General features: G+C 39.1%; 3 protein-coding genes and 1 non-coding gene across 10 annotated transcripts; 3 read left to right on the forward strand and 1 right to left on the reverse strand.

Moving 5' to 3' along the window:
• Positions 1-1,298: 1,298 nt before the first annotated feature.
• On the forward strand, positions 1,299-7,325 carry LOC104599316 (uncharacterized). Of its 2 annotated transcripts, none has more exons than XM_010261801.3 (11): positions 1,299-1,721; positions 1,978-2,062; positions 3,682-3,875; positions 4,310-4,392; positions 4,678-4,723; positions 4,847-4,903; positions 5,080-5,134; positions 5,214-5,314; positions 5,431-5,494; positions 5,616-5,749; positions 6,916-7,325. In XM_010261801.3, exons 1-11 carry the CDS (start codon positions 1,644-1,646, stop codon positions 7,087-7,089), a joined length of 1,071 nt encoding a protein of 356 aa, XP_010260103.1. In that variant the 5' UTR covers positions 1,299-1,643; the 3' UTR covers positions 7,090-7,325. The 2 variants fall into 2 exon arrangements, with proteins under 2 accessions (XP_010260103.1, XP_010260104.1); XM_010261802.3 differs by having other exon boundaries at positions 2,017-2,062.
• A 2,382-nt stretch (positions 7,326-9,707) lies between these two features.
• LOC104599317 (RNA-binding (RRM/RBD/RNP motifs) family protein) lies at positions 9,708-17,006 on the reverse strand. Its single transcript, XM_010261803.3, has 5 exons — positions 16,632-17,006; positions 16,327-16,482; positions 11,304-11,372; positions 11,037-11,221; positions 9,708-10,227 (listed from the first exon to the last, which is right to left on the reverse strand). Exons 1-5 carry the CDS (start codon positions 16,791-16,793, stop codon positions 10,065-10,067), a joined length of 735 nt encoding a protein of 244 aa, XP_010260105.1. The 5' UTR covers positions 16,794-17,006; the 3' UTR covers positions 9,708-10,064.
• Positions 17,007-17,081: 75 nt separating this feature from the next.
• TRNAV-AAC (transfer RNA valine (anticodon AAC)) lies at positions 17,082-17,155 on the forward strand. Its single transcript has one exon. It is a non-coding gene; the product is annotated as a tRNA-Val (tRNA).
• Positions 17,156-34,117: 16,962 nt separating this feature from the next.
• On the forward strand, positions 34,118-57,064 carry LOC104599318 (zinc finger C3H1 domain protein). Of its 6 annotated transcripts, XM_010261806.3 has the most exons (13): positions 34,126-34,394; positions 34,939-35,044; positions 43,323-43,415; positions 43,488-44,294; positions 44,378-44,541; positions 45,424-45,498; positions 46,373-46,576; positions 46,676-47,648; positions 48,421-48,930; positions 49,010-49,323; positions 50,446-50,544; positions 50,888-51,013; positions 54,017-56,266. In XM_010261806.3, the coding sequence occupies exons 1-13, from the start codon at positions 34,263-34,265 to the stop codon at positions 55,781-55,783; spliced, it is 5,370 nt and encodes a 1,789-aa protein (XP_010260108.1). In that variant the 5' UTR covers positions 34,126-34,262; the 3' UTR covers positions 55,784-56,266. The 6 variants fall into 6 exon arrangements, with proteins under 6 accessions (XP_088754381.1, XP_010260108.1, XP_010260106.1 ...); XM_088898255.1 differs by lacking the exon at positions 54,017-56,266 and adding an exon at positions 56,304-57,064 and having other exon boundaries at positions 34,118-34,394; positions 43,323-44,294; XM_010261804.3 differs by having other exon boundaries at positions 43,323-44,294.
• Positions 57,065-71,720: the final 14,656 nt, after the last annotated feature.

Raw genomic sequence — 71,720 nt, forward strand, 5'->3', positions numbered from 1 at the left:
TAGACGTGGACAGGGTTCGTATGAACAGGAGATCCGAACTCTCACAAAAGTAGTACCCTTCATGTATGAAATATGTGGTATCATGTCTGTGGTGGTGGGAAGATGGACTCCTCCTTCTGGGCGCACTCTCAAAGTTAACACAGAAGGCAGTTTCTCTAACAGCAAAAGTGGTTTTGGTTTTTTTGGTCTTTTCTTTTTGGTAGCTGTGCTTTGTGTAAAGTTGTTTTCCCTCTTTTAGATGAACTCTTAGCCATTAAACAGTATTGTTTGGCAGCTGTTAGGCGCTGAGTTTTCAGAACTTAATTGTAGAGAGTGATAATCAGACAGTGGTTAAAGTTTTACAATCAAGGTCTTTTGGACAACACCCCCAAATTCGGAGTTTGCTAACTGATATTTACAGTCTTCTTCCAGCTGGTACTCTCTTCAGCTTAATACGCAGAGAAGCTAATGCATCAGAGCACTTATTGACTTCTAAAGGTGCCTCCAGTTTGGAGGATAGTTGACTATCTCCTCCCGGCTGTTGTTACATTCGCTTTCAGTAGATCATCCCCTTAGGCTGCGTTTGGAAATGATGCAAATAGAGTGTAAATTTTAGTTTAATATAAATTTGTATTATGGTTTATTTTTGCTTGTATTTGGTAACATTATTTATACTTTGACAAATGACATATTAATGCATATTTACATTGATAATAAGATATAAAAGTACATCAATAAGAAAAAGTAAATTTGTATTCAAGGGATTTTGATAAAAAAAAAAGTATATGCTTTATTGAAATTCATATTTGCATTCGTTACCGCTAAAAGCCTGTTTGATAGAAAGTAAATTTGTCAATGTAAATCTAACCTAATTTTACAATTTATATGAACCATTTTACACTCTATATATTTACATTCACACTTATTTGCATCATTTCCAAACACAGCCTTAGGATGTTTTCTTTCCGTTAATTTTGCTGTTATTTGTTTCTCTGTTTTCTGTTATTTGTTTGATTTAAAAAAATAAATAAATAAATCATATAGGGTGTTTGAATGTGTTTTATTGGCAGGAGATTCAGTTTTATATATGAGGTTAGTGTGAGGAGCGCTTAGTGAGCAGCAGAGATCCGGGGCCGGCCATGGATGCATTATTGAGTAGTCAAATGGACAGTAGCACCGTGTGTCCACTTTCTTCATGGTAGGTATTTTTGTCATTTCAACCATAACCAAGTTCACTTTATCCAAAATGCATTAACACGTGTTAATTTTGATCCACCTGTCTTTGGCATCCAAAAAGCATTAATAACACGTCTCCCTCCCTACTCTTTCAGCTTTCCTCATGAAATTTGAAGCCTCTCAGGAGAATCAATTCATGCTCTTTGAGGACAGCATCAAATACAGCTCTGCTCGGTCGATTTTTTTTTTTTCTTTTATTGTCTTGTATAACTAAAGTAGGAAAGCGGAGATCTCAAACGCCTTTAGGGTTTTGGATTTCTTAACTTTCCTTGCAAAGTTTGCCTAGGGCCTCTGAATTTCGCCTGCGGGAGCTTATGAGAAGGGACATGGACATGGCTATCTCTCCCGCCTGTCTGAGTAGAATCTAGGATTAAATTCAGAAGTCTAATTTTGTTTTCAAATGCTTTTCTCTTAGTGGTTCCACAAGAATGTCACAAGCTTCCGAGGCTCGGAGCTCTGCTTATCTAACCGCACTCGCCCAAGAAATCGAGAAAAAACTCCAACGGGTGAGGCCTCCATTCATTTTGCCATAAATCGTTGTGTGTCACAGTAATCAGGAAGTCGGTTATGTCCATGATTCATTAATTGATTTGTTTTCGTGTGAATTCATTACTGTTAAACAGTTTTGATGACACTTCGCAATCTATGTGTTGATTATGTGTTTATATTTCATGGATTTGAGTTAATTCGGGATTTAGAAAGGCGCACTCTAGTGAATTAGAACGGCAGGAGGTAGATTAATGTTCCATTAAATCTTTGCAGGCACTAGTTTCTCAATCCCAGAGACTTAATTTGTTGCAGGAACTGTTTGCTGACATAGCTTTAGAAGTCGACGTCCGTGCCCGAGGTGAGTGTTCATTGTGGAAATTTGCACTTCTGTTTATTTTATTTTATTTTATTTTATTTTTTTGGGAAATTTGCACTTCTGTTTGCCCAACTTTTTTTAGTTAAAAAACTGTTTTTTTAGTTGTTTTCCATGAGCGTCAGGTTGTATGGCTATTATTTAGCGTGATATATTACTTTTTTTAGGCAGTGTGATATATTACCGACTGCCATAGTTGTCAATGCGACGCCAATGCGATGATAAGGCACTTCTTTAAGGGCCCCTATGTGCCTCAACTTACTGCTTAAACAGGCGGTATATTAATTCTAGGTGTAACGCAACTTATCCGTATCATTTATATTACATAAATAAAGATAAAAGGGTATTGACCAACATTAAAAAACAAAATTTAAATTTATAGAGGGGTAAAATGAGTGAGTGTAGAGCAAACTAAACCAGCAATAGGAAAATAATGAGTTCAGCTTCAGATAGTAAACTTCATAAGGAACTTCTTCTTGACTCTCTCTCTCTCTCTTCCTTTCACTTGTTCTTTTTCTTAGGGTCTGTAATCACTCCTCACTGTCTTCCTTACTGTAAGCAGAACAGACTCTGTCCCTTTACCTCTTTTTCTTCTTCTTTGCAATTGACATACTCCATCCCCTAGTCTTTTTTTTTTTTCATATAGACAGTGTAGTGCATCTCAATTCCACTTTTATCTTTCAATTCTTTTACGTTCAATCATTTTTTATGTTTTCTAGTTGCTCATATATATATATATATATATACAGAGAGAGAGAGAAGCTAAAGTTAACCAGCTTTTTGTATTAAAAAAATCATCTAGGCAAGAAGGTGCTTCCCTGTTGCTCATCCTCAACTTAGTGCCTTGACAACTATACTAACTAATAAATAATGGTAGGGGAGTCTCGCCACAACTTTAGAATCCCCTACCATTATTAAATTTCTGATATGAACTGATTTACATTACATTACCTGAGTCCTCAAAGTACTGCAACCTTTGTGCCTCTAATGCAGATCTCACAGAACTTCTATGATCTGATACGGGTAGAAGCCCTAGTTGCCTGCAGTTATAACATCTATTCTGAGATGCAATAGTGATGAGTCTCTTGCATGTGTATCACACATGTAATGGACTCAAATTGTTAAACAATGAAATAGCTAAAAGAGAACTGTACTCCTATTTGTATTATTCCTAATTATGTATTACAAAAAGAACCCAACTGCGTTTAAATAGATGATTATTTGGGCCGTAAACCAAAAGAAATATAGAAACTTCAACTAACCACATATCTCATTCATTTTATTACAATGTGTAGCATCCTATAACATAGATTCATATAATTTATATGCTTATAGCCACTGGTGATGTTTTTCTCCACCATCTTAACTTGTAATTCATACTACAATTTAAATCTAGATTTTAGAGTTCATGGATGGTTAGGGCTATGTTTCAATGGTATGTTTTTCTCCACCATATTAATTTGTAATTCATACTACAATTTAAATCTAGATTTTAGAGCTCATGGATAGTTAGGGTTATGTTTCAACGGTAGATTCTAATAACATGTTAGAGTCACCTCTATTCTGTATAGGCTTTAATTTTGATGTTCTGCTTTCTAAAACAGATATAATTATAAGCAAAGATGATGATGGAGTTTCTTCAGCAGAGGATGATATTAACCATCTTTGCTTTTACAATGTTCTCGCTGATCATTATGTTATAGTGCCTGAGAATGGAAAACCAATCCTTGATTTGATTGTCCAGCTGTGGAGCCAGTCTTTTGCGTCTAATATCTTTGCCCTCCTTTTCCACAAGTGGGTATGTATTCTTAATTTTATTGAAAAATTTATATACATATTTTCACTAGTGAACCCTTCTTCCATAATGTATGTTCTGATATTTATAATACATATACTCTCTATAGTGTCTATATTTCTTTACTGACATTGACTAATGTAAACATGTGTCCCTTTGAAAAGTCAGTGTGTGGTAAGATGGACAGTTTGAATTACTCACATAGATGAGTTAGTGCTGGTTTGAAGAGTAACACAAGTAAGACATGTTGTCCTGGCATATGAGAGCTTGACATTCCATGTAACACTACATAAGATGTCTATTGTTATTACTATTTATATGAGCCGACTTCGTGGCAATGAAAATTTTACATATAATCCTTCTATTCTATTTTAAGCTTAGAATCCATTGTGGCATTTCAACAAATTGAGAAGTTTAAAGGCCACTCTGTTTTGCAGTTATTTGAGGTTCAACTTGAAAATTCAGAAGTTCTCCTCCGTTATTCATCAGCCCTTGTTCAAGGTGCTACAAATGTATTCTGGTATGGAGATTAGAGATATGGGTATCAATTGTTGAATAACCACTAATAAATGTAAAGGTTTCTGGTTTCTTCAAATATAAATTCTGAAGTATTAGGAATAATTATTCATGTGCTTCTTTGTTGTTGTTTTTTTTATTTATTTATTTTTTGGTGCTCTGTATGTTGCTGAAGTGTGTATGCTTACCAGTCCAAATTTTCTTGTTTTCTTTTTTGGACACATTTCTGCAATGTCACTTGTTCATAAACCTGAAAATGTTCCATATATAACTAAATGTTCATTGGCAGGATTGACATCCAAACAAATACAAGGCGTTTCTTGTCTTTGTTTCATGTAAAACATCTTGTACCATAAATTTCATTGCTCAAGCTTTATTTCTTTCTGTCTTTCTATGATTCAAGTGCATCATGACCAAATATATAATTGTCTGCAATCTCTCCCTTCTTTACTACCCAGTATCTTCTTGAGGAGGTTGCATTGGTACCAGCACGCTTGAATAAAATCGCCTTGCAGGTAAAACACAGTTGTGTCATGCAGAGCTTTCTTGCAATAGTAATTTGATATTTGTGGTGTCTGAGTTTCCATTGTTTGCTAACCCAATTTGTTTTGAAGCCTTGTTTTGTCGAAATTGCCTATTTGTTTTTTAGTGCTACAAGTGCATTGAAGTGCTCATTTTCACTTACTTTCAGGCCCAGAGAGACTTGTATCTTCTGCTTTCCAGATTCATATTCTTTTACAATTTAGGTGTGTCCTTATGAGTTAACAATAGTGTTTACTGATCTAATTTATCTACCTCATTAATTGTCTTGTCTTCTTGTGGCAGTTGACAAGCTCGAAACTTTGTTAAAGCAATTTCCTGTTTTTCCAAATGCTTTTTTGGTTGGCGGTCCTGCAGACATTTTTGTTATTGAGTTAACAGATCAGGTAATACCTAAAATAATATCTTGAAAATGTGGCTCATTTAATCATTTTGTGAAACCAATTAATATAGTCAACCATTTTTCTTGTGTTCTATGTTATGTTTTTTATTTTTTTTCCAGCTTCAAAAGTTGAAAGTTGAACCAGTACTGCTTCATTACCTCTCTCACATGAAAGCCCTCGAGGGTATATTATTGTTTTCACTTCAGATCGCTCACTCGTGCATGTTGTGAAGTTATAAGATGTTTAAGATTGCCTGCATTTTTATGTTTGGGTAGACTATTAGTTGGTTGGTTAATTTCTCTAGGTTTGGAGCTGAGGATGACAACAAGTACAAGATTGAAAGCCTGCCTGTATAGTTTCACATCCCCTGGTGGTCCAATGTATCCAACAAGAGCTGTTCGTCATGCAGCATGGGATACACTTGATTTGCTTTTCCCTGTAAGTAACTATTTGATCAATTCTGCTTAGCAGATTAGAGAATAGTAGAAAGATAAATATCTATACAATTTATTTTAGAATGAAATACAAGACTCAAGAGATGGGATCGTCTGCTTACTTCCCAGAGGCCACCACATGTTTTTTCAGTCATGTAAATTGTTTTCATATGTAAATGTGGATCCCTATATATCAGGCATTATCAGTTCCTGGCAAAAAATTTCTGGCATATCCACCATCACATGCCTCTCACCAAGGTCTCATATTTTATTAGGGCTGTTAACGGGTATGTTTGTTCTCATTCTGTGAGTTTGTCCCGATTAATAATTGGATCACTTCTGGTTCTTGCCTGTTCTGAACCAATTATCCAGTTAATAATATATAAAGGTTTCCTAATTTTCTTGTAATTTTTATTATATTTTATGTCTAAAAGGGTCAATTTGATTGAGAATATATAAGATAATTTTGGTCAAAGATATTTGATTTATTTACATATAAATAATCTACTATTTTACTGTCATTTTTATTAAGGCTATATTATCAAAAATGGAAGTTTTAGGTCTATGATTTTGTCCTGATTAACAATCAAGACCGGTAAACATGGTTTTTAAAACTGACCCGGAGACCGAATCGGTTAGGGGTCCGGTTACCGGGTCGAATGGTCCGAATGATCGGCCTGTTCTGACAAAAAAGTTAAAAATTTTAAAAATAAAAAATAAAAAATGGTTAAAACCGTTCAAACGGTTAACTGCCCGGGTCAGCGGTTTGCTGATCAAAATCAACGGTTTTTTGAGAAATCCTGGTTTTGGGGAAGAATGGAACCGGTCACCTGACAGGTTCCCATTTTTTTCGGTCCAGTCCGGTTTGAAAACCTTGCAGGTAAACATTGTCCTGAACCAGACTCGACCTGTTGATAGCCTCATCTTAGGCTATGAAGGAAAATGTAGGGAAAAAGGAAGGGAAAGGTAGGGAAACCTTTACAACCCTTGTATTGGTTTCCTGTCTTTCCCTTCCTTTCCCTATCTTTTCCTTCAAACCAAACATAGCCTTATTGGTCACTTGCAGGGAAGTCATATTTCCATTTTTCATACTTTGGGAAATTGTAAGAACCAGATTAGTGGCTTTTCCATCTGAGATTTCCTTCAAGCTGTTGGCACTCGTGGTTGCAGGTTGGACGATATCCTCGGCATCTGATAAGTCTGTTCTTCCGGCTGCTATATCCATGGTACTGGCCCTCTTCATGTTGGAGTTTTATAGTGTCTTGCATCAGGGCAGTGATATACTCTATCCTGAGAATATTCTTTTCAAGTTGGAAGAATCTGAGAAAACCTAAACATCCCTAAATGTAGAGAATAGATCGGGTTCCAGCAATCTCCGAATTTAGGATGGCACTCCTTACAGAGTTCACTTGTCTTTTTACTTTCCTGTGAGAAGGTTACAACTGAAATCACTTACAAGTTACGAAAACATATTTTGGGTTGATTCATTGCTCTCAGTTGAGCTGCTTTAAATCACTTGCATGTTGAGAATATTAACGAGCACAAAGCTCACTTAATGGCCATACTTGATTATTATCTTCTTTCGAGTCTCAAAGTAGAAATTGTAGCTTGGTTTCGTCCTGGATCCGACATACTTGATGATATTCTCGATTTCTTTGGTTCGTATGTCAATCATTTGCCGTGGCTGATGAGTTGGTAAAACTTTCACCATCTCAGCCGTCATTGTCTCATCGAAAAACTGAAGAGTAAATAACACGCTCACAGCTCCCTTGACTCGTTGAAATATCACAATTCACATGTATTACGGTTGCATTTGGAATCAGTGTAAAACATCATTGGTGTAAAAATACACCGATAATGTTTTACATTGAACCCGTGAAAGTGACTTGCTTTTTAAAAAACACGATGGGTGGAAGAGTGTAAAGTTTTTACATTGAAAATTTTATGCTTGATTAGGTTTTACAATGATTATAGATGTAAAACTTCATTTCATTTAAACGTATGCATAATTGAACCAGAGCGGAACTTTACGTCGATTATAATTATATGCTCTTTTCAAACGCTTATAATATTGCTTTCAAATGCAGACTAAAGTATTCTTGTAAATAAGATACAGCAGATTGATAGTGTTTGGAGCCATGGAGCTAATTGAGGAGCAAAACTGATAATGAGCATCTACATAACATTGATCAATGGAGTTTTTTTATGTGTGCGATGCAACAGGCTAGGCCGTTGTTAAAAGATGTGATTACATTCATAGTTTCGTAACATAAACTATAAAGGACACGGAACTGGTTAAATAGCGCAATGTACGATTATTTTTTGAAGAAAATTTTCAAAACACACAAAATTCAAGGGATTGGGAAATGGCAGACACTTTTGGCCAATCAACACATTTGTGAGAAATATGTTGCAACATATGATTCTCATTTCAACTAAAGATGTATGTATTTAATAAATATCAAATTTGATATTTTAAATAAAAACAAAACTTTGTATTGATCAACTCAAAACAGTTTTAAAACACATTAAATAGAAAAATCTCTCGCACATTTATACTGATCAACTCATCAACTGAAAACACGACAACACCTTACCAAAAACCTCTTTAGTTCGGGACTAGTGCTTGGGTCAATCAATGCCAGCCATGTCATTTAAGTTACTCGTGATAAATACGAGGACAACTAACACATGACACATCTAAAAGCACCAAATCACCAGCTCGAGTGGTATAATTGCAAGTAGAACTATGAATACATGTTTGTTGGTAAGTTGTTCGGGTGAAAGGAGCTCCAACTTGATTTACATGAAGTTGACCAATATCACCTTCTTTTACAGGATAATATAGTTTTCACCGAAAGAACCAAATCAAGAGTTGAGTCATTGGCGTGTTAGCTGGTTTGTTCCAGTGTTAATACAGAACCGAATCCTGCCAAGTTACTAATGGTGCATGGCACTGAATATAAAAAAAAATAAAAAAATTATGAAAAGTGAATTATCCTCCAATAAATTTTTGAGCTTTTAAGTTTTACCCTTTTGCCACGGGGTAATCTACAAGGCTACAAATCTACAACTAAGATACAAGACCAGATCTGCACCGCACAGCAATCTCACAACACATCTAAGCCACACATCGGGTACATCTACATACTCGTGTTATTATGGGAAGATGTTCCAAATACACAGGATGTGAATTCAAGATGAGATCACATCTGTGCCACACAAATGCCACTGGCAACATCTCCCCAAGTTGCCAGTGGAAGATGTTCCCAATACACGAATGGGATATGCCGTGGGGCGTTTGTGGGGCACGGATATGAATTGCTGTCAGATCGGTGTGGCAAATCCCGATTCCTAAGATTAGGAGCATCAGTATTGAATTGTTTACCAAAAAGAGGAGCATCAGTAATTCAGACCACGCTCAAATCTCGTTATACTAAGTTCTAGGCTTATTTTTACCCTCAATCTTTTCAGTCGGTGTAAAGCAAGTCTAAGCAAGGTGTGACGTTGACAATGCCCGACCAAATTCCATTCCAGTGTACCTCCATGCCAAGACACGCCATTGCGTTTAAGGTTAAAAGACGAATAGTCTAATACCCCCATATAATTTCGGGAATCAAGATCTAGCATTTCCCAAACCAATTAAAACAAAGAAACTACATTATTTACAGTGCATAAAAAAAATGCCAAATGGAACCTTTGAACAATGTTTCAGATATATAGAAATTTTCACCAAAAACTGATGGGCAGTAAAAAGAAATTGAAATAAAATATAACTACCTTCAACTGGCATCCCACCTGCGTAACAGCGCATGATGATGAAATGCCAAAGCTCCGCTACAACTCAATATGTTGACCTTTTTTTCTCCAAAAAAATGATAGGGAGAAAAAAGAAATTGACAAAAACAACTACCTTCAACTGACATCCCACCTGCTTAACAACGCACGATTTAGTGTTGAAGTGTTAAAGCCCCGTTACAATTCAATTTGTTGACATTCTTTTCTCCATTGTTTCTATCACCTGAAGGGGAAAAATTTCCCTGGCTCCGCTTGTGTAAACAAATAAAATGTTTTGAAGAAAAACAGCTAATAAGACAAAAGGAGAGATCACAGAAACAGTCTGCAGCTGTCTATTAACGCAAGTACCATGTCAAATTCAAACGAGCAATAAAAGGCCCTGGCTCCATAAACCAGACACAACAATCTCCTCACTGTATTTTCCTCCTTGTAAGAGTAGCATGTTGGTAAAAGTATACATCCTTGAGCAACGACGTATTTATAATGTTATAGCAGAACTATGAAGCCAAAAAAGTTCACCTTCAATTTATTTGCATTGCTTCTGAATGGTACTTCTCTAAATCAGCATCAAGATCTTCTGCAGATATCTGCTCACCACGGTCTCTTCTCCGCCCACGGCCCCTTCCAAATCCACGACCACCACCACCTCGAGACCGTCCCATGGCTCCACCTCTTCCTTGTCCACTGTTGCATTATCATATGAAATTAAGAAGTTGTACAAAAAGATTCTACCAGATATAACTACATCACAAGCACAAAAGACACAAAAGATGGACTTGACCAAATTTAGCATGCAAGAACTTGTTCTTTGGTACTTATCCCCTAACCATATGCAAAGAAAAATGACAACGGAAAAAGAGAGATGAGTGCTCGAGGACAGTATCTTTTAACTCCCATAACTGGAAGGATGGTCCAACAATCAAAAACACTTTATAAATTTAAGTAGATGAGAAAACCCCTACACCCTAAGGGTATTTACTGTAGCAAATCAGCATAAAGCTTAAAACAGACACATTAGAACAGAATAACAAATTTTACAAGCAGAGATACTTTTTAAATCAGGAAGGAAATCATGAATAATTAATTCATGATACAACTAGTTTAAACTAATAGCCTGGAACAGTACGGTTGTAATACAAATAGAGGTATATATTAGTAAAGAAAAAAAAAGTGCATCCATGCATCCACCAGTAGAAGGCTAAATATTATTATTAAGTTGATGTGCTAGAGTTAAACTTAAAATAAACAATTGCATGCATATCATAGGACGGAAAATATACAAAGTACCAACTACCAAGCATCAAGCCCTGTTAGATATTTATTGGTAATTTGATACTTTCAAAGGTGCTTGCAAAATATAACCAAGGAGAATAGTATTTACAAGGAAATCTAAATGCAGGAAGCAAATTTGAGAGTTATTAGGATGAAAAAGAAAAATGTCCAAACTCCAGCTATTTGTCAAAAAAAAATGTCGCTGAGATAAAAGAGCATACCTTCTGGGAACACCATTTGGATTTCCAAAGCCGCCATTTGCAGCTGGTGGAACAGCAACAGGCGTCGCAATATTTGTCCCTACAACCTCAATTTTCATTGGCTTCCCATCAAGCTGAACATTGTTATACCTCTTGACAGCAGCTAGAGCATCTGCCCGGCGTGAAAAGACAACTTCTGCCGTCCCCTAAGATAAGGAATCACTTTTATCTATGGCTAAACACAAAGAATGCTCAAAGAGCTAGACAATGACAGATGTTGGCAGGTACCTTCGATCTTCCGCTCCTGTCATAATGGACTGTATATCGTTTCAGGTCACCAACCTCTGAAAAGAGCTCCTGCCCAGAGTTCCAAAGTACAAATTTAATAAAGCTTCACTATAAACATTCATATTTTTTGGAAATCACTAAAAACTTTAAGAGAGAATTACCCAACTAATTTAAAATGCTTGGAAAATGTAACATCTTGGAGATATTAATTTTATAGATAAATGAACTGGTAGATAAGACAAGAATGCACTGTATTGCATTTTCAACCACCTAAAATTGGATAAATAGCATAGCAAAAATTTAGAAAGGCATGCTTACAATACCAAAGTTCAGCATATCCATTTTAAGGCATACAAAACAATTAATTCCAACTTTGACCACCACAAGAATTTTCCAAAAGAAGAATGTAAAATGAGGTGGCAACAATCAAGAGAATAATTAAAGGAAATACATGACCACACAAAGGTGCAGAATGCACAGTACATGCATGGAGAGGGGGAATAGGCAATGGCCCTATATCCAATATTTACATGATTTTTTAACAGTAATGAGAAAAATAGTCAAAGAAAAAATGGTACACGAAGCCCTTTGAAAACAAGAATAGCTCAATCAATGTCACCCAATAATAGAAAAGTAATAACCCAAAAAAATATGATTCCAAAATAAACACAACTCCAAAGGTATGACCCATTGTTATAAAAGTGTGAAGCAAAAAGATATTCCAAGAGACTGATGCGCAAGGTGCAATGTGAGGCATGCACATGAATGAGGTGATACTCCACTTTATGCAAGAGTATGCAAATCTAGATTCTGAAAGAAATAACAATGTTTCAATGAAAAGAAATCTAGCTCAATTGATTAGATCATCAGGTTATTAATACAAATGTACATTCAAGTCCTACATATGGCTAAACTATTTCACTCTTAAACATCATAGCACAGCCTACAGTATGATAAACCACGCAATCAATATCAAATTCAAGGATAATTCATCAAAACACATACACAAGCCAGGTGAAGTGCACCTCAGTTTAGGCAAGAAAAAAAAAAGTCATTACCAAATATCAATCCCAGCCATGAGGAATTCAGGCAAGAAACACCTCACAAAATGAAACTCACCTATGAACCTAGGGATAACTCAGGCATGCCTTTTAAAACACTTGACTGCTCAACAATATAACTCCAACCTATCAATTGAGTCTCAAGCAAAAAAAAAAAAATCAGCTAGACATCAATCAAAAAAGATCAGCTATAGAATATCCAATCTTTGAACCTTTTTTTTTATCGATAACACTTTCATTAAATCATCAGTAGAAGATTTACAGGAGGAAGACAAACACAATTATCTTCCAAGAGCCACAAAGCGCCTCATAAAAGGAAAAAAAGAAGAAAAAAAGACGACACTAAAGTTACAGCTTAGCCCAAAACAGTGAATCCCTTTCTGCCCCTTGTTTAGCTAAACTGTCAGCTAGGGAATTAGCCGATCCTTTAACCCAACATGTCTTAACTTCCATCTCCCGCACCAGCCACATGAATTTCCTCCTCTCATTGTTGTACTTCCATAAACCATTTTGATCTTTAGTCAGCCACCCTATCACCACCTCTGAATCCCCTTCAATTATGAGTTTCTTGATGTTCAGCTCCTCAGCTTTCTGGACTTCTTCCATAACTGCAAAGATCTCAGCTCTAAGGGAGTCGCTCACTCCAATTGGGCCTGAAAACATGGCAGAGATGACCCCATTTTCGTCCCTAAAAACACCTCCAATCCCCGATTGCCCCGGATTTCCCCTACTACATCCATCAAAGTTTAACTTCAAGAATCCACTAGGTGGGGGAGTCCAAGCCACATTCATTATTGCCTTGGTCTGTGTGCAATTTGCAATTTCACCCCACTTCCTCAACATGTCATCCACGGTGTAATCTGTGAATAGTTCCAAATATTTCAACCACTGTACCGCCCTAATATGTATGATAGTCCTCAGATCTGTTGCTCCTCTTTGGGTTTCTGAGAATATCCTAGAGTTTCTTTCCTCCCACAATGTCCAACATATTGCAACCCTTAGTCCTCTCCACATTATCCTTCCCCTTTTTATCCGCCACCTGAAAAAGGTAGGGAAGAAAAGGACCTACCAGTCTGATGGGGGATTCCAACTGCATCCAAATAAGGAAGCCCAATCCCAAATTGACCTCGCAAAGTGGCAAGACACCAGTAGGTGAAAACCAATCTCCCCATCCGCTTTACATAGAACACACCACTGAGGTGACAAGCAAGTATTGGGTCTCTTCTTTTGGAGTAGATCACCAGTGTTGATTCTTTCCAGATAGGCTTCCCAACAAAATCTACCAACCCTAGGAGGTCTTTCTCTGCACCAAACCTCATCAACAGGGAAAGGGGGGAAGGTAGGACTGATGGACTGACTTAAGACTTTGAAGAACGAAGCACAAGAGAAGATAACATTGGGGGTAGGTGTCCAAATTCTAGAATCCACCCTAGTGGGGTCTAAGACAACATTATCAAGAAGTGCAATAAGGCTCGAAATATTGTCAAGGTCTGAGTCCCTCAAATCCCTTCTTAGACCCAAGTTCCACCCAATCCCAAAAGTGGAAGAGGACGGGGTGATGAAAGATGAGATCGGCTCATTTTTCAAATTAGAAAGAGCACACAAAGAAGGAAATTGATCCTTTAAAGGGGCGCTCCCCACCCAGGTTTGTTCCCAAAATTTTATGGAATTACTGGAATTCAAGTCAAAACTGATATTAGGGGAGAAAACTGGTAGCAAGTCATGAATGGCTTTCCAAGGAGAATTGCTTGTGGTCCTAGCTCTGATTCCAACGTCCCATCCATTGTGCTCCAGCCCATGTATATTTGCCACTATTCTAGCCCACAACTTCTCCTTCTCCATAGGGAACATCCACAACCACTTCCCCGACAGAGTCATATTCCTTCTCCTGATACTCCCAAGCCCTACGCCACCACAAGACTTACTCCTACATACTATCTCCCAGCTAACTCTGTGATCCCTCTTCTCCTCTCCTGGCTCCCACAGGAAATCTCTCATAAGCTTCTCCAATATGTTAGCAACCTTCACTGGGATTTTAAACACCGATAGGAAAAAGATGGGTAAGTTAGCAAGTGTGGCCTTAATTAGTGTAATTCTCCCACCGAGAGAGAGGTAGTTCTTTTTCCAGGATACCAGTCTTTTTTCAAACCTTTCCACCATCGGGTTCCAAAAGCTCTCTCTCATGGGATTATCACCTAATGGCAACCCTAAGTAGTTCAAAGGCCACCCCGAACCTTCACACCCCAACACTTCAGCACTCTCACTGAGCTCTCCCTACTCCAAGTTCACCCCCACTATACAACTTTTCCCAAGGTTAACCTTCAAGTTAGACATTTGCTCAAACAGTTGTATTACCAACTTCAAGTTCCTGATAAAGCTCACATTACCGCCTTCACAAAATAGGATCGTGTCATCAGCAAACTGTAAGTGAGTGAGGGGGGTTTCCACCCTCCCAACTCTCCAGCCTCTAATGAGCCCCCTAGAATCTGCTCTGTGAATCAATTTCCCCAAAACCTCCGCAATTAGAATGAACAAGAAAGGGGACAGGGGGTCTCCTTGTCTTATACCCCTACTGGCTGGAAAGAAATCTACCACTAGCACTGAATAATGACAATTCCTGACACAACCCATGATCCACTTGCACCATCTAGCCCCAAACCCAAATTTAGTCAAAACTCTCCTCAAGAAATCCCAGTCCACCAAGTCATAAGCCTTTTCCAAGTCCAACTTACAAACCACTCCCTTCTTCTTATCCCTCTTAAAGTTCTCCACACTCTCATTAGCAATTAAAATCTGATCAGTAATTTGTCCTCAGATCTTTGAACCATCCAAACCAGATGTTCACCCTGACCTCCCAAGATCTAGTTTCTTGAATGTGATGTCTAGGAAAAAGTAGGAACTCATTATGAATATTGCTGTGCACAGTTGGAAAAGTCACTAGGAGTGCTAACTTGGGAGGGCTGAGGTTAAGCTTTTGTCACATTATCTATGGGCCCAGCCCCTAGCCCAATGCAGTGTAAAACCTTCAATTTGGGTATCAAAGTGGCAACCTTAAAAGCCACAACAATATAGTACCACCCTATCAATTGATTCAATTCAAGCTCTAGAAAATAATCAGCTAGAGATCTATTAAAAAAAGTATCAGCTATAGAATGTCTGACCTTTGGACCATCCAAACAAGATGTTAACTCTGACCTCCTAAGCTCTAGTCTCCTGAATGTAACGTCTAGTAATAAATAAGAACTTGTTATGAATAACTAGACTCAAGTCATATCAGAGCTCCAATCCATCCTACAATGTGCACAGTTAGAAAAAGTCACCAGGAGTGCAACTTGGGATGGATCAAGTTAAAAGTTTTGTTAAATTTTGAATAGGCCCAGCCCCTAAATGCAGTGCAGAATCTTCAACTTGGGAATCTGAGTTGCACCCCTAAAGGTCACAACAAAGCCAATCAAATGGAAGCATCAATAAAAACATTTCCAAGAATAAAATGCAAGAATCCACTATGAAGAACCAAGTTTAGTGCAGAATCCACTCCGGCTCGCCTGCCTCCACTTCAACAAGACCCCCCCTTTCAACTAGTGATATGCATCTTTGTTCTTCTTAGTATAAAAGATTTTTATTAAAAATAATCTTATACGAGATCCATTGTGAAGACACGATTGCACTTTCTGAAAATGAAACAATGCAGTCCTAGCGAAGCCCACACAAAATGAGCAAACAAGGACATAGAACCATAATCCTCGGACAACACTAATTACAATCATTTTATATCTTCAGGTCCAGCGGGATTTAAAGGATAAAAAAATCCTGAAAGTACTGAGACAATAATGAGGGTAAGGGAAATGAAATCAGCTTATTCGTGAAATTATGACCAGTGTTACAAAAAAATATATATAAAAAACAAAGATACTCACAAAGCTATCGACCTTCAAAATACCTTTTACTGATCATAAACTAACCTTGATGTCCTCGTTCGAGACGCCATACTCTAAGTTGGAGATGTAAAGCTTGGTGCCAGTTTCTATTGCAGAAGTTCGAGCCGCCTGCGCCGGATAAGCCGCCGCCTGATCTGTGAACATATCGTGCTGCCATGCTGAATCGGGAGCTTGAACCGGCTGCGTATACAACGATGAATACAAATCAAAACAGCTAAACGAGATCCAAAAGAAGACAGGCATGGAACCAAAACCCTAACCTTGTCCTCGATCACGGGAATCCAACAAACAAAAAAGACATGGAACAAATATGAAATACCCTAACTAACCTTTCCCGTCGAATAAGGCGCCGTTCGATTAGCACCGCGATTCGGGAATCGACGAGATGGACCGGGGCCTGAACCTCTGCCTCTGCCTCTGAAATTACCCCCTCCAGATTTCTTGTTGTTTTTTATCAGATCCTCAAGAGTCATGTCCAAAGCACTGGACATCTTTGAAAATACTTAAATTGGATGAACAGAGATGGCAACGAATAACCAGAGACGCACGGTGAAAAGAATTGAGCGTTTTGTTGATGATAAATGAGATCAACTTCTGAATAACGTTAGGGTTTTGGGGACAGGGGAGAGGAGGTAATTAGGGTTTTTGCATGGAGGGACAGGCAAGGAAGGTGCAGAAAAATATTTGGGGGGAAAAACAGATCCAAAGAGCCAAAATTAATCCTAGGGACATTTATATATCATACAAATAGTAATAGATATCCACTTGTCAACAAATCGGGTGTCGTGGTGTAGTTGGTTATCACGTCAGTCTAACACACTGAAGGTCTCCGGTTCGAGTCCGGGCGACGCCAGTTTTCATTTTGTTCATATTTTTCATTCATATACAAGTTTTCTTTTTAAGAGGTTTTGTCTTGTTTTCCTACTCTTCTCTTATTAACTGTTTGTTCCGTGTGAAAAAATAAATGGAGTAACATTATATAACCTAAGAAAAGAAATGAAAAAGAAAAACAGAATAAGGTTTTGTTACTTTGGAATTGACAAAACATTTGCCTTTCTGTTTGACCTATCACATAATTAATGTGGCAAAGAATGCCCCTCTAGCTAATGACGTCAATATGTATGTATTGAAGGAAATCCTTTTCCTTTGTTCGTAGTTAATGAAAACTCTTATTTCTTTGAGCCAAAAAAAAAAAAACTGGAAGCAGCAGTTGCTTAGAATATAATGAATTATTGATTGTCCTAACCTTGGAAAATTCATAAGATTTTTTATTAAATAAAAAGAAAAAAATAATCTGGGTAAGATGGATCAGACAAGAAGATAATGGAAATGGAAAAGGTTCTTCATGCTGCACGATCTCGGCACTCCTAGTTGGCCGGGACTTGGCTCCTAGCTGTGATGGACGGCACTTGAGAGGAAGAGGAAAATGAAGGGTTCCCGGGGAGCTCTCTCGACGGGAACACCCTGATAGCTAAGTTAGAACTCTGAGGAAAACTCAAGGAAAACACTGAGAGTTAAGAGTGCTGAAAGTGCTAGCTTCAATACCTTTGCTTAGTGAGGGTCGGGGTCCTCTTATACCGGAGCTCAGTCATATCAGGCGTAACCGCCACTACCCTAGTCGTTAGTGCCAGGACTGAGGTGGTAGGCGCAGGCTGCTGCTGCAGGGTACGGACCCGTCAGGCGTGCCATGCTTTTCAAAGATGGCAGGCACGACACCGCCTGGCAAGAGAAGTGGACGCTGCCACCAGATCCGACGGGTACGGATGTCAGGCGGATCTTCCCTGCAAGCTGTTGAGCTACTTTGCACCGAACCGCCTGGGGTGCTCCCTTCTTAGGAAGGGAGAGCTCGGAAACCCTTAGGAGGAGCTCGGGTCTCAAGGGGAGCTCGGGTCCCTTTGCATGGAGGGAGCTCGGGGCGCTCCACCCTCAGGCTTGGGGCGAGCTGGGCCTTGCCTCTCGATGAGTTGTCACACCTGCCAAGTCATTTGGTCGGGCCTCGGCGAGCTTGCTACACCGAATTGTGGCCAGGCTATCGCGCTGAGTTGTCACTTATGCCAGGTCATGTCCACGTGTCCCCGTGCTACGAGGTCGGGCCAAATCACCCTACATCAATTGCCCCCCACTCCCCGTGCTAGGGGTTTTGACCCAGCGCGGGGAGTCCGCGGTCTGCTGGGTGGATTTGGTTCGGGGCCTAAGCTTTCTTGTCCACCAACTCATCGGTTGGACCGGTTCTCTGCTCGGCTCTACTAGGTGCAGCTCAGGTCACGTACGGTCTACGCGCGGACGTCACGCGACTTATGGGACGTCAAAAAATGGGCTAAACCGATTTCGCCTCGAAGGTCGCACAGCTGGTTTTCATGAGGACCGTCAGATTGTTTCAATCTCAATCGTTGATGCCCGTGTATAGTGGCTATAAATAGTGAGGGTCCTGGCCATTTTCCTTCACCACAAATCCTCAGTCGTAGTCTTGAGATCACGTCCAAAGCCTCCAGCTCGGGTCAGTTCTTCCCAGTCTGGTTTCATCTTTCCTTGGTGAATCACCCTAGCCCCTCTTCAGTTTCATTAGTTATGCCTTCCTTTGATAGTCAGCTAGATGAGCCCGAGGTGGGTACCTCGGCTCAGGGTGACCCTACTGGAGTGCAGTCCTCCGAGGTGCGGGAGGCCTCGGGTAACTTGGCGTCCACCTCTCACCGAGGTCGGATGCCGGACAGGTTCGGGCCCTCCACCATGACCCTGGAGAGGCTCTGCTACCTTATTCAGCAGTACAACCTGCCCAGGGAGTACACCTACAGTTTACCTACGGGTAACTTCCCATGGGAGCACGACCCTGATGAGGTCGTAATCTTCCGGGAGCAGCTCATAGCCGGGCTCCGCCTTCCCTTCCATACACTCATAGTGGAGGTCCTGAACCACTTTAATGTTATGATAGACTAACTTCACCCGAACACGGTCCGTAACGTGGTCGGGACCATTTCCCTCTGTTACGACTATGTCCTCCCCCTTGACTTGGACATATTCTGCTTCATCCTCACAATCAAGAAGAGCACTTCATGCGTTCTCCCCGAGCACAGGAGGGCCTATTACTTGTCCCCTCGCCCGGGCTTCAAGTTAATGCATAAGCTTCCGAGCAAGATCCCAGCCTGGAAGCAGGACTACTTCGTAGTCCGGAACCCTGCAGGGTGGCCCTTCCCTACTCACTAGAGGGCGGCCATCCAAGACCCCGGCATCATCCTTGACAAGAAGACAAGAGAGACATTCCAGTCGTGGACTGAAATCGGGTGTAGTTACAAAGATTACATCACCAAGAGCAAGCTCATCTAGGCCGGCTTGAGCCCGGGTAGGTAGTTAGTACCTTAGTTGTTCAGCTTGCACCTTCCTTTTCTTTTACTCGAGTACTAATGCCGAGCTCTGTTGCAGGTCCTATGGAGGCGGATAAGCTTAAGGGAGATAGACTCTTCAGGCACATGAAGGGGAGGAAGAAGCGGGCTGCTAAGAGAGCTCGGGTCGAGTCACCGCCAGCCCCCACTCCCGAGCCCAAGCTTCCACCAGTTCCATCTTCTGAGCCCGAGCTCCCTGGCGCTCCTCCGATCATTGACCTGGAGGAGTCCATACCACCTCGAGAGCCCGAGACCTCAGCCAAGCCCGCTACGAGGGCAATAGCTGAGCCCGTGGTTGCCACCGGGGCTGTTGACGTAGCCGCTGAGGTCTCTATCGAGCCCATTCGTACAGCTGAGACGGCGGTCTCCAGCTCGGGGAGCCCGAATGGGGGCCGAGGTATCTTGGTCCCCCAGTGTGGCCTTCGGAAAAGCAAAGGGGTCGTTTACTCCGAGGAAATTTTAGGCTGGGCTGATATGCTCAACCCTGCTCAGCTCGGAGCTTGAGCTGCTACCCACACTATGGTGGTAAGATCTCCTTTCTTTCTCCCTTTCTTTTATATGTATGTTTCTTCGGTACTAACCAACTTTCTTTGTTAGGCGAAATCCGCTGTGCACGCTCTAGCTCTTCAGTCCAAGAGGAACCTGAAGCGGGCTCTGACTGTCGAGGAGTCGTCACGCGCAGTTCATACCGATCCGAGGGCAGCTCGCGAGCAGATCTACCGGTTGGAGAGCGGCACCAGGGCTCCGAGGGACGTTATTGCGGCGCTGACAGCGAAGAAGGACGAGCTTGCATGCGAGAAGGATGTGCTAAGGGGCGAGGTGGAGGCCCTCAAGGCGGAGTTGGCACGCGAGAATGGTGCGTTGAGGGAAGAGCTGGACGCCCTCAGGGCAGAGGCGGAAGGCCTTAAGGAGAATAAGAAGGCCCTCCTGCACGAGGTGGAGTTCCTCAAGGCTGACATCGAGGAGAAGACTGAGATCTTTACTCAAGCCATAGAGAAGACAAAGATCAAGGATGTTAAGGAGTATATCCAGTCTGACAAATTCGATGCCGTTCTTGGGGAGGCCTACCGCAAGGGGTTCAAGCTCAGCAGGTGGCTGATAAGGCACACATACCCCGAGCTTGACACGAGTGCCATCACCACCTCGCGAATCACAAATGAGATAGCTCATCAAGCCACAGAGGATCCGGATTCAGAGGAGGAGTACGATGACGAAGAAGCGGACACCCCTGATCAGCATGAAGCTCCTGAGGAGGTCTCGCGCGGAGACGAAGAATCCCCGAAGTGATTGTCTTTGTATTCCGAGCCTGCGAGCTCAGTCTTTGTTGTTTTTTTTTTTTGTCGAGCTCATTGTACATAACTTACTTGTTAATGAAATTGACCTTTCTTTTCCAAGTGTTGTTTTATCCGAGCTATCATGGTTGAGTGTGCGAAGTGATTGTCATAGCAAGGCATAGTAAGGCATATGACCGAACTGTCTTGTGGCGTACACCGAGGTGATTGACATAGTAAGGCATATGCCCGAACTGCCTTCTGGTTGTATGCCGAGGTGGGCTAAGCGTCGCAGAATCTAATGGTCTGCTTGCGCCCTCGATACATTATGTACTGTTGCGCCGAGCTCCTTGGTCAACTCGGTGTTTTAGCCCCTTGGCCGGGGAGGAGTGGCTTCAGCCACCCTTAGAATTCGTTCGTCATGGGGGCGGCTAGGTTATTATGTCGGAGTTTGTTAGTTCAGCATTTTGGCCCTTAAGCCCTGAGAGTGACTCGTGGTCTGCTCTTGGAGTTCGCCCATGGCATAGAAGTGACTGGGTTTTATTGCGCCGAGGTTTTTGTTAGCTCGGCATTTTGGCCCTTGAGCCCTGAGAGCGACACGTGGTCTACTCAGTTATTTATAGGTAATACTGGCTTAGGTTGATAATATTCCATGCCCGAGGTACTTGTTTCCCTTCCAAGGTTTCAAGCTCGTATGTTCCTTCCCCGAGTACTCGCTTTACTCGGTAGGGTCCTTCCTAGTTCGGACCGAGCTTACCAACACCAGGCTCAGGCACCATAACCTTACGGAGAACCATGTCGCTAACACGGAGAGTCTGCTTTTTGACCCTGGTGTTATAGTATCGAGCTACCCTCTGCTGGTAGGTCGCGGTCCTGATGTATGCGAGGTCTCGTACTTCGTCAAGTAAGTCGAGGTTGGTACGTAGCTCGTCTTCATTTGCCTTGTCATCATATGCTTCTAGTCTTAGCGAGGGAACTTCGATCTCGACTGGAATGACTGCTTCGGTGCCGTAGGTGAGGTTAAAGGGGGTTTCTCCTGTGGCAGTCTTTTCCGTGGTACGATAGGCCCATAATACACTAGGCAGCTCGTATGCCCATAGTCCCTTAGCTCGGTCCAGGCGCGCCTTTAGTCCACGGAGAATAGCTCGGTTGGTGACTTCCGTCTGACCGTTTGCCTGAGGGTGCGCCACTGAGGTGAAGTTCTGCTGAATTCCCATGTCTTGGCACCAGTTTTGGAATTTGATGTCTTCGAACTGTTTGCCATTGTCGGAGATCAGTACTCGAGGTAATCTGAAACGACACACTATGTTCTTCCCAGAAAAGTTATGCACATTCCGGGTTGTGATTGTTGGGAGGGGTTCAACCTCGACCCACTTCGTGAAATAGTCAACTGCCACCACTAGGAACCTCCTTTGCCTTGTCACTGGTGGGAATGGCCCGAGTAAGTCAATCCCCTATTGTGTAAATGGCCACGGGATAGTGAGGAATTTTAGGTTGGCAGCAGGCCGGTGGTGGATGTTGGCGTGTTTCTGACACTTGTCGCATTTTTTGACGAGCTCGGTCACATCTGCCTTCATCGTTGGCCAGTAATACCTCTATCGTAGTGCTTTCTGAGCGAGGGCTCTGCCTCCCAAGTGTCCACTGCACAGGCCCTCATGAGTATCACGGAGGACGAGCTCGGCTTCAAAGGGTTGCAGGCAGCGCAGGTAGGGGAGCGTATAGGATCTTTGGTACAACCGTCCGTCTATCATGACGTATTTGGCTGCCTGACGCTCTACCCTCCTGGTGGCATTACGATTTGCGGGGAGGGTCCCATGTAGTAGGAAGTTCGTGAGCGGATCAATCCAGCTCGGCTCTGGTTGAACGACGGGAGCGACCTCCTCTGCTCCCCTGAGAATGCTAAGCCGAGGCAAGTTCTCTATATACACAGTCCTCATGGTGTTATCACTAGTGCTGGCTAACCGGGATAGGGCATCGGCCCCAGCGTTCTCTGATATCGGGATTTGCTAGATGAAGTGTAACCGGAAGTTGAGCATAACCCCTCTTACTTTGGGTAAGTATGCTACCATGGTTGGCTCGCGAGCTTCGTACTCACCCATAACCTGATTGACCACGAGCTGGGAATCGCTGTAAACGACAATGTGTTTGGCTTTCACTTCCTTTGCCAGATCCAACCCGACTAGTAGCGCCTCGTACTCTGCTTCATTGTTGGATGCCGCGAACTCAAAGCGTAGCGCGTACTCCAGTTTCACACCACTTGGCCCGTACAGAACGATCCCAGTCTGCTGCCCTGCCGGTTTGACGAGCCATCTACGTGAAGGATCCAAGGTTTCTCGTCCCAGTTCGTGCTTGGCCTAACTAGGAGAGAGGCCGCGCGTTGGTTGCTTCTTCACGACGCTCGAGCTCAACCAGCCCGGGAACCCCGGGCTCACCCACACTGGGGGCCTCGTGTTCCACCAGCCTGGGGACTTCGAAGCTAAAGGTGCATTCTGCGACAAAATCTGCTAAGGCTTGGGCCTTGATAGCAGTTTGCGGCTTATACTGGAGTTCGTATTCGCTGAGCTCGATGACCCACTTTGTTAGCCTTCCCGAGACCTCGGGCTTGAGCAATACTTGCCTCAGAGGTTTGTTGGTAAGGATAACGATGGTGTGAGCTTGGAAGTTTGGGCGGAGCTTTCGAGCTGCTATGACCAGTGCATAGGCTAACTTTTCTATCTCTGGGTACTTTGTCTCTGCTCCCTACAACACTTTACTAACATAATAGACGGGTCGCTAGACCCAATCTACTTCTCTTATTAGTACCGAGCTGACCACCTCGTCACTTGCCGAGAGGTATAACTCTAAAACATCACCCTCTTCGGGTCAAGTTAAGACTAGGATGCTGGCGAGGTGCCTTTTGAGCTCGTTGAACGCGAGCTGGCACTCTTCAGTCCATTCAAAGCCTTTGCTTTTTATGGCCTTAAAGAAGGGCAGACAGCGATCTGCCGACTTGGACATGAAGCGGCTCAGGGCGGCTAACCGGCCATTCAACTTCTGAACCTCCTTTATTTTCTGGGGTGGTCTCGTTTCTAGGATAGCCTTGATTTTGTCCGGGTTGGCTTCAATGCCTTGCCGGTTAACGATGTACCCTAGGTGACACCGAAGACACACTTGTTCGGATTTAGTTTCATATTAAATCTACGCAAAATTTCAAAAACTGAATGTAAATCTTGTATTAAATCATGTGAAAATTGGGTTTTGACGACCATGTCGTCTACATAACATTATACTTTTTTGCCAATTAGTGGCTAAAACAGTTTATTTACAAGTCTTTGAAAAGTGGCCCCGGCGTTTTTCAACCCGAAGGGCATGACCTTGTAACAGTACAAGCCGAACTTGGTTATGAAGGCAGTTTTCTCTTCATCAGTTGGGTCCATCCTGATCTGATTATAGCCCGAATAGGGCATCCAGGAAGCTCAGCAACTCGTCCGAAGTCGCGTCCACTAGATGGTCGATCCTGGGAAGTGGGAAGCAGTCCTTTGGGAAAGCTCTGTTCAGGTCAGTGTAGTCGACGCACATGCGCCACTTGCCGTTAGCCTTTTTCACCAGAACGGGGTTGGCCACCCAACTCGGGTAATGAACTTCCTTGATAAAATCAGCTGCAATGAGCTTCCCGACCTCCTAATCGATTGCCCTCCATAGCTCTAGGGCTAGGTTGCATTTCTTCTGTTTAACGGGCCTAACTACAGGATCAGTGTTGAGTCTATGAGTTATAATGTTGGGGTCTATGCCGGGCATTTTTGCCGCTGACCATGCAAAAATGTCTACATTTTTGAGTAAGAAACTTACCAGTTGAGACCGCAGGGGTTCCTCAACAGAAGCACCGATCTGAAGTACCTGAGCTTGGTCCTCTGCCGAAGCCGGGATGGGGATGGTCTCTTCGGTAGGTGCGGCTCGCTCTGCGAACTGCTCCGTAGGTCGTTCCAACTCGAGGTCGCCTGCTACCTTGGCCTTTCCTTTGAGGGCGGCTACATAGCACTTGCGGGACTCAAGTTGATCGCCTCGTGTCACTCCGACTCCAAAGTCTGTAGGGAACTTCATCGCCAGGTGGTAGGTGGAGACTACTGCTAGCAAGGCATGGGTGATGGGCCGACCTACTATTGTGTTGTATGGGGAGGGGGCCGCGACCACTAGGAACTCATGATTGAGCCTTACCACACTAGGCCAGGTGTCGACCTCTACCGGTACAGTGACTCTCCCTAAAGGCCTGATCTTCTCACCGCTGAACCCCATAAGTGGAGTGTTTGCGGGCTTCAGGTTGCTCTCCTGGAGCTAAAGCTGATCAAAGGCTACCTTGAAGAGAACGTCTGCCGAGTTGCCCGAGTCGACTAGGACGCGTCTGAACTCGAAGTCATTGATCTTAATCTTTATGACCATCATCATGAGGATAATGGACCCCTCGCGCATCATCTTCTGTGAAGAAGATCGGTTCCTCCATCCTTGGCCGCTTCGAGGGGTTAAGCTCTTCCCTGGCGGCCTCGCGGGTTGACGACCGAGCTGTAGCCGAAGTGTAGCCCGTGACGATTGATCCTCCGACAATCACATGGATGGCTCCCCGGACTGGTCTCTCATCGGGGGGCTGCCTCTACGGCTGTTCTGCTTGTCTGCTAGACTCGGAAGCCTCTTTACTCTCCTCCCCCTGCCGACTTGCTTTATTATTAATTGTACAAAATTTCTCAGATATCCGCGACGGATTAGTTCTTCTATCTCGTTGCGGAGGTTCTTACAATTTTTTGTACTATGACCGTGATCTCTATGAAAACTACAATACAAATTTTTATTCCTAACATTGGGATCGGCCTTAAGCCGAGGTGGCCACTTCACATATGGGGCGTCCTTGATTGCCATGATGATCTCGGCCCGCTTTGCGTTGAGGGGCATATAGTCCCTTTCTACTGACGGAGCTCGGAAAGGCTGAGTTGGCTTTGCCCCCTGAGCTTGGTCCTTCTTCTTCTTGCTGTCACTTGGAGTTGGGGGCTCCGATTCCCTTTTTATTTTTTCAAGGGCCTGCTTGCCCTTCTGGTTGATCTCCTCCTCCGTCCCTATGAACCGATCTGCAAGTTCGAGGAACTCAGTCACGGTCTTGGGTTGGTTGACAACCACGTGCCACTTGAACTCCTTGTGGGTGATGCCTCGCTTGGCCGCAGTGAGCCAAACTGTAGGGTCTAGGTCAGGTATCTGCAAGCAAGCGTCATTAAACCGCTTGATGTAGTTCCCGATGGACTCTCCTTCCCTCTGGACTATGCTAAGGAGGCTTTCTTGGGTCCTCGGACACCTTTTACTAGTGACGAAGTGGGAGGTGAAGACCTGCACGAACTGCGCCCAGCTCCTTATTGAACTTGGCGTGAGGTTTCGATACCAAGTGCGGGCTACTCCTTTGAAAGTGGTGGAAAAGGCCACGCACATGCAAGACTCGCTCGCTCTGGCCAAATGCATCTGGGACTGAAAGGCGTCCACGTGGTCATTGGGATTGAAGGACCCATCGTACTTGTCCAGCGGGGGAAGCTTGAAGTCCCTTGGCATGGGGACAGCAAGGAGCTCCGGTAACAGGGGGAGGGAACTGAAAGAAGTAGTGTAGCTTTTACCTCTCCCGAACCTACCTCTACCTTGCCTTTGAGCTTGGGCAGATCGTGGGTGGCAGTTCGGCGAGCTCGGCGACGCCTTCGCTGCTTCTTAGCTGGCTCGGCGTTGGTGCTGCTGGCTTCGGTATTACTGAGTTCGATGGGCCCAGGGAAATGCTCGGACGACTGTCGGTAGTTGCGAACAGAGGGACCTTGTTCCAGGTCATCGACCAGCACTTCGAACCGGTTTTCGGCAAGCGGAGGTTCAAACTGCGAGCACTAAGGTGATACCGGCCTAATCGATTGGGAAGCCCCCGACCTAACTACAGGCCGCGAGGCGGGGATAGGGGGTCTTTCCTTCCTTCCATGGGATGATATCGAGGTCTCTCCTTGGCGGGAAGGAAGTTCACTTTGGCAGTGAGGCTTGGTTGGCTACGCAGCTGGATGCTGAGGAGGGAGTGAAGGAAACTGTTGCTGATACTGGTATTGGGAAACTTGGTGCAGCACTTGCTGCTAGTGGAACTGAAGTTGCTGGAATTATTGCATCTGAGCCTGCATGGCTCGCATGCACTATCAGACCCTCAAGCTGACCTTGGCTGGCCACTGAAGGGAGGATGGTGGGTTCAGCGAAGGTTGTTCCGACTGCAGAAGGTAGTGGAACAGTCACGGGTGCCACCGTCTGAGGCACATTCAAACTAGGAACCCCGTCCACAGAGAGGGGGATGGTGAACTTCTCGATGCAGACGGTGGGTAACTGGGGTTGTTCCTCAGGGGTGTTCCGGCGTCCGGCATTGCTGGAGGAAGCCATAGGTGTCGGTGATGCTGATGAGTTATTTGAAGAGAGTTGCACAGAAGTTAGAGGAAGGCCTTTTGAAGCGTTTTCCACTGACAACTACAAATGATATTGCACGATCTCAACACTTCTAGTTGGCCGGGACTTGACTCCTAGTTGTGTTGGATGGCACCTGAGAGGAAGAGGAAAGTGAAGGGTTCCCGGGGAGCTCTCCCGGCGGGAACACTCCGATGGCTAAGTTAGAACTCTGAGGAAAAGTCAAGGAAAACACAGAGAGTTAAGAGTGTTGAAAGTGCTAGCTTCAATACCTTTGCTTCGTGAGGGTCGAGGTCCTCTTATACCGGAGCTTAGTCATATCAGGCGTAACCGCCACTTCCCTAGCCGTTATTGCCAGGACTGAGGTGTCAGGTGCAGGCTGCTGCTGTAGGGTACGGACCCGTCAGGCATGCCATGCTTTTCAGAGACGGCAGGCACGACGCCGCTTGGCAAGAAATGTGGGCGCTGCCACCAGATCCGGCATGTACGGATGTCAGGCGGATCTTCCCTGCAGGCTTCCGAGCTACTTTGCATCGAACTGCCTGGGCTGGGTTGCCTTGTATCGAGGTGCCGAGGTGCTCGCGCTAGGGGCGAGCCTTAAGCAAGTACGGACAGGAGTCTCGATGGTGCTGTCCCGAGGTGTTTCTCCCTCGGGGCACTTAGCCAAAAGCTAGGGTGCTCCCTTCTTAGGAAGGGAGAGCTTGGAGCCCCTCAGGAGGAGCTCGGGGCGCTCCACCCTCAGGCTTGGGGTTAGCTGGGCCTTGCCTCTCGGCGAGTTGTCACACCCGCCGAGTCGTTTGGTCGGGCCTTGGCGAGCTTGCTATGCCGAGTTGTGGCCAGACTATCGCGCTGAGTTGTCACTTATGTCAAGTCATGTCCACGTGTCCCCGTGCTACGAGGTCGGGCCAAATCACCCTACATCAGTTCTCTCCCACTGCCGCAGAAAAATGGGTTAATGTTTAGTTGGTGTGGCAGAAGCTGGGAGGCTTTGGAAGCTCACAAATTTTGTGGAGTGTTATTCAATTATTGTCTTGAGTTCAATCTAAATATTGTTTATTCTCATGTTTTAAAAGAGACATGGAGCGGCTGATTGGTTGGCTAATAGGTCAACCAGTTCGAGGTAGTAGCAAGAGTACATTGTTAGATTGGCATGCGACGGCGGACTACCATCTTAGGAAAGGTATGGCCGGTCATCGGCTGGGTGTCCTTCCCATCTATCCCATCTAGTATGTGTTTGGAATCATGACATTTATTCATTAAATGTTTGTATTTGATTTGTTTGCAAAATCGAGAAAAAGTAATGAATTCATTTATTAATATTTTAGGCGCCATTAAACACCACATCAGCAAAATAGTGAATAATGCCTACCTATCGGGGGAAGTGCTAAAATGAAAATGTTTGTATTTGATTTGTTTGCAAAATCGAGAAAAAGTAATGAATTCATTTATTAATATTTTAGGCGCCATTAAACACCACATCAACAAAATAGTGAATAATGCCTACCTATCGGGGGAAGTGCTAAAATGAAACTTCCCCAAATGGTAAGTGTGCACATAAATCAAGGCCTTCTTTTGCAAGTCTTTATGCATATGGATCCACATAATGGGTGAAATGCTGAAGTGGTGCCTATGTGATAGCGTTTATTCAACAAAACACCCATGATTCCAAACACACGCTTGTTCTTCCCATTCATCCTCTTTGTTTGCTCCCTCCTTCCCCTTTTGTTACTATTGTGATATTGTCCTTGCTAATACCGTGGGCAGTTGGTATTAGTAGTCTAGTAGACCCATATTCTTTCTCACCTATCCTTTTTATTTCTTCTTTCTTCCTCTATCACTTCTCCCCTTCCTTTCAAATTGATGCACAATTGACCAAAGATTTTGAATCAAGCATCTTCATTTCTTTCATTTTCCTCCTCTTCCTCCTTCTTCTTAGCCATCTTTATGTTTTATTGAGAATATTGCATTTTAGTGTCATGTACTTAGGGGTGACCACAAGTCGAGCCTTTCACAAGTTATTCGAGCTCGGTTCAGCTCGGTTTAAACCGAGCTTTAAGCCGAAATTGAGCCCGATATATAGGCTCGTTTGCCAATCGAGCCGAGCTCAAACCCAGTAAAACTCAGCTCGTGAGGCTCACGAGCCTAGTATTAAATAAATAATTTTTATTATATACATACATACATACATATATATATATATAATAAAATTATTATTTTTCATGTATATTAGTAAATAATTTTTTATAATTATTATTTTTGTATATATAATATTAAATAATTTTTTTGTCTAAAAAATAAAAGAATACATATAATTTTTATTTAAAAAAAAGGCTTATAGTCGAGTTCAAGCCGAGCCAAGTTTGAACTTGCAAGCTGTGAACCAAGCCGAGCTTGAGCTCGAGCCTGATACTATTCCTGTGAGCCGAACTCGAATAGCCAAGTATTCGGCTTGGCTTTTCTCATATCCATCATCAGTTACGTGTATTACGTGACATCATATGCATGTACAACTTAAAACTTTTGAAAGTGAGAAAACTATCATTTTCAAATATAACATTATTCATCATCTTCTTCCTCCATAAGATGAAAAAGAGGTCCCATTTAGAAAACTTGTCTTCTGCCAAACGTCATTTTGGACACAACACAAATCCCTCCCCTTAAGCGTCCGCTCAACACCCTCAAACACCAAGAAGGTCGTGCAAATCCCTCCCAACAACGGCTCCTAAGTCATTGTAGAAGAGAGTTGGTGTATGTTGCGGGTATTCCATATTTATATTTAATGCATAATGTTTATGAAATATATATATATATATATATATGAAAACTATTATATATACTGGTTGGTTTGATTAGCTGCCATTTTTATATTAATTAACCAAAACCAAACCAAATATCGTTAGTTTTTATTTTTGATTCCAAAAACCGAATCTAAACAAACGGATCGGTTTGATTAATCACATTTTTCGGCTCGATTTCATGAGTTGCCTATGATTTTTCGATTTTTGATGATCAATCCCTATATTACTCCATTTTCCTCCATTGTATCTCATTCCTCTCGCATGTGCCGCACAACTAGTAAAACTATTAAAAAAATGAAGGGTAAATTACAAGACCCCCTGTACTATAAGGTCAATGATAAAGTCCCCTTGTACCTTTTATTTTTTGCAACAAATATCCACCTTAACTTTAGTCGTTAGACAAATGCCCCAAGCCATTAGTTAACTTAAAAAAAATGTCTATCCACTATTTAAAATTTTCTAAATTCCTAAACTATCCTTTTGTACTGTTCATTGTCTTCTCGCCAAACAACTTGAACACCCACCGTCCCATTGCCGAGGGCACCAAGGATAATAACAAGAAATACCAGAATCTAGCTCTGGCCGGCTAGTCCAACGACAAAAGATAAATAACATGAAGCGAGGATTAGACAACCAGACTTATTATGTTTTGGGTCATAAAATTGCCAACATCCATGATCTTTACACCTTGGGCCATATGTTGGGTTAGGGACAACTTGACATGACTTATTTGTACACCAATATTTCCATGGGTAAAGATTGTGCTTGTAAATCTATCTCCAATGGGCCTCTTTTGTTTACCCCAATCTTACTTATTGGGCAAGTGTTTCCCAGATAAAATTTACCCAAATAAGTTTATTTACCTATATTATTTTTGTTGAAATTTACCAGGTAAATGAGTCATTCCAATTACTTATTCATGTTCTTTTGCCTCAACCCATTTTTCTTGATAAGAAGCCCATTTTTACACTATTGTCAATATTACCCTTTTGGCCCAAATGAAAAATTTTTGGACGTTTTGCTTTATAAACCTATGTAATAGGTCCATGCCATATCAAAAGTAACTCAATCAATCACAAACCAACACTAGAGGCAGCCCTATGTATCCATTACAGTTTGCCCCGTCGAAATTGAATTTCAACTCATTCACATTTGGTCTGGTCCAAATTACCTTTCGATGACCACCAACATTTAGATTATCAAACCCCGCTTACTCGTATAGCTCTCAGATGGGACACCTTCTCTTCAATTTGTGCATGCACACTCACTATTAATCACTAGAAACACATTCACCTTAGCACCTTCAACTTCAAGCGCCACCTTACAACACAGAGAGTGAGCTGCTTCATTTGCAAAAATGTAATATCTTCTAGTTTAGCTTAGACCACGTTGCCAACCAATGGGCAAACAACATCAATATAGTAGGCATCCTATTGCACAATACACCTTTAATTTGGATCATATCATACAAGCACCCGCCACAAAAAGACCTGAATTGTTGGGGGAGAATGTGTGGAATGTGCCAGAAAGACTTCTATGAAACATCACCAAAAGGTGGACGAGTTATAGAAGTTTGGGTTCCAACCAATTTAATATCTTTATAACCTAAAGCTATGGTTAAATGGCGAATACAAGAGTAGGTCCAGACGATAAAGTCTTCAGCATTAATAGGATAGGAAATAACCTTTATTATAGATTAAACTAGGAATTGGGTTGGAGTTGGACTCAACCCAATGACAGATGCCTCATAAATCTCCAACATGATAACCTCTACAGTCTGCACTGCATCCCATGAACAGTCTCATGTGAACATAGGGCTGAATCCATGGAAAACTCCCATAATGAATGCATTAAATAATGAAGAAAGAGCAGATGTATGATCAAAGGGAAATAACGGGAACTTGATAAGAATCCTTGTAAAGTGAGCAAATCATGTAAGCAAATGTACTCCATTAGAATATCACTAGTAGCTCACTATTAGAATATCAAGTAAATGTACTCCACAAACTTTCATGCAACAATTATCGTCAACAAGGACTATGAGAACAAGGTTCAACAATCTCATCAGTAGCCCATTTTTATGTGGTTATCTCTATTAAGATGGTAATCTCATGCAACTATGATGGAAATAATAACTGAGAACCAAATAATATATCAAACAAAGTAAAAAGACAAAACAAAGAATTGGACAGATTTCTTATGGATGATTGAATATGGCTCTAGGGCTCGCGCAACATCACACCAATAAAATCCACTGTTGTCAAAGGCCTACGGAGGAAATGATGAATCAATTCTCATGTTTCAACAACCAAGTAACAAACAAGAGACAATATATATATATAATCTAAAAACTGTTTGGTAGTTTTCATATCTAACATTTCAACCTGTTTCGTAATTCTACAAGAAGTTCCACAAGGCTCAAACATGTTTGGCAATATAATAACAACTAATTTGTTCTTATAACTTGGTTGGAATGGAATTTGAAACCATCATTATACAAGTTTCTTGAATCTCTAGGGGCCAAGATTTTTAATTATATGTAACCGAATTCAGAAATGTATGGAATTTAAGAATTGAAATGGGTAGTGGTCGGAATGTGTAAAGCTGGAATTACTTTGATTACTGGATGTTGATCAAATACAAAAGCCCGCCATTGCTAATATAAGTTAAAGGTCAACCAATGCAGGATCAGAGATGGAAACTTCGCAATTCTTTGTCATTTTCATTTTCATTGAGCTTGAGACCAAAAGAACACCAGTTTACATGATATGCAACAGGTGCAACTCTTTGAAATGCTGATGGGTACTCACCTAGTCATCTTGTCCCTAGGGTGTGGTATTCAAGAATTGCAGATAGGCGAGCCCTCAAATAACTGAATAAGAATCAGATCTTAGCTTATAGTTCTTTTTGCATGGAAAAAAAAGTAAGGGGAATAAGAAGACTTACGGTGGACTTAGTAGAATCCTCTTCCACGAATCGCAAAAGATTGATTTAGCATACTGAATTGCGATTTGAAAACTGTAAAGGTATGGGGTTCTCTCTACGAATCCATTTCATTTAATGCTGTTTTGGTTTGAAGGAAAAAGCAGGGAAAGGAAGGGAAAAGTAGGAAAACCTATACGAAGATTGTAAACGTTTCTTTATCTTTTCCTTCCTTTTCCTACCTTTTCCTTCAAACCAAACATAACCTTACTGTATGCTTAACCCATTTGAAGTTTAAAGTTTTGTTTGTCAGAAAAAAAGTTTCTTCTTCTTGTTGTCAATTATATTGCTGATTTTGTAAAAAAATTATTAATCCTGTGTAGGATGTGATGTTTGGTGGCATCGGACCGTCACATTGGCAATCGAGTGGGCCATGGTGGAGATGATGAGAAGTCCAGAGGGCCCGAATAGAGTGCAATGGGAACTAATGAACGTGGTGGGTCTGGAATGAAGAGTTTAGGAGAGGAACCGAATAAGCTCTAGGGTGAATCAGCAAGGCATCGGAACTTGGCCTCGTAAATCTTCTTATATATGACCATGATGTTCTGATAATGGAAGCAAACAAAATCATTTCTTAAGACCCGATATCCACCATATATGTATTTACATAAGTTTGGTTTTGTAGGCATTTGAAAAGTGAGTATAGTTATTATTCACGTAAAACTCCATTCCGGTTTAATTTTATGTAAGTTTAAATGGAATGGAGTTTTATGTTGATAATCGATGTAAAATCTCATCAGCTCTAAAGCTTTACACTCTTTCACCATCGATATTTTTATACCGATGACGTTTTGTACCGATTCCAAACGCAGCCTTAATACCTCCTGATTTAACGGTATTTATCTAACGGCTAAAGTCCACGAGTCTTTGTAAAAAAAAAAAAAAAAGTAGGAGGGGACTTTGTCACTGACCCCATAATAGAGGGGGTGTTTCTAAGTTACCCAGAAAATGGAAAAGAGCCTCGACGCCCATTTTCCATTTTGCCGCCGCTCCGCTCCACTTTCACTAATGGCTGATTTTCCTTTCGTGTTCTAACCGTCATTCCATAGGAAAGTCGTAGGAAAGGAAAGGAGGAAGTGTGTGAAGGGAACGAGAGAAAGGTAATGGAGGAGATAGAGGAGCTCAGGGCAAAAGTTATCGCATCAATGTCTACACATTCAAACCCTAACCCGAAGCCGAAGGAGAACCCCATAGGGATCAGAGAAGAAGGCGAGCTTTCTTCATCTGATAGCGATGTAATTTCTTTCTTAACCTTGATTTTTTCTATCATTCATCTGTTGTTCCATCTTTGTTTCTCGATGAATTGATGATTCTGCAATAGATCAATTTTCCCAACTTTCATTTTATTTTATTTTTTCTATTTTGAATTTCTGCTTGTACATCTTATCTTATCCCATGGTTCCGAGATTTAGGTTCTTTTAACTTTATATTATATCATTTCGACGACTTGCTCCTTCTAAATTTGCATCTTGTCACTGATCTCTAGTAGCTATCCTTCGTATGCTCTCTTGTAGTTTAGATTCATTCCCCAACTCATTTACCAATTCAGGTTCCAATTGTACGCTTTGGTATTTTTGTTCTTCTTCTCTTCCTCCTATTGGTAACAACTCGCTTGTTCTTGAGTATGTTCTACTTCATTTTGATTGGATGGAAATTTCGCAATTATTTGGATGTTTCTGGCCCTTTCCCCTGTAAATCTAATATATTCTTCGCCGAAGACTACTGGAGATTTTTGTTAGTCCTTGCGTTTTTATCATTTTTGTCATTTTCTTTGTTCAGGAAATTCATGCATGTTCTCCTGCACAACCCACCAATATTACTGCGCCTTCAATTGGGCGTAGTAATGCTGCTCCTCCGAACAAACATAGTGGAACCTCTAATGTTGGTAAGTCACGTTCACTGTGTTTCACCATTTGTTTGTTTCATCATCTAATCGCACTTGCAATTCGGAAACTTTGTTCTCTTACTTTTGTTGAGTGTTCATTCAACTGTTTCAGATTTCATTTGCAGTTTTTCCTTTAGTTTCCTTTTTATTTCATACTTCACGCTTTACAATCAGTTGGAGAGGTACTAGAAGGACTTAAAATGTTCCGGTACTATTCTGGTTCTACTGCAGAGGCTATTCCTATTGCTGTTCAGCTGTTGTTGCTGCTATTCTAATGAGTAATAGTGGATAATTGGGTAGACAATAGAAAAAGTCATTAACATGTGAGAAGATGGAGCTATAATTGATCCATGGTCCAATAAATGAAGTGTGCAAACCTTTTAAGGGAAAAAACTGGTCTTCAATGCTGAAAGTAGACTATCGAGTGTATTATTTAGTAATTAAAAAAATAGATAGACGAAACTATCAAAAGAGACAGAATAATAGTTCAATCTTGAAATACTCCTTTGTTGATTTTCATCACCTGCCATCGTGTCTTTTTGGCATTCTTCAACAATCTACTCTTCCCTCTCCCTCTCCCTCCTTGCTTATTTTCATTTACCAATCTTGTATCTTGTCCGTTTATCCATCATCCTTTCACTGGTTGTCATCTTGAGCTCAAAAGGTAATAATGTGAGTCCTAGGTGATTATGTATGTAATAAATCAGTTAGTTTCAACTTAAGGGTATTAATGTTATATGTAATAAATCTAAACAACTTGTTCTTATCGGTAGCAAAATAAATCTAAACAACTTTAGTTTCAAATTAATTTAAAGTCAGTATGGTAAGGTCAATAAATTTAATAAATTTCAGTATTTTGGTGTTTGAATAGTGAGAACCTTGTTATTTTGTAGTATTTATGGAAGAAAATAAAGGGAAAGCCAAATTTAGGTTATCATTTCTGAAAGTGCCAAGGCCCATCCTCAGTGAAATGTCTTAGTGTGCAGTCCTAAAATTTGGGGATGCTGTTTATGGATGACTTTGTAACCTTAATTAAATATGACTAATAAAGAATATGCTAATGCTCTTTTTGTTCTTGAGGAAAGATTAACCAAATTTCATTAAAGCAAGAAAAGTACATGAGAAGATGTACATGGCAGGGGTAGAACCCCAAAGCTTACAGAGGAGGAATTTTATCACTATACAGTTCTTCCAGAAATACACCCCATTTGGCTAAACCATCTGCTATGTGATTTAGTTCCCTAGGAATCCAAGTTAGTCTTGCATTTAGGTAGTTCAGGGAGTTCCTAGCCTCTGTCAAGTAATGGTTCAGTCTCCAAGGTCCTCCCTCCTTTTCCTTTAACCATTTTATGGTATCTGGTGAGTCTCCTGCAATTATTTTGTTCTGGATTCCCAGATTTTTCACTATTCTGATTCCTATAAGAGCCGCTATTACCTCAGCTTTTATAGAGTCAGCCAAGCCAATTGGACCACTGAAAGTCCAGCAAGTATTACCCCTTTCATCCCTTAAAGGGGTAAGGCGCATGCCTTTCGCCTTTCGCCTTTCGCCTTTCGCCTTGTGCTTTATAACTTATGAGGCACACACTAGTTGCCCCTGCAAAATGGAAAATCAATGGAATTAAGAAATGCATTTTTTGTTGTGCTACAATCCAAGAGAGAAATCATGATTCTTGAGAACAAAAACATATTTTTTATAAAAGAGAACAAACATTTGTTCTTCATGAATGGCCGGTGAAGATATCTCTTTTCTTCTTCTTCATGCTCTTGTTTGTTGGAGATTTACCCATAGAATTGATTAAAAAAGTGAGAACATGAGACCAAACCTTTTTACCAGAAAAGATTGAAGATTGCTCTATTTATTTGGAAACCCATCGACCATACTCTGCGTTGGAATTCGGAAATCCATCCACCGCTCAATCCATGATAAACCGAAGCAGTACTTTTTAGGTTTTGATTTTACGGTTGTACTTCTGTGGAGATTTTTTAGGTTAAACTATTATGCTAAGCTTTAAAACTTGTCTTTTAAGTTCTGAAATTTTTAGGTTGATTGTACTTTTATGATTTTTTTTTTGTGTGGATGAAAAATTGGCTGTTAAGTATTTCTATATTTATGTTTTTAGCTAGGTGACAAATGGTTGATATGGTTTGTACTTTGTTAGTAAGCAAGTATGAATTAATTAATACAAATAATACCAACACTTCAAAATCCAATGGTCTAATGGGTTTTCTAGAGGGTATTTTTGTTAACGGCCATCATATTCTTTAAATTTTTTGGTAAATAAAATAAATTACCTTTCTTTGATAAAAAAACCAATGCTTTAAAATTTAAAATCGAAACAAACAAATTACTTTTTTGAGTATTCTAATGAAACTTTGTCCACAACATGTATTCTAATGGTGGACCTTAATTCTTTTTCTTTTTAGTTTTTACAGTGGTTTTTCAGGAATTATAAATTGGGTAGTAGTGTAGGGTTTGTTTGGTTTACATGAATAGAGGTCTAGAATTGGAATCGGAATGGTCCATTCCAAGTTTTTTCATGTAGTGGCAAGTGGAAGAAGGAGAAGGAACTATATCTCAAGTCTGGAGTTTGAAGGGGCAATAATTTCCAATCAAAGAGAATTTGTAGGGGCCTTTGCAGATCATTTTAGGTCTATTTTTAGAAGACCCCTAAACAATAGGGTGTGGCTTGAGGGATTGGATTGGCCAACACTGAAACTGGAGGATAGGGAATGACTGGAAAGGAAATTTGAATTGGAAGAGATAAAGGAAGCAGTGTTTTCTATGGACAAATCAAAGGCACCAGGCCCTGTTGGTTATACGATGGCTTTTTATTAGGATTGTTGGGAGATACTAAAAGAGGACCTAAGGCTAGTGTTTGATGAATTTTATTCTAGAGGAATGATAAACCCGGGGCTAAATTCCACATTCATTGCCTTGGTTCCCAAGAATAGGAATGCAAATCACCCGGGGGACTATAGGTCGATCATCCTAGTTAATAACCTCTATAAGATCATCACTAAGGTGCTGTCCATTAGAATTAGGAAAGTGCTCCCAACAATCATAGCAGACAACCAAGGAGCTTTTGTGAAAGGGAGGCAAATAACAAATCAAATACTTATAGCAAATGAGAGTTTGGAGGAGTTCAATAGATCCAAGAAAAAAGGGGTGGTATGCAAATTGGATTTGGAAAAGGCTTATGACATGGTGGATTGGTCTTTATTGATGGAGGTGATGGTCAACTTTGGGTTCAGAGACATGTGGTGTAAGTGGGTGATGGGCTGCATCAGAAAATGCCATTACTCCATATTGGCAAATGGGACAGTGCTAGATTTTTTTCCAGCTTTGAGAGGGATAAGACAAAGAGATCCCCTTTCCCCTTTTTTATTCACAATGGTTGTAGTAGTTTTGGGGAGACTAATTTCTAGAGCAGACTCCAGGGACTTAATAAGAGGTTGGAGAGTTGGAAGGGAGAATGTGCCACTCACACATTTGCAATTTGCAGATGACACAATACTTTTTTGTGAAGGAGGGGACCTTAATAGGATAAGAAACCTGAAGCTCATTATACAACTCTTTGAGCAAATGTCAAACCTTAAGGTGCATTTTGAGAAGAATTGTTTAGTTGGGGTCAATATGGGGGAGGGGGAGACATCAGAGTGTGCAGTTTCTAATTGGCCCTTAAACTACCTCGGTTTGCCTTTGGGAGATAACCCTCATAAAGATGAGTTTTGGGTGGGAGAATCACTTTAATCAGGTCTACATTAGCTAACCTTCTTGTCTACTTTTTATTAGTCTTTAAGATTCTAGTTAGGGTGGCTAGCAGACTAGAGGATGGTTTGTAGGAGCAAGAGGGAGGGAGGATTGGGTATTGGGAACATAAGGAATAGGAATTTGGCACTACTAGGGAAGTGGCTGTGGAGATTTTCTTTGGAGAAGGATAAACTGTGGGTGAAGATAGTGGGCAGTATTCATGGGGTAGCAAACAATGGATGGTATTCTGGGATTCTGGCAAGGACTACAAGAGCAACACCTTGGAAAGCTATTCAAGCTATTTTTCCATTGTTCTCTCCATTGATCAGGTATGACTTGCACTCATGCTATCTCATCAATTTTTGGGAACATATCTGGATTGGGGATTCTCCCTTAAAAGACCAATTCCCGAGTCTTTTCACTCTTTCCACATTTAAAAATGAACCAGTTTCCTCCTTCCTTGTTCCTTCTAACTCAGCTTCTGGGTTCAACTGGAACTTGGGCTTTAGAAGGGAAATTAGGGACACAGAGTTTGATTGTATTTTATCCTTGTTATCCATTCTTGAAGGGGTCTTCCTAGAGCCAACAAAGGCAGACAGTAGAATTTGGACACTTACCCCCTCGGGTTCTTTCACATGTGCTTCTTTCTTTAAAGCCCTAACACAACCTTCTTCTTTGGGTCTGTCCTTCCCTGTTAAAGAGGTGTGGTGTCTTCTTATACCTCCAAAGGTTGGGAGTTTCTGTTGGGAAGCCTTTTTGGAAAGAGTTAATATAGGTGATTTACTTCAAAGAAAAAGACCCAATAGTTGTCTGTATCCTCACTGGTGTGCTTTCTGTAAAGCTGATGGTGAGTCTGAATACCATTTACTAATTTCCTATCAATTTACTAAAGTCATTTGGGAATGGTGTACTTCTTTGTTTGGGTGCAGGTGGACCCCCTTTGAATGTGCAAAGTTTATTCAGTTCCATGCCGAGTTGGCCAACAAAAAGGGCTAAGATTATGTGGAGATGTATGAGGGCTGCAGTTTGTTGGACTGTTTGGGAGGAGAGAAACTCACGGATCTTCTCAAAAAAGGAGAGAAGCTTGGAAGTAATATTGGAGGTCATCCATATTAGGGTGATACATTGGCTGAAAACTTTGGCATTGTTTGCAGAATTCTTAGTAGATGAGATGCTAAAAAACTGGAAGGAGATTGCAGAATTAGCTTTAGTTAAGAAGGCATCAAACTCTGGTTGGATTCCTCCACCTCATGGCTTTATTAAACTGAATTTTGATGGCAGCAGTATGGGTAATCCAGGGCCATCCGGAATAGGAGGAGCAATAAGAGATGAACATGGGAATCTGTTAGTTATGTTTTCTGGACCAATAGGGGAGGGAGATTCCTTGAGGGCTGAGATACTTGCAGCTCTTGAAGGGGTACAAAGAGTCAAGGATATGCAATTTAGCAAGCTGATCATAGAAGGAGACTCTGAATTTGTGGTGAACTGGTTAAAAGAGGATAACTCTAGGATATGGAATTACAACAATGAAAAGAGAAGTGCAAACTCACTGGCAGATGGTCTAGCTAGGCAAGGGGTGAACAGAAACTCTATATTTTGGGCCATATTGTAATTGTATTTTGGTGTTCAATGATTGTTCTAGGGAGATAAGATTGTTTAGCCCCCTTGCTTTGTAATTTTTCTTAATCTTAATTAATACATTTCACAGTTATTGATCAAAATAAAAAATACAACTGGTTTGTTGGGCAGAATTGGAATCCCATCTAAACCAATCAGAATGGTCCATTCCATTTAGACCATTCTAATTCCCAATGGGTGGTTGGATGCACATGCTTGTAGTGTGTATAAGGTTTTTGCTTTTAGGAGATCCTGTTATGGTCATTGGACCATTAATAGATTAGATGAACCAAACAAAATCACACAAAACTCCAATTTCATGTTTTTTAATGCCTTTATTGTTTATTGACTATATCTATAATTTTTATCTTTTTTACTTTGAGGCTTACGCCTCACCTCTCTAAGAACTAACTGTCCCACCTCCGCCTTTAGCCTTTTAAGACCTTGGGTAGAACTAGACATTTCTTTTAAGGAGAGGGATCAGCTGAGGGATGGCGTGAACACCACGTTTCTTCACCTTAATCCTAGTGAAGCTCAAATCAGAAGGGTTTGACAGTCGATGGTCTATTTCTTCAAGGCCTCCATAGAGATCTCCTATTAATGAGAAAATCTCCTTCGTCCAAAGGTGGAATGGTAGTCCTCTCACTTTTATCCAACTGTTGAAGTTTAACAGTTCTGGGACTGCATTTATATTTGGCCACCATTGTTCTATAGTAACCCAGTTACTGAACATGGAAAGATTTTTGTTTAATTCAGGCTAAAACCAGATCTTCCGTTGGAGCAAAACCCACTGCTCTGTTTTCTTCAAGAGGAATCAGTTTCAACAGAAATTCAGAGTGAAGGTTTGCTGACAATCCTAGCTCTACTTCTCTCCAGTTCAGCGAAGTAGGCTTTGAGCAAACATACCGAACGATTTATCCTAGTGGATGACGGAGATGAACACTGAGCCCCGTCTTGATGATCCTACTCCTGGATTCGAGCAGAGGAAAGAAAAACCTTCAGGATAGGGGTTCGCTTTGGGGATACAGAAGAACTTCAACAGCTGGACGAAAATGTTCCAACCGCCTTTGACTGGCTCTTCTGGAATGCAGATGCTTCTTACCTTGTCTGATTTTTCCCAACAACTGACTTGGACATATCTGCCCCAACTTGTTTTCTTTAAGTTGCAAGCAGAGGATTTTTCCTTTGGATACCCTCTTGCGATCAGCGATGAATGATCGTTGATTTTCCATTGCTTCCTGAATGAAACCCCTGATCCAGAGAATATCCTCCTCAAACAGGAAGATTCGTGTCCATTCTCCCCTACCTCTTTCTGTTACTGTGAAGTCTTCTTCTTGGTTGACACTCCTTTGTTCTATTTCAAAATTTTTTGAGCCGACTACTGCAAGCTTCTTGATTAATCTTCCTTCCTTAAAATTTGACATCGTTTAGTGCGAGCTTTTCTCTGATTAAGAGTAAGGGCCTGTTTGTTTCCTCCTAACTCTTATTTCTTAAGAGAAATCTTTTAACTTTAAAAGAAAAATGGGTGTTCGTTTCCTCTTATCTCTTATTTCTTAAAGTGCAATCAGCCAATCATACAACTTTGTGTTTTCCAATGATACCCGCAAAAAGACAAACAGAAACTCTCATATATAGGGTCAAACTGGATATTTGATAATTTTCAGAATTCAGAACAACATTCTCTACATTCAGAGTTCAGAGGAAAGAAAAGTTCACCAATACCAGTATACCTCTTAATGTAATTATTGCACTTTTAGATGTTAGACTTCAGAGCAAACGAGCAGGCCCTAAAACTTCAACTTAGTACCTCCTATTTGTCTTCATTGACGTCACTATGATCAGTTGGTCTTTCTGCACACCTGCTACTGTAACTGGATAGTCAGAGCACCCAGACATTTTTAGTGTCTCCACTCAAGAAAATCAAAAAATGTTCTGCAAAACTTCTTAGAAAGGGATATTCTCATGAGTACCAACCAAGTTATTTCAAAACTGAAAATCTGGTTCACTTAGCGGATAATGCCTCCAGTCTCGGTCCCAAAAAAGATAAACAAGCTGACACAAGCAAGGCATTAAGTTCCGCCTTAGTAACACAACCATCTATAATGGGGCAATCCACCTCAAGACCGCCATTTTGTGAGATTAGGCATGGAAGCCATCCTTCCTGATCTTTGAGATTGAGCATTTTTCAAAATCTTATACAATTTCTTAGATGTTGACATACACATGGAAACAATTTTATTTATGCTTTTCTTCTTCTTGGTTAATCTTATTCTAACATCTATATTTTCATTGTCTAATATGCACCCTGTTTTCTGTTTAGCATCCATCTTTAGTTTATTACTAGTTACTGCATATTTTGGTTTATATTACCTGTCCTTTTTTTATTGTGGCCGACTCCATATAGTTGGGATAAGGCATGGGTGATAATGATGATCGCCTGTCCTTTTTTATTGTTTACATTAATGTGTGGAAAAGAATGGATTACAATACAAAGTGTGACAAGCATCATTCTTTAATGATGGCAAGTTCCAGTTACCTAACTCCATTTTCAAACATTCAACTTGCATATGACCTTCATAGTGGATGACTTCTCAATACAATTCTAAGCCCCCTCTCATTAGGGGTTGAGTATGATCATTGTTTGGTTCTTTCCTCAGATGAGGTGTAATTTAAGTATTCTTTATTGTGGTAGGCATGCCTGTTATTTCGGAATTGTGTTAGAACCAGGATGTTTACCCCCCCCCCCCCCCTTTGGGAGCAATTGATACATATATTCAATACTTGCTCAATCAGATATATACACATACACACACATTTTGGAAATATCAATACAGTTATATTTTATTTTTAAAGAATCCTCTAGTAAAACTCCCAAGTACCTAATCTAACTAACAGAATCTTTATTGATAGATGGTCCTGTAAGCTCTGGTCGCACTCAACTTTTATCTGTGAAACAAAACCATCGTAAGTACTTGGAGACTAGTCCAGCACCATCCAGACCGGGTAATCATCAAAATTCTTCCAGTTGGTATCTTCCTTCTGGGACAAATAATAATCTTGTGATAAGATTCTCAGATGATGACAGTGGAAGTGATTCTGAAGAGTATAAACCAGAAAAATCTTTGGAAAGGAATGTCAGCTCTATTGCAGTAGATGCATCTAAACGACAACTTTTTCAGTCAAAAGCAGATATGTTGCAACGAACTTCAAATAACCAAGTGAGAACAGTGCCAAAGAAACTCCCATTGAGTCGCACTTTTATCACTTCGATGACCAAAATCAATGGAGCCACTTCCAGGGGATCGAGACCTTCACTTGAACAGGCATCTCGTGTGCGAAATTTAGATTCTGTCAGTAAGATGTTGGCAAGTTGTGACCGAGTGCATAACCAAGGTATGAATTTGAACAATAACAATCTTGAGAGCTTACGCCAACAAATTGCCATACGAGAAAATGAACTGAGGCTTCAATATAAGTCTGCCCAGAAAAACAAGGAAACTACTTCAAGTTCACGTAAGGGTTACAGTGGTGGAAAGCTCACCAACAATGCTGTTGGAAAGGGTAGAACAGCTTCTGCTAATACCATACAGCCATCTCCTAATGAACGGGAGAACAAGCGTTTGAAACTTGATGAAACTTGCCAAAATAAGCTCAAATCAGTTTGTCAGCAGCAGAAGTTGAGACCAGCCTCTAAATCTGTATCAGAACCAAAAATGTCGTCAATGAACAACACTCTTACAGACAGAGAGTTGGTGGTTTACAGCCAATACTCCAAAGAAATTCCTGAGGGAACCAAAAGTCCAAGCACAGATGAACGGCGAGTAGCAGGCGATGAACAGAATCCTGTTCCATCAAGCAATTTACTAACTGAGGTGAAAGATGGTAAATCTTCAGTCCCATTGAAACCATATTTAATGCACTGAACTTTGAGTTGCTTAATAAGCAGGGTCCTTGCAAATTATCAGGTGGTGGTGTCTCTATGAATTGCAATCAGTCTGAGAAGAGCGCTAAGCTGATGGGTTCTCATACTTCATTAAATCAAAGCTCACTATTAATGCAGATGACATCAAGAGTAGATGATGGACCTGCTTGCCAGCTCAGGGTGCATTCCCCAAAGGAACAAGTAAATGTATACTATGTTTTATTTATCTTACTTGAGTTTTCACAACTTAATACTGACCTTTTTCTATGCCATCCTTTGCTTTTCTGTCCTTTTTTTCCTAATCAATATTTAACATTTTTTGTAACATAAATTTCTGAATTGATGAATTTCATCCATGATCAGATATGTGTTGTAAAGCTTATTCCATGTGAGAAATCTAAAGCTACCGAATCATTGTCTTATTTAACATTCAAGATTTCTACCCATTTGAATGCATCTTGAGCTGATTTGTGAATATATATTTTTGGATCAATAGCTGATTTTTGAAGATGTCCCTGATATAATATGACTTTGGTGGTTGCCAGTGTTGTTGGTTTTCATGAGTGGTTTTCCAGGAATGTGGGCCCAACATTGTGAAACTATATTGACATTTTCCATGAAATAAAAAATTTATTAACCATTCTTGGCTACTGTGGATTTTTCATTTTCTCAGTTGGGTCCCACACATTATATCGATCTTACAGAAGCTTATAAGACTCAAAGCAGGTCATATAAAGAGACTCAAAAGGTGACCGGCTTTCAAGTTTCAGTACTAGTTATGAAGTTATCTGCCATTTCCAATATTGTTGAATGGCATGGCCTGGGGCTAAGGTAACTACAGTGGGAGAGCTGTGTTATGGGTGACCTTATTGCACGGATCACTTGTGTATGTGATGCAAGTGAATGTTTACAAAAATTCTGTTGCAAAGTTTCATTGTTCGTTCCATCATTAGCCCTATCCATGTTTCTACAGAAGCTTATAAGAATTTATTAACCCTATCCAACGTTGTGAAACTATATTGACATTTTCCATGAAATAAAAAAATTTATTAACCATTCTTGGCTACTGTGGATTTTTCATTTTCTCAGTTGGGTCCCACACATTACATCGATCTTACAGAAGGTTATAAGACTCAAAGCAGGCTGTATAAAGAGACTCAAAAGGTGACCGGCTTTCAAGTTTCAGTACTAGTTATGAAGTTAGCTGCCATTTTCCAATATTGTTGATTGGCATGACCTGGGGCTAAGGTAACTACAGTGGGAGAGCTGTGTTATGGGTGACCTTATTGCACGGATCACTTGTGTATGTGATGCAAGTGAACGTTTACAAAAATGCTGTTGCAAAGTTTCATTGTTCGTTCCATCATTAACCCTATCCATGTTTCTACAGTGGCTCAAGAACACATTCATTCTTCTTTGTAGCTTTTCAAAGCATGGAATAAATATTTCATGGTCTTAAAAACGTTCAGTTTTAAAAATTTCAAATAGAAAAACATGTATTTATGCTTGATTTTAATTGTTAGGAATGGCAAAAATGACAACAACAAAATCCACTACATTGGTGAATATTTACAAATACATTACACTTTGTTTCTTTGTTTTTGGGAAAAAGTCACTAATTATAAGTTTTATTATCTTCACTATAATTTAGCTATAATTACATAGTATTATAATGTTTATCCATTGCATGTAGGAAAGTATTATAAAGCCTACCCATTGCATGTAGGAAGATATAACTGTTCAAGTGTTCTTCTCTATGTTACCTTTATGCAGCTGGATATGGTCCTAACCACTTCTTGTTCTCACAATGTGGATGGTTTAATGAAATATTTCCCTATTTCATATTCATTTTAATTTTTATGTCTGAGATGGTTTGCACCAAAGTGTCTGTGAGTTTGTAGCGTGATTAACCTCAATAATGTGGTCAAACTTACTGTTGCTTTTAATTAAATTTGTACATAACCACATCCAGATGATTTTGAGTTTGCTCAATTGCCTACTGTTTCCTTTTTATCATTTTAATCTTCTACTTTTGCAGAACACTGACATGGTAAAATTTCCTAGTAGACTTGGGGGGATTCGTTCATCCATGTTTCAGAACAAGTCAGCTTCTGAACACTTAGTGAGAGGCAGTGAGTATAACGAAATTTCATCTGGTGATAGGACACTTAAGCCCATATCTGATAGTACATGTCATAAGTGTTCCCTCCATGTTCTGGAAAGCAATATGAGAACCTCTGATGTAAGTTCAAGTTTTTTAGGAATGTAGAGCTTGTATATTACATTTTCCTTGGCTACTTTGTTTCCAGTGTGGTAAATTTATTTTTTTGGTTAATGCTAGGCATTTCCGAATACCACATGCTTGTTAAATTGTTCTGGTCAGCTAAATCTCTTGGGACATGATAGCATGGATATTGAATCTTTAGCAAAAATTGAGGAATTGCAAGATAAAGAGTTGGAGGAGGCACAAGAGCACAGACGTCATTGTGAACTTGAAGAAAGAAAAGCACTTAAAGCTTATCGTAAAGCCCAAAGAGCTTTGGTTGAGGCTAATGCCAGATGTACTCTTCTTTATCGGAGAAGAGAGCTGTTTTCAGCTCAGCTTCGAGCTTTTACGATGGAGGGTTCCAATTCTTTGTGGAGTTCTGGGTGGAATAAATGTACAGAAATTGGATTAAATTCCTCAAATATTGTTCCTGAAGCTAACCTGGACCAATCGCCCACTTTAGGCCATCAAATGCAGGCTGAACTGGAAGAATTGAATCAGCTGGCCGGTGATTCAAATATTCAATGTAGAGATGGTACTGTTTTTAATGCACCTTACCAGCCCATGAGTGGGCAAAATTTAGGTTCTGAACCATGTAGTGAACCTGATGCCAGTACATCAGAACCATTACATCACAAGGACAACAGTGCTGTGAATGGAGTATGCACTCCTTCAAACCACCCAGACGTGCCAGCAGATGAAGATGAAGAGACATTTCCTTTTGACAACAAATCTGTTCAGTGCAGGTCACAGTGTGATAGCAAGCAGGAAAATATAGAGAAGGAAATGGGCTTTCCTGCCAGGTTGGAAAGGAAGTATTCAATTGATAGTATCCGGGATCCTGCCCTTCTTGAAGCTTCCTTGAGGTCTGAACTGTTTGCACGTTTAGGAACTAACATTTTGTCGAAAGAAAGTGGTATAGGCTTGAAGAGGGGGTGCACTATTGAAAAAGGAACAGGAAGTGATTTTGGAAATAAGACAGCTGATCGGATTATGGGCAACCAAACAGTCCTGGAAGTGGAACAAAACCAAGTTTCTTCTACTGGAGGTATTTTCTGTTCACTAGTTTTTCAGAAGTGTGTTTTTTAGTGTTACACTATTGGGATTCTTTATCTGTTAATATTCTATCAAAAGCTCAAGTTTCCTTTAAGTTCAACATTCTGGTTCTTCTGGGTTTTAACTTTGGTGATAAATCTGCCATCAGAATTTTGTGTTCCAGTTCAATATATAACTACATCTAAGTTTGTAAATGGTTGTATTTTTGGTACTTCATCCTCATGGTTGTACAAGATTTAGAAGCTATTAGAATTTAGAAAAGGTGAAAAGCATATAGTTTGCAGTTTATGATGATTTCTCATCCATGTTTTTAAATCCTTTATCATATAGGCCTGACTTCCTACTTTTGTTTTTTGAAAAAGAATTGTCATAACATCTTATGCCTATATAAATTATAAATAAGGACAGTTTTGAATTTGATGATGCTTATCCTAGAATCTGTGGAATTCCTTGAATATTGTTGTATATATTTTGGCTGAACCTTGATATGAGGTAGGAAGCTTGTACTTTTTAGAGCTTAAGAGAGCTTAAGGGCTATTTGGATAACATTCTACAATTTGGCTTCTGTCCAGAATTGGATTTCAGTAAGAATCTGAGGTATCTAGTCTTTGATTCTACGTCCATTTCTTTTACCAGACCTACAACCTGACTTGATTCTAGATTTCATCTGTCACCTAATATAGGTTGTGTATTTTGGCAGTAATCAAATCATATGGGATTTTGTTTGATTGATTTGGTAACTTTATATTTCTTTTTTCGTTCAGTGAGAGGTGCTTCTAAGCTTTCTTTGCAAATCACAGACAAGAGCTGTGGTGATAAGAGTTCTTTAGGCGGTGAATTTAACGGTACTGTCAATTCCAATGAGGACAAGTCCTATTTGAAAGAAAGTCATAGTTCAATTACATCTGTATCTGTCTTACCTTCTTCAGATGTGAGGTGCACATTTGGTTATGTGAAATTTAAACCTATAATCAGCATAAGCCGATCCCAGACTGCTAATCATCATAAGTGCCTAGATGAGATTTCACATGAAGAGCACACTGGTGTTGGGTATAATGAGATTATGCTTGATGTTTTGAGGACAACAGAAACTTCAAGAGGTAGAAGCATGGGAGAAATGGGGTCTTATACTTGTGACCTTTCAATTGATCCTCTTTGGCCTCTCTGTATGTTTGAGCTCCGAGGTAAATGTAACAACGAAGAATGTTCTTGGCAGCATTTTAGGGACTACTCTCAGAGAAATATGAAGCAGATTGATGATTCTGATAGTTCTGGTATTAACAAAATCTTTACAAATTTTCCAAGCCTTGATGCAATCTTTCTTTTAATCTAAAAAATGATTTTCTTATGCAGATTGCCATGTTAAACCATCATCACCTCTTGAAAAACCTAATAGAGCATGCATACCTCCTCAATGTCTTAATTATCATCCAATGCCAGCTCCAGTGACATATCTAGTTGGCACAGATCTTCTTAAAGCTGACTTGCATTCTTGTGAATCGATACTGGCTCGGAGTATTGGACAATGCTGGCAAAGGGGTTTCAGCACTTCTTTGTCTCTTCCTTTCTGCTTGCAGAGAAACATTCCTTCAGATGCATCTCTGTTGCGTCACAGTGACAGTTGGACCAGGCAATCTTTATATTTCCATAGTCAAGATGAAGCAATGGTTTGTTGATATGTTCTTCTTCTTCTTCTTTTAAATTCTATAGTTCAATGGATTATATTATCAAGGTATCTTGCATTTCTACTTTTGTTGTGAATGGTTATGTTTGAAGTTGCTAGAAACATTTTGTTTGAGAGACTCAATTGACAGACCTTTTGCTTTCTCCAAATTGTGCATGTTACAACTGAAACAAAATTTCTATTGTTGATCAAACAACTGTTTATAGTGTTAAATTGTATGTAGGTGTGTCAATGGATCAGGGTTGGGTTGGACCCCATCTGAATCAAAATCAATTTTGAACAGATTGGGCGAACCAATAAGACATTGAATTGGACCAGTTCAGAATTAATGGTCCAAAGTATTTATTGAATTGGATTGGACCTGATCCATTTGTAATGGATTTATATTGGACTGGGTTGGGTTGAACCAATATCTGGTCCATTGACATAAGAGTATGGGTGCCAATGAACCATGTTTGGGTTGGATCCAATCTAAATTTAAACCAATTTGAACAGTTTGGACAGTCTAGACATTGAATCGGACTAGTCCAGGATGGTCCAAAGTATTCATCGGATTGGATTAGACTTGGTCCATGTTCATCTGTAAAGGACTCATACTGGACCGGATCAGATTGGACCAATATCTGGTCCATTGACAGTCCTAATTGTATCTATCTTATTAAAGATGATCAGAACGAGAACGTATAGCAAGTATGGTAAATACCTGCAGATTTCTTACCATTGGGATCATTCTTTAATTTATACAAACTAAGCTCTATTTTCACCTTTAGTATTATTTCATTTCAAGATTGGAACCATTATTTTTGAATAAACTATTAGTTATTTTGCTTATAAAAAAGCTATTAGTTATTTTCTGATCTTTTTGTTTTTCATGTATTCTTTGTTTGGATGCAATATCTAGTCGTGTACAACATATGTGCTACTTGTATCTTCTTCCTTGCAAGTTGGTAGAAATATCAGTGGTTAAGTTTTTTGTCACGTGGAGTGCAGTGCTTTGGAAAATTTGTGTTTTTTCCAAGTTTCTCTTCTAATCCTTAGAGTTGTCCAGTCATGCTATCTGAGTCATGTTCCAGAACTATTCTAACTCCTTACGTGTGTCCTTCAGAGGCAAGTCATCCATGGTTCAGCTGATCCTGAGCAAGTCTTGGAAATGGCTTTTATTTTTCTCAATCAGGAGGTCAACAAAGTAGATGGGAAGAAAAAGGTGATGCATCTGGCTTGTTCTTAAAAATATTAACAACTACAAACATGTTTTTGAAATTTATTTGTGTTCTGTGACCTGGGTTGGACTGGAAGTTAAACTATTGGGACTGTCATCTGACCCCAGAAATAAATGTGGTTGATAGGTAGTCCAGCATGCAGTTGATTTGGTCAAATTTCCATGTCATGTGAATGTATTTATATATATCTGTGCATGCCATATAAAACTGAAATTTGTTTCATTTTTTGATTATTTAAAACATTTATATCCATGCTTGATCCTGTCTAAGTATAATTCCGAAACCTGGTCATTATTGTCTTTTATGTTTCTTACAATTATATTGCAGGCACTATCTGTTTTGTCACGATCTCTTGAGACTGATCCAACATCCGTGGTCCTCTGGATTGTTTATCTGCATATTTACTATAGGGATGAAAAGGCTATTGGAACTGATGACATGTTTTTTCATGCGGTATGTTTCTCTTTTTGCTTTTTTTGACATGTAAGGTAAATGGGCTTTGGGACTCCTAACATTATTCATCTCTAAAATCAAATACCTTATCTTCTTGAACTACAAATTGAATGTTGATTCATTATTTCTCTCTGCCATTATTGTTTTTCCAGCCATTCTTTTTTGACAATTCATTGATTTATTTGCTGATTTTTCTCAAGGAACGATAATACTATTTATCTATTCTAACCTATGAATGTAAATCAGATATATAGATTATAGATGTTTGGTCATGATTATTTGTGAACTTAGTTCATCCAGTCAGTGTACAATGTTCACTGATTTATTTATTTTCATCATATTGTCATCAAGTTTATTGTAGCCATCCTTGAGTGGATATGATTTGATATTAAAATTATTATTTTCTAGATGTTCTTCAAGTTTTGGATATGTGGAACTCTAATTTTCTTAGAAGTTGAAACTATATAATGCTGTATGACTTTCTTATTGTCATCATCCTCCATGCCTTATCCTGACATGAAATACAGATGATTGAGCGGATCTTAACTTCTATTTGAATGGCACATAGACTTGGCAATTGGGTTGGGTCAAGACACTTCGGCTTGGGTTAGCAAATGCCCCTAACCCTAAATGTTTGGGTTAGGGTTGACCCATGGGTCAATCCTAAAAATAACTGGAGTTTTAAAATATAAAGAAAAAACACATGAAAAACGCCAAAATTAAAGGAATTAACCTTAAAATTCCAAACATAAAATAAAAAACTTGAAAATTTTCAAAAATTCAAAGATTAAAGAATAAATAGTAAAGATTAGTGATTTAAAAGGCACGCTTGAGGCGTGCCTAGGTCCTAGGTGCATCCCTTTCAAAAGGCGCATGCCTGATGCGCCTTGCACCCCAGCCCAGGCATGCGCCTTTTTTAAAATTCTGCGCTTTTTGCTTTTTTGGGCCTAACTACTGGGCCGGGGGCTCCGCTCCTAGACCCACGACCACACCCCTCGAGGCAAGCCCAGACAAGTTCATGTTAGGGTCTTAAATTCTTATATGTAAGAAATAAGAATTTAAGACCCTAACATGAACTTGTTCAGGCTTTCCTCGAGGGGTGTGGTACAAAGGTGACTCATAGAATCAAGAATGCAATATGTTTTACATCACATTAGCTACTTGAAGTAATGCAATCGAGGAAAAAGAGATTGTGGGTTTTTTAAAACATTTATTTTAAAATTTAAGTTTAGATTTTTTATCAACATTATGTTTAATTTTTTTTTATTTTTTTTTGCATTTTAATAAAATTTTTGGTTTTTTTGAATTTTCTGACATTTTTTTAAATTTTTATCATTTTTTTTGTAATTTTGCGCCTTGCTTCAAAAGGCTGTGCACCTCAGGCGCAAATTGGCCCTTGTGCTTTTAAAACACTGGTAAAAATTAAAGAATGAAAATTTCTAACTATACATACATAGTCCTAATTTGGTTGGGCCGGCTTAGGTCATTCTCAAATTAAGGTAGCTAGATATGAGACCCCCTGTCTCTTTCGGGTTGGGTTGGGTCGGGTTCACAGGTTGGGTCAACTTTTTGCCAGGTCATAGAGTACAGCCACATCTGAATCCGGAATAATAAAATTGACGTTGGATCAGGTTTTGGACTTTCGGAGTCCATTGACAGCCCTAAATGGCAGTGCATCATGTGGATGTTCAGCAACTGTTGGAAAGTTGCAATGAGTTAGCCTACTCATGCTGAGAACACCAAATAATTTCAATGAGACTCTGGATAGCTAGTGTTGTTTATAGCGGCAAATGAAAAAGGAAACTCAAAAGACATGGAGAATTGAAAATTCGCTAGGGTTGGAACCTGTAGTTGATACCACTGCATTAAAATCTCAATTAACCACCAAGAAAAAAAGTAGTCAAATTCAAATCCTGAAGACATTACTTGATGGATAGGGAGGAAAGTTAGAAGCAATACAGAGAATATTTTTTTTTCGATAAATAGCAATACAGAGAATATTACAAACCAACTTAAACCTCATTGACCTTTCTGAGCATCCATCATCCCAACCTCAACCGAAACCATGTGAAATTAGAACTAAAAAAATTGAAGATGAAAGTATGTATGTTTTGTGGACCTTTTCCAACTAAGTGCATGAAAAAAGCATTTCTTTTGGGGGGGGGCAAGTTAAACAAGAAAGTGAAATAGGGAATAGAAGAAGTAGGGTTTTGAGTTCTGTTATCGATAAAAAAAAGTAAGGTTTTGAGAGAAATGGGACGGGAAGGTTTGGATCTATTACAGATTTTTTAAAGAAAAAGTAAACCTTCTTTTTTCAATTTTGGGAGTTGGAGGAGCACTAGAGAGTGATCCTTCACATCTCAGTTTCAAGTTTTTTTTTTTATTTTTTTGGGGGGGTGGGGTGGGCGCACAACCCCCACCAATATACTTGGCTCTGTTGCTCCAAGCTATCTGGGGTCTTCAGAAGGGTGAGCTGGATATGGACCTAACCTTTGGTATTTTTGTGCATGAAGTTGCTTCTCTCAAACTCAAACCCACATTTTCAAGCTTGTCAGCCTGGGATTTAACCACTGCACCAAGCAATGGCTCCTCAAACATGACTTGATGAGTAGAGAGATTTTGTGGAATTGATGAGTCCAGAGATATCAGAAGGTCATGTAGTTGGTTTCTTCAAGCAGCCCAATTAGGTGTCTCTGTTGCATTCTGAGGTTCATAGTTCATTTCCAGTTTAGATAAAGATATGCGGCATCACACATGAAAAATGGAGGATTTAAAAATAACTAAAGAAAAAGGACGCATATAGCAATATCAAAGCATTAAGTGATTTTACCATCTTAGCTGTGCATTGGGAACTTTTCCTTGTGCACATCTTGCATTTGACCGTTATTGTTTGGGTAGTTTTCTTATGATGCAGAGAATTCATCTATTCATTTACATCGTTTAATCTTTTTTCCTTGGAGAACTGAAATGCAAATTATGTCAACATCATATCTTGTTCACCAGATCCACCATAATGAAGGTTCTTATGAGCTCTGGCTTATGTACATCAACAGTCGCTTACAACTTGATGATCAGTTGCTTGCATATGATAATGCACTGTTGGCACTTTGCCGCATTGCATCTTCTCCTGATAGGGATATAAAACATGCTAGTGCATGCATCTTGGACTTGTTTTTACAGATGATGGATTTATTGTGCATGTCTGGGGATGTGGGGAAGGCCATCCAAAGAATACAGACACTCTTACTGACTGTGAAAGATTGTAGCAGCACCCATTCTTTGTTGCTCTCAGATATCCTGGTATGTTTAACTGTATCTGACAAATGTATCTTCTGGGTTTGTTGTCTGTACTTGGTGATCTACAAAAAGATGCCTGATGCAGTAGTAAGGCAGTTTGAGTTTGAGAAAGAGTTCCATACGATGATAGAATGGCCTTCAGTTCAGTTAACACCTGGTGAGAAACAACTGGTTGTACAACTGATGGAAATGGCTGTGGGGTCAGTTGCTTCCAGCTCAGATACAAGGGAAGCCGCTCTCAGATCAGCACACCTGTTAGCTGTGAGTCATGTTAGGTGTATGGCAGCACTTGAAGGCTTAGACTACAGTAAGAATTTGTTGGGCAAATACCTTAAAAAATATCCTACTTGCCTAGAACTCTTTCTGTTATCAGCTCGACTGAATGATCATGAATTTGAGGGTTTGGGTTTTGAAGGATTTGAAGAGGCTTTGAGTGGTTGGCCGAGTGATACCCCTGGAGTTCAGTGCATATGGAATCAATATGCTGAGTATGCTTTGGAGAATGGAAAAGTTAATTTAGCGAAAGAACTGATGGTTAGATGGTTTCAATCTGTTTGGAAGGCTCAGTGTCCTCAAAATGAGAAGACAAATAGTGTCATGGATAATGAGTTACTCTTACTGGAATTACCTTTATCTGTGAATCAAGAAGACTCTTCTGCTTTGTCTAATACAAGAGATGCATTGTTTGGGTTACTTAATCTTTCTCTCCATAGATTGTTGCAAAAAGATTTAACTGAAGCTCGTAGGACAATTGATAGGGCATTGAAAGTAGCCTCTCCCAAGGATTATGAGTACTGTGTTAGAGAGCATGCCAGGTTTTTGCTTGCTGATTGTTCAGAACCAATGGAGGATACTCATGCCAATGAAATAGTGAGCTTTTTGAGTAGGTACTTGGTTGATGACTGGTCTTTTCCTAGTTCCCAGCCATTGTCTAGAAAATTCATTGAAAATATCAAGAAACCAAGATTACGGCAGCTGATCAATAACATTCTTGGTCCAGTTTCTTTTGATTGCTCTCTAATAAACTCTGTTCTCGAAGCATGGCATGGGCCGTCTCTTTTGCCTGAAAAATTCGGTCAACTTAAGGATTTTGTGGATCTTGTTGAGGCTATAATGGAGATTTCACCGGCAAACTATCAGTTGGCATTGTCGATTTGTAAGTTGATGATTAATGTTTCAAATTCTGGTGCAATTACTTCTCATAGTGTTGTGTTTTGGGCAAGCTCTCTCCTGGTCAATTCCATCTTTCAGACGGTCCCAGTGGCACCAGAACCTATATGGGTTGAAGCAGCAGGCATTTTGGGTAATCTAGAGGTAACCCAATCCATTTCTGAGAGGTTTCATCAGAGGGCCTTATCAGTGTATCCCTTTTCCATTAGCCTATGGAAATCCTTTTTCAAATTGTCTAGCACAATAGGAAACATAACTGCTGTTGTAGAAGCAGCCAGAGAAAGGGGTATCAGACTGGACTGACCTTATTTTCTTTCCATCTTTTAGTGGTTTTGAAGGAAACTTAGATGCGTTAGACTTGGCCCAGTAACTGCTTTTGAAAAATTTTGGGCCTCTATGGATGTGTTCAAGATATAAGCAGGAGGTCGAAGTTCAATCTGACAATAGATACAACCAAATTACTGATTAAAAAAATGGACAACCAAATTGCTTATATAAGAATGAGATACAGGATGTCATGGCAAGCAGTTTCACAAACTGAAGGTTTATGAGATGTCATTATCAATTGGAAGAACTCGAATATACAAGATAACAAGCTAACATGATGGACAATCTAACCATTGGCTGTAAAACAGAGAAGAAACTTTCTTTATTTTTTGGTTGTGTATAGCCATGAAAGGATGTTCTTTTTTCTTGATTTCTACTCATTGATAATGCTGTAAGATCTGAGAAATTTGTACGCACAGGGAAAATATTGAAATGGAAAGATTAATTCATTTTTACAGATATCATTCAACTCACAATGTTGATCTTGGTGAAATAGGTATCTGATGAGCTTAAATATGTGCTATTCTGCTACATGGGCACCATGATGCACTATGCTATGGCCAGATTCATTGTCAATTGTGATTAGTGAGTGCTCATTGTCTTGATGTATGGAGGCCCATCATACAACGAACAACCTCCTTTCTATAATGTTATTATGTCCAACACTGGGGAATAAATGCTGTCTTGTACACCGACCTAAGTGAACATCTGTCTGCGTTCAACAATCAGTGCATGCACTTCTGAGCAAGGACAAGATAAACAACTTCTTGAGAAATCTGGGCTATATTGGTATAGCCTAGTGCAGTGTTTTTGAACCGCCATTGATCTGGACTGTTGGAACATTCGGCCTGGGAACCATCCAGGCAACTTGTTCTATTTTACCCTAAACCTAGTCTTTGGTCAAAAACTGTTGAAATGGTCAGCAATTCACTGACCTGGGTGGTCAAACTGTTGATCCAGTCGATTCAATCCGTTCAAGTTTTTGGTTGTTTTTTTATTTTATTTATTTTTTTAAATTGGAATGGGCCATCCATTCAAACCATACGACCCAGAAGTTGGTGGCCAGAATGATTTTGGTTTTGGGTCGGTTTTTAAAACCTTAGTATAGTGGAGTTGAACCTTCGAGTCCCGCACTCCCATCGCCACCATTACCCACTACTCACCAATAAACCCACCAAGCTATTGTTCACCAATAAACCCACCAAGCTATTGTTTACCGAAGTGTGTCTTGTGTTTCTTCATTTTTTTTACAGTGCATTGACGGAAATGCCCAAACAAGCGGCTCTACTTGAATTTCCTTGAATACTTGGTATTTTCGTAGTTATATTTGCAACTACCTCGCAAGCTCAAAGATGGCTAATCAGCTACCATCATTTAGGGTTGTTTACATTAAATGTCAAATTGACCAAACCGGCCCAACCCAACCTGAGTTGGTCGATTTTTCAAAATTACTGGCCGGTTTTGGTTTGTATGAAAAAATAAACCGACAACTCGGTTTTGCTTAAAATATATAAAAATCAATTAAATTGACTAAACCGATAAACCAACCCAAACCGACCCTTCATGTTTGGGTCGGTTTTGCTACAGGGTCAATCGGTTTTGGTTTAGTCAATGAGTAAACCGACTAGGTCGGGTCGGTTGAAAAAAATAACTCAAACCGACCCAATTCAACCTGTGAACATCCCTACCATCATTCCATAATAACAAAAAGGTGAAACTTGGGAGCTAAAGGAACACTATAGATTCATACTCCAACCTGAATTGATTGTCTCCCTACTTTCAATCAAGTGAAAATTATGTTATATCTCACATCACAATTTTTTGTATTTTTGTTTGTTTATTTTATTTTATTTTCCAAAACTCCCACTTGTACATACCTCATTTGTATTAAACAAATGCATACTTCTGTGTTGCAACTAAGGGGGTGTTATGGAGTGTGGATGAAAAATTGGTGGGTAGATTGGTCTACATCACACCCTATGGTAGGGACCAATCCACACTCACAGTCCAGAGCTGTTCTAAATTGTGGATGGATTGTGTGGACCGCCAATCCACACTTTACTTTTTGATTCCATGTATCTCATATACATTTTATGGGAAATCTACACAGTCGATCATAAATGTCTAATTTTTGCATTTTATATGGTAAATAAATTGAAAAAAGGCATCATTATGTAAACAATAATTGCATTTTTTAATTACTTGAAAATATTATTTTAAATATTTAAAAAAAATAATATTTTATTGATAAGATATTAAAAAATAATATTTAAATAGTGAAAAAAGAGTTGAGAAGGAGAACCGTCGGACTTGTGCTAGAATTAACATTAAAATTTATTATTTTATTGATAAAATGTTAAAACTTATTAAAAGATTAAATAAAATGAGAGTGATTGGACCAATGTAACGTAGTTGCGTTATACTGAAACCTTCCCACAAATTGTCCACACCATAGTGTGGACCATCCACGAGAAAATACTGTGGATGATAAATTGGGGTGTGGCCCGTCTCTGTCCACGCTATTTTGTGTCACATCATGGTTTTCAAAACTAGACCGGATCGGATAGTCAGACCAGAAAAATTGGGAACTGGTCAGGTGACCGGTTTCAGTTTTCCCCAAAACTAGATTTTCTTAAAAAACCGTTGATTTTAGTCAGCAAACCGCTGACTTGGGCGGTTAACTGTTCAAACAGTTTTGACCATTCTTTAATTTTTTTTAATTTTATTATTTTTTTAGTCAGAACGAGCCAACAATTCAACCCGATAATTGGACCCCTGACCGGTTCGGTCTCTGGATCAATTTTAAAAATCATGATCCACATATAGCAAAACACCATATCTTATTATGAACGGGACCAATCCACAATATATACATACTACCGAATGCCACCTAAATAACAAAAGGCGCTACAACTCAAAAAAATCCTCTTTTTTTGTGTTGTCCTTTATATAGTGACCATTTTAGAATTTAGAGTACTGTATTGCTGGGAAAGATAAGGGGAGAGGATCAAAGAAAGACACTTATGTCCAATTTTTGAAAAAACCAAGTATTGTTGCATTACTTGACTTTGGTTAAACAATCACTAAAAAGAGGGGTTTTGACGACGTTAGACAAACGTCACCAAAATTACAACAAACGGCGCTGCAAATTTTCGTCAACGTTTGCCCAAATGTCGCTAAAACCAATTTATATGTTAATGGGACATAGTTTTTCCAACGTTTATAAACGTTACCAAAATTGTGCCTTTTTCCGACGTTTATAATTGTCACCAAAACTATGTTTTTTGGCGACGTTATAAACGTCACCCAAACTGCACTTTTTTAACGACATTTATAAACATCACTGTTGCTGGTCAGAATGGGCTGAGGGCAATACTGTAATTTTACTTCTGAGCCGAGGGCTGATTGAGGAGTCCGATGTCTATTGCGGCCAAGGACTGGTAGGTCGGGCCTGTGGAGAGAGAGAAAGTTAGAGGCCCTGAGTGCTAACCCGAGGTGAAGATTCCGACAGTCAAATTATTTTGGGTGCAACACTAGTTGGGCAAGGCTTGAGGTGAGGACACTCAAACAAGGCCATGAAGGAAATCGAGAGTTCTTAGAAATCATGACTCTAGGTTCCTGATATTTACCTTGAGAGGGTTGCCCCCTATTTATACTTGGGACCGCTTTGAAGTAGGTGGGCTCGGACGGTCAGAATGTGGTCCGGCCTTGAGGGGGACGATCATCTGGGTTCATCGCGTGCAGCCGCGCCATTGGTTCCGGGTTGCAATATAAATATATCTATTGCAATATTCTAATTTGCCACTTGGCTACTCAATCATTATTGACATGGATGTGATGTTGCACACTCTGAATACACACCTATGCAAAAACTTAACATTGAACTAGTACTTCTTGGTCTCCTTTTGCCATACGAGTTCTCAGATTTGTTTTCTAGGAATTCTTAAAAAATTTAGAAAAAAAACTAATGGATATTTAATCTTTTTAATGTGACTAACGGTTACAACCGAGATATGGCGTAATACTATGAGGTCAATGGGCGGGTATAAAAGATAACAAGATGGATGAAATGACAAGTTAAATTATACGCGAAAAGGTATTTCCAATAACCAGAACCGATATCTTTCCCAGATGCATTATCTTGTAAACATGTACGCCCTGGATTGTTTACAAGAAGCGCCTTATCCGGCACATGACTTTCGTTCCTAACGCAAAAGCTCAGGGCGTAGGCAAGACTTCAACGGAAACTACTCAAAGCTTCCGGTTTTTATTTTTATTTTTCCCATTTCCTTCTTTTTCCTGCAACTTTAATCTAATCCGGTGGATCTAGATTTCGTTTCATCAACTTTTGACCGTCTCTCACTCTCTCTTCCTTTTTCTGCTTCAGTTTGTCTCGACGGAAGTTTACCTGAGTATCATCTTCACAGAGGATTCGAGGTAAAAGGCATTAGTATTAAAAAAATAATTTTCCATCGTGAAGGCGCATTCTTCTGTAACAACCAGACGCCCACCTCTGGCTCTCGCACTAGAACAATCACATGGACGAAAGTGATTCGCGGGTTCACTCGTCCAGTGCACCTATGGGAGTTCAAATCAGCCCCCACCAGATTGTCCCCCACAACGTCCCACAGTATATCCCCGCCGTATATTGTGAACATATCCTGATGATAACATCATCATTTCTAATATCATCATCGAGAGATATTCCCAATACATTTGCTCTCCACCCATGGGTGCACAGACGCGACCTCAGCTATGGGTATTATGATCTATATGATAGAGAATCCCTCATATAGATCAGAAGGATATGTTGCAGCTGTAGCAAAAGACAGTGATTGATTACATGTGATGGTAAGTGCATCTTGTTAAACACAAAAATATACATTTTAAAATGTAAACCAATGAAATATAAGCCAATTAAATTTGGCTGCACATCAGTGTTACAAAATTTTCACTAATTTATCAATTCTTAAAAGAGTTCAACTAGGGTGCATTCCCTAGTGTTGACGGGGAAAATTTTGTAATACCTTAGTTGAACTCTTTAAGGTCAGGCGGGTTTCTATCATGACTATGAATTTTAGGATGTATAGTAGATCTGGCAGGGCCAACATAAACCAAGTTTGAAACCAATGTTTTAAAAACCGACCCAGTGGCCGAATTATTTTTTTCTTCAGGTCGTGAGTCACCGGTTTGATCAGCCACGTCAGTGTATATGTGTGTTTGTATACACATACATACACATACGCACTACTAATTAAGCACATGTGTTGCATGTGAGAATTTTTTTTCATATTAATTACTTGAATTTTAAATATATCATAGTTAAGATAGAAATTAAAAATTAAAAATTAACAAAAGTAATTAACAATATGAAAATAAACTTAAATATTTATTATTCAATTATGACATCATGGGTATTTTTGAATGGTTGGATCATTGATTCATTATCTAGATAAGAAAATAGCTTTGCTTTTGGATTAGTTTTAAATTAAGGAAAATTATAGTCGGAGTCGACTGTACATTTAAAATTAGGCTACAAGTTGGTTCATAAACCAACAAAACTCTGACAATCGGCTCTACATTTCAAATTATAAAAACCCTCGCCATGTCATTAAAGGCTTATGTGGCTATTGCCAACATGAAACTCTTAATCCATGTTGGACACAACAAAAAGCTTGTACTGAAATTGCCCTTTAATGTTGGGTGATTGGAAAATAAAAAAAAAGGTTTTTAGTTTACCTCTCTCTCCCCCTCACACTCTATCACTCACAGTCATGTTTATGTTCAACGACTATGTGATTTGAAAATAAATAAAAACGGATTTTGCTTTATGTATTTATGTTCTCTATATCAATTTCTCTCATTCTCTCTTTACTTGTCGTTTTCCCTCAATCTCTCTCATTCTCCTTTAATTTCTATCAGCCTTTCTCAGTTTCTCTCGCGCTCCCTCTCTCGTTTTTTTTTTTTTAATTGTCTTACACACTTATATGGTATTAATCAGATTGTATAAAAGAAACATGAAACCAACTTGTTATGGTTAAAAAATTATTACACTAATTTAATAAAAATTCACAAGAAGCTCTTGACTATGAAATTTACACCAACTGGAGAACAATAGAGATCGAGGGAAGAGATATTGTCTGAGAGGGAGAGTGAGGGAGAAGAATGAGAAAGATTGAGGGAGAACAATAGAGAGAGAGAGAGGTTTTGATTTGGTTATAGATTAAAGCTGAGAGAGTGGGAGAGACAAAGGGAGCGGGAGATCGAGAGATGACTGAGAGAGTGAGAGAGAACGGAGGGAGATTGAGAGACAGAGGGAGTGGGAAAGAAACTGAAAACCTATTTTCGGTATAGGTCTTTTGTTGTGTCCAACATGGACTAAGAGTCCCATGTTGGCAATAGCACATAAGCCTCCGATGACATGGCGGGGTTTTTATAATTTGAAATGTAGAGCCGGTTGTCATAGTTTTGTTGGTTTTTGGACCAACTTGCAACCTAATTTTTAAATGTACATCTGACTTTGACAATAATTTTTGCTTTAAATTATATATTTATTTTACATTATATAAAACATTTTTTACTTATCACACTTAATTTTTGTTTGTCTATGGTATCATTTGACTCAAACCTTTAACCCAGCATCTAAAAGTAAAAGTTGTTTGATTTCTAGGTTAACATAATTAAACTTTGTATTACATTTACATCATTGATAAAATTATTTCTTATGTATAAAACTTGTTTTTGTTCAATATAATGAATGCACAATATTAGAGATGTACCCGATATTTTATTTTTTATAAACATATAGCATTAGATATGTGCCCAAAATTTTCTCTATTTTTTTTATTATTTTTATGATTCTTTGTATTTTCTATTATTAAAAATTTTATTATTTGACTATGGCATCATTTCATTTCTAGGTAGATTTTGAATTTGACATTCCATTTTCATCATTAATAAAAATACTTCTTACATTTCATATTTATTTATTTTAATTTTTTATTATTTAATTATGACATTATTTATTAATCCATTTGATTGGCAATGGTCAAATTGCTTACCCACCACTAGGAAGGAAGAAAATGGTTTTGTTTTCAAATTACTTTTTAAAATATTTATTTTTATACTATCAAAATTAATATTGTGGATTTAATTATAAGAGTTTAATGATGAGAAAAATATATCTTAAATATAGGATTTAATTAGAGAGAATAGGAAAATATTTTTATTTCCAAATGGTTTTAAATTTTACATTCAATTTTCATCATTAATAAAAACATTTCTTATTTATAATACTTATTATTGTTTAATATGTATGTTAAAAACATTCTCAATTTTTTAATTTCTATTTTTTCATTTTATTTATTTTTTAATTTTATTATTTAATCGTGGCAACATGGATTAACCCATTTGACCCAAAATGATTTAATTTCTTACCACCACCTAGATGAAAAAACTATTTTTGCTAGGTAGATTTTAAAAGTATAAGATTTTATGTTATTGAAATTATTAATTTATTAAATATGGATTCAATTAATAGAACTTAATGATGAGAAGAAACAAAAAATGACTTAAATATATGGTTCAATGAACATGAATGCAAGTTAATGACTTAAATGTTGAATTTAATGAGAAAGAATTGAATGCATTGAATATTTTTAAATTACCTCTTTTCAACTCATTTAATATCAAGAATCGATTACCCTATTTGCCCTCATTTTTTATCAATAAATTTAAATATAAAGGGACAAATTTTGTCCTTAGATAATTACAGAAATATTCTTTAGGCCATTTGTGCTTTTTAAAGTAGTATAGATGTTTGTGTGTGTGTATATAAATATATATTTTAACATATATATATGTTAAATTACCCGAAATTCCGACTGAGTGACGGTTCAAACAATTCGATCGACTAAGTCAACAATGGATTAAAAACATTCCTTGGACCAGCAACGTTGGCATAAAATAAAACCTGTCCTCAATGCCTCAATGGGTCCAATACTATTGAGACGACCCAAAACTATAAGCCGGTCTGAACTTATTAATCAGAGGATGGAGTCAAATAAAAAGTAACTTTTATTGGGCCTTCTTTTTAAACCCGATCTCATATGGGCAGCTTGGCCAGTGATGCACCCCATAACCGGGTATAGATGCTTTGTATAAAGCAAATATACTTCGTAATGCTATGAGCAACCCTATTAAAATCGGGACCAGATCTAGTAGGCACGTTCGGTGAGCATTTAATAAAATTTTCCAATTGAACATGCTTAGCAACCTGTATCCTTGACAAACCAACATATGCTAATTCATTTGGTATTTTATTTTTTATACAAGTATAAATCAGTGAAAAAAAGGTAGAATTTGAAATAGTTTTTAGCTAAATTTCATGTTTCATACATAAAATTTTTTTATAACATTACATTATAATTTAATTAGAAAATTAACAAGTGGGTATTCGGCAATGTATATGATTTTAATTTTGAAAAAAAAAAACAATTGCCACATCAACAAAACAATGGGCTTGAATATTTGGGTTTTCACCGGGCCCAAGGCCTTAATACTTGGGCTTGGATTAAAACCTTAGTCAGTCATAAACTGGACCGAGCCCCATCCGATCTTTCCCAATCTGTTAATCTTTGTTTACTTTTTAAACTAAAGAAATTAGGGTTCGACTATGATATGAAAAAGATATGATATCCAAAAAACAACTGACCAATAAACTAGAATTATAAACATGAAAGCGAATCAGGTATTATTTACCAAAATTCATGGGTGGATTTTAATTGGTCAAAACTTTTTCCATATCATATCTTCCGTATCATAGATTTTCCCAAGAAATTTTGAACAGGTCCATCGCCTAAATACTGTTTCTCAACAGAAATAAGATTTCCATGTGCTTGGTTTGTTTGCACTTTGTAGTGTAACTTCATTTGCACTGGTGCAAAGTACAAATTATTTGAGTTCAAAATTCTGATTTTTTTTTTTCAGTTTCTCTTTATTTTCTTTGTTAGCATTGCATATGATATAAAACAAAGTAGCCTAAACAAAGTAAAATTCAAAAATAAACTGAACTATAAATTGTATCCTTCCCATTTGCAATCTAGTATAAATGCACTAATGCAAATGAAATTATACCGGAAACATTACTCTTACAATATTAATAATCTGACATTTACTAAGTTTCTCTAAACCTATGTTTGGTTTGAAGGAAAAAGTAGGGAAAGGAAAGAAAAGTTAAGAAAACCTAATCTTGTATAAATTTCTCTGTCTTTCCTTTATTTTCTCTACTTTTTCCTTCAAATCAAACATAGCCTAAATTTCTAAAGTTTCTCTACTTTTTCCTTCAAATCAAACATAGCCTAAATTTCTAAAGTAGTATCAATTAATTCTCAATACATGCATACAATACATGTCGGTCGACACCTGCTGGGCTTGAACATAAAATTGTAGGCACAGATCTGCAGTTGGGCCCTCCGGGCCAGGCTATTAATATCACATCATTGGGCCAGGCTATGAACGATCACATCATTATGATCAATTCTAAGATGAAGTGGTCCACTGTCCAGACTACCAACCAACAGATAAGCATGAATTTGTTGCTGAAGCTTCAGCCAAAATAAAAGAGCCCCACAGACGAAATATTATGGTTCACTGAGTGAGCATATCTAGGGCATTTTGGTAATTGACGTTTGTGGGTTTGTTTTGATTCAAATGCCCAAAGACACTCGATTGTCCAATTAGCATGCTTGAGCCTTTTGAGTAGGGTTATTAAATTTTGAATAAGGGCGTGAGCATGGAGTATAAACAAACGATATAGCCAAAATTATTCATCCAATCCCTACTATATACGTGGCATACTTGGAGGGCAATTTCGTCACTTCATAGGTCTTGGGGGGGCATTCCTGGTATTTTCCCCCTGGCCTTAATGACACTCTCATACTCATTTAATACTAGAGCAACGCCCGATCATGTGGTTATCATCTTAATGAGTTTGGTCAATGATGCAACCTAGCGTGCAAAGCCATTAGGCCTATTACAAGTAACCCATAACGCAACCATGAAAGAGACTACTTCGCCTATAAATAGGGACGAAGAGCCACAAGTACTTTCCTTGCATTCTCTGATTCTTTTTCTTGCCTTCACCTCTACACTTTGACTAGCATAACCGAGCCTCTAGCGTCATTTTATGCTTATATATCCGTAATTGCATTTTGTCTTTGCTACACCTCTTCTTATCCATGAAGCATACATTTCCATTTTAAAAGCAAAGCATGCTAATCTAGTCTATACGGGATTTCCTACACTCACTGAACACTATGCGACAAAGATGACTTGAGACCCAAACTCCTGGATCGGTATGTAGCAACCCTAGAAAATGAGCCGACCTGACCTAATTTCCGATCAGTCATACCTCACAAATCTGTTAGGGTCGTTAATGGGTCGGTTGTGGTTATATATAGGGAGAATGACGGTTCAGCCCAGAGTTAGAATTTATAGACTTAAAGTACTGTCGGGGTAAGTGCCAGTTCAGAATTGATGCTAGTTCACGAACAGACGTTGATGTATAGAACATGGGTTGTTGACCTTTTAAATATTTATAACTTTACAGTGAAAATAAAAAATCTGCATTGGACAAATTCATACTTCTCCCTATATATATAATTTTCAGTAGATTTAGTATAATTGAATCTATTGGGACAGACCCAATTGTCTCGAGAACCAATCAGTTGGTTTTGGGTCTAAAATTACATGCTCTATAGGTCTGATTTGATTTTGAGTCCTCAATATTTCTTGTCGAATCGATCCACCCCTTGACAGCCCTACTGCGTATCACTCCTTTTTTTTTTCAAATCGTGCATTCAATTGATGGTTGATTTAGACAGTTGAACCATTCAAACTAGACGAGTAAACCTATATTTTTAGTAAAAAAAATCATTGTCGTTGTGAAAGAACTTTTGACCCATGCATTTGAACTAATGACCTGTTCGACCTGTGTCTCTAACCCTAAACTTTATCGACCCAAACCAATCTGAAATTGTCCTGATCCTATTATCAGGCTTAGTTGAGCACTTTGGATCTCCTACCCACAGAATCACACGATACAACTGCTGTATATAAAAACATCTGATAACATGTAAATATGGGAGATATTCTTAATGTGCGGTGGTAAGAGATCTGAACACGTAGTTGAAAGCATGATTGCGACTTAGTGGCAGAATCGCCTCTATTATCCTTGCAAGACCAATCAGAGCGCTTCTCATCTCTCAGGAATCAAGATTCAGGATAGTGTGCTTTGGATTTTGACTATAGTTTAACGAGGGCCCAATGGACCATAAACAATTCTTCTTCTCTAATCCGTATGGTAGCTTCTCTATCACCATCTTCTTCAAATTTTGTCTTTTAGCTACTTTTCCCTATTAAGACAATGTCTTCTACCGTATATGCCTATGGTTTGCAATCGTAATATGAGAAGGTGGGCCTTTGGGCCCACCAAGCTTAAAATTCAATGGGGGCCCATATGATAATGAAGGTACTTTGCCAACACGGGTTTGCCAACCTTTGCCAACGGCACAAGCAGGTCACATGGCCGTGGGGCCTGTTTCTCTGCTCTTTATTTACACACTTATTATTAACAGCTCTGAGATAGAGCCAAGTAACTAAAATTATGTCTATACACGTGGTAACCACTTACCATCACTTGAACCGACCCGCTAATCTGCTCTGAAATTATGTCTATACACGTGGTAACCACTTACCTATGAAGAATTATCCGATACGCCTGGTTCATATGCCATGTTATCAAGAGTTCGAATCTCCTGCCCACAAGAATTCTGTTCACGTCTACTCACAATACATTAACCACATAAATTGGGAACATCTCTCTGCATAATATTATACAGAAGATGAGATGTTCTTCATGTATGGCTGTGATGTTATGTAGGTAGAGGTGAGCAGGAGATTCGGACTCATTTATGTGTTAATTTGGTGGATGTCCTGGACTGCAAATGGATCCAATCCGATGGGATATAGATAAATTCATCAGGTTGGGGGTTATGGGCTTGGAGGATGGATTGAACTCAGATTTCTTATTCACTTTCTTTATTTACGCTTTACCCACAGTACACTGCAATCGCATGGAAGAAAATTCGATTTGGGATGAATTGTCCCTGTTGTGTAGTCCCATGGAAGAAAAAAAATTGAAGGACTTTAATATCATATTTTATAAATAAAATGAATTGAAAATTATTTATATGAAACTTAAACCTATGATAATTTAGGAGAAATATTATATAGAGAAAGAGAGAGAAAGAGAGAGAATTGAATTAGATAAGATAGAGGTGGATTTGTAGTCAATCCAATTATAAACTGATTGAATTTTGATCACCCTTAATGAGATTGAATTAGAAGATTAGATAACAGCCTTACAGTTCCCTATCTGTGGAATATCTTCCAAGAGTGATAGATGAAAATTTTGACTGATCAAAGAATCCTGACCATCCATATAATAAATAATTGTGGGCCATATAAATAACTTTGCTGGTCATATTGATGCTATTACTTTGGGGCACAATGACCTTATAAAATTACTCTAGTTGGCCCCTAGTTATTAATTTTCAACATCCATGACAAAGTAAATGATCCTAGGCGTAGGAGAGAGAGAGAGAGTGAACAGATTACTTGATTTTGATGCATAATTCAAACAACATACCATTAATATATAATGGATAACACAAAAAATATCAACAATAACTTCTGGTTAAATAATTCATTTATTTTTTATAGTACCTAAGAAAATAATTTGTTTCTGCTTTATGATGGTATGTCCATTTTCTTTTAACTTTTTTTATAATAAAAAAAAAGAACATGGAAATCATTAAATGCAACTAATTGAGTGAATATAGATATGGGTTTCATTTGGACTCCATTTGGTTTATGATAAAATTACTGAAATTCGGAAAATTGTGCATAAGTCCTTAAGGCCATACCCCCTCAAGGACTTACCCACATCTTTCTCAATTTCAGTAATATTGCCAAAAAAACCAAACGCAACTTAGGCTATGGTGAAAAAGAGCGTTGGTTCATCCATTCATGCAGTTTTAACAATGTGGCCTGTTTTACATTGTTTAGCAAAGCAAACTCCTGAAATGGATATTCCATTAAGTAAACAATAGCAATACACATATCACACTATGTACATTTTAAGGCCACAGAATTCATGGGCTTAAAATGCACTAGTCTAACCCTATTATTTGGTCCATAAGATCTCGTAGAATCAGGAGTGTTCAAATTCGGACACCGAACCAAATAAGTTGATTCGGTTTGATTTATATAGTTTTTGGTTTGGTTTGTTTTGTCAAAAATTTTCAATCAATTTGAATTGAATAAACCCATAAATAGATAGATAGATATGTATGTATGTGTGTATGTATTATTAATGAGCTCGAATCAAATTGAACATTAAAATATCTAAATCAAAACATTATTACTTTCTCCTATTCATCACTTTTGGGCAATGCTTTTAAAACCGGGTAGGACAGGGAACTGTTATGGGGTTTGGTTCCCGGGTCAAATAGTCTGACTATCCGGTCCGAATGGACTATCCGCTCTGACAAAAAAATTAAACAAAAGGCCAAAAACCGTTGTCTGGGTTGATGATTTCAGTGGTTTGACTGTCAGGGTCAGTAATTTGCTGACCAAATCAACAGTTTTTTATTAAAAAAAGAATAACGGTTTTGAGATAAAATGAAACCGATTCTCAGTTTATCTGATCCAACCATCAGGTCCGGTCTGGTATTGAAAATACTTCTTTTGGGTGATTAAACCAACAGATGTCATTTTAATTATACGCCGTTTGTCATATTTACAAGGAAAATGCTGAGGGTGTCGTGAAAAGGACAATACACCAAGGAATAGCTCCCATGTTGCTGCTACTTGGATCCCAAATCCCATACATGCTTGGTTTAAATTAGAAAATTAATGATAAAGGTAAGGTCATGGAAACCTTTTAGTGGCGTTCTTTTTTTTTGGATTTGGAGAGGGGGGAAAGTTGGTTAATGGGATTATGGTTTTTATTGACCAAGAATTCAATGTTCTTTTTTCAATTTATAGTGGGGACTAGGGAAAGTTTATTTTCCTGGGTACCACTTATCCAGGAAAGTGATACCCATCTCCTAGGTGGGTAAATAACTTTCCCACATAAGGGAAAAGTTGTCAATACATAAATGGGACAAAGATGCCCCTTTTAATAATAGATTTCTTTGGCTAAAATGGTCATTGCCTTATTTACCTGAAAAATAAAAAAATATGAGTAAATACACTTATCTGGATAAGTGTTTCATAAGAAAAACTTACCTAGGTAATTGCATTTACCCGGATAAATAACTTACCAAAAAACAAACGGGGCCTTAAGGTATTTTATGAAATTCATTGATGATTTTATAACAACTTTTCCATTGATCCCATAACTGTATTTGGTTGATGGAAAAAGTTAAAACTGTGAAAATGAATTTTATAAAATTCTTTTAATAATTTCTTTCAACTTTTCCTTTCTCACTGTTATTTTATGAAGAACCAAATACAGCCAAAGATACTCTACTTGAGATTACCACAATTAGGAAGACACATCAGTATACCTAATGAATAGGGAATTCATGAAAAATCCTTTTAGGCATTTAAGGGAAAAACAGACTTGCCTTATAGAGGGTTTGGATTAATGTACGTTAGTGTAAGAGCACATATGTATGGGAAAAATAAGTTAAATGATTTAATTTTATGGCTTTGATAGAAATCAAAACAAGTATTATAAATATCTTTTTAACGCATTACCCACTTAATTATAACATTAACAATGTAGGGTAGCCTTGAATCATCAAATTATTTAGGCTATGTTTGATTCTCAGGAATAGAGGTTTGGAATCAGAATCGGAATGGGATATTCCGTTTTTAACTGTTTGATTGAGTAGAATCAGAATCTCATTTCCATTCCTGCTGGAATGGCATTTCCCCAAATGATCATTTTTTGCTACTCTTTTGGGAATGAAATCTCATTCCTACTGATTCTAATTCTCATTCTTGTTTCTATCTGAATTAAATACATTTTAGGAATAGACCATTCTAATTCCGATTCCAATTCCCACTAATCAAACGGATCCTTAGCACTCTAATGAAAGAGAAATTCCAACAAGCAGTTCTTTTATTCTCTGTGTATCATATGCATGTCTACACCAGATGTACTATGTCTTTATCGCGCAGTCACAAAGATTGAATACGGATTTGCTCCTCACAGCTCCATCCCACTGTGTACTGGGAGCATTTTCCCATGAACAACAATACAAAGTATGGTAGTATTTCTGATATACAGCTTGGACATGGTCTGAGGTTGGTATAAGGAGTGCCCTATGAGGAGGAGATCCAAACTCGCAGAGATCAAAGCGTTTCATGTTTGGTTTATTCAATTGTGAAAGTTATGAAGAAGGCATTTCCAGATATTTATCCCACAACTTTTCCTTTTTCACTACTTTCTCAAGAACCAAGCACAATACAGAATAGGTCCTAAAAAACGATTCCCCTATTGTGTAATGTGTTCTTGAGCGTGACTCGAAGGAAGAAGACAAACCAATTCCCAATAAAGGATAATTTTCAGAAATTGAGGTTACATTTATTCATTATTCTTTTTAAATGTGCAACGAAGTGTGAAATTAGAGGATCGAATCAACAAAGACCAAGAAACTATGAGATTTGTTTTGAAAATCAAAGAGTTCATGAATTGGTAGTTATAGCCGAAAAGGTCCCTTTTGACCTACAAGAACTCCACCCATACATACCCACAAAACACTATAACCGTGAATTGGAAATATCTTTCCGTGCATAAAAACATAAATCACACGAGATATTCCTTATGTGTGGATGTGGT

Source organism: Nelumbo nucifera, chromosome 2 (assembly GCF_055504915.1).
Source record: "Nelumbo nucifera cultivar China Antique chromosome 2, China Antique-T2T, whole genome shotgun sequence".
NCBI classification, from domain to species: Eukaryota; Viridiplantae; Streptophyta; class Magnoliopsida; order Proteales; family Nelumbonaceae; genus Nelumbo; species Nelumbo nucifera.

Bases quoted from the DNA above. Each gene is read 5' to 3' on its own strand.
- LOC104599316 (XM_010261801.3), top strand. From the start codon at position 1,644: ATGTCACAAGCTTCCGAGGCTCGGAGCTCTGCTTATCTAACCGCACTC. The intron at 4,724-4,846 runs GTAAAACATCTT...TTTACTACCCAG, and splicing joins GTTTCTTGTCTTTGTTTCAT to TATCTTCTTGAGGAGGTTGC. The intron at 5,315-5,430 runs GTAATACCTAAA...TTTTTTTTCCAG, and splicing joins TTATTGAGTTAACAGATCAG to CTTCAAAAGTTGAAAGTTGA.
- LOC104599317 (XM_010261803.3), bottom strand. From the start codon at position 16,793: ATGTCCAGTGCTTTGGACATGACTCTTGAGGATCTGATAAAAAACAAC. The intron at 16,483-16,631 runs GTTAGTTAGGGT...TTGTATACGCAG, and splicing joins CGCCTTATTCGACGGGAAAG to CCGGTTCAAGCTCCCGATTC. The intron at 10,228-11,036 runs GTATGCTCTTTT...ATAATGCAACAG, and splicing joins CCAAATGGTGTTCCCAGAAG to TGGACAAGGAAGAGGTGGAG.
- LOC104599318 (XM_010261804.3), top strand. From the start codon at position 34,263: ATGGAGGAGATAGAGGAGCTCAGGGCAAAAGTTATCGCATCAATGTCT. The intron at 35,045-43,322 runs GTAAGTCACGTT...CTTTATTGATAG, and splicing joins TAGTGGAACCTCTAATGTTG to ATGGTCCTGTAAGCTCTGGT. The intron at 44,295-44,377 runs GTAAATCTTCAG...GCAAATTATCAG, and splicing joins ACTAACTGAGGTGAAAGATG to GTGGTGGTGTCTCTATGAAT.